Here is a 72,089-nt window from a genome sequence, read left to right on the forward strand (position 1 = left end):
TTTGCAATTCAAAATGTTGATCATCTCCCCACATCCCAAAGAAAGGAAGAAATATATGTGCATTTATATATATAATATTATATAAATATAGACACATACATACAGTTATTAAGTAGCATCTCCTTTCCTTATTAACACTTATGTGTTTTGGCAACCACTACAAAACAAACAGGTGGTCTGTGCTGAACTGATAGCTTTGTCAAAGTCTAAAAAGCTGAGGGAAAAATGTCATGGCTTGCATTTAGCCAAACTCAGCATAATTGTTATTGGCACTTATTGCAATGAAACCTGTCAGGGAGGGAGAAAAAGATGTATCACCGTGTCTGGCCAAACAAGGAGGGGAGAGAATAGAACTTTGTGTAATTCACTTATATTTAAAAGTTTTGTTTTTCTTCCCCCCCGCCCAGAAGAAAAGCCCATTTAGTTGTTTTCCTCTACTGGTTTTGCAGGAATTCCCACTTTATGGATTTTAATATAAAGTAGCTAGATATGGCTCAGTAATATGCCAACTTCTGGACTAAAAAGTTATTTGCTAATCATAAAATATAACTAGCTGGAATAGACCAGTGGTCCAGCTAGTTCTGTATCCTGTTTCTTCTAGTGCTCCAGGCCAGATGCTTCAAGAAGGATATAAATCTCCCATAGCTTCATCTAACTGTACTGTGCCATAACCACATGGAAGAAATTCCTTTCTGACCCTAGCTGCAGCTCTGATTATACCCTGAAGCATGCGGTTAATAGTCTTTATGCTTTATAGTACTGCAACTGCAGATTCTATTCTTATAACTGTCAGCATGATACATTTAAATGTTTTTGGTGAAGAATTTAAGTCATTCTGGGGAAGTAAGTATGCTATTTGACTCCATAATATCTTGCCACAGTGAGCTTCATATGTTAATTGAATGTTGAGTAAAATATTGCTTCCCTTTACCCATTTAAAGGGTGTTACTTTTTCATTTCAGCAATCACGCATAAATTAGTCAGTTATAAGAGTCTGATTCTCTGTAAGATGTTATATTTTATTCCTCTTTGGGCCAAACTGTGGCCCAGATAGCGGAGCAAATCCCTTACACTTCTTTGCCAGCTACTCTCACCAAAGGCAGAAGGACCCAGGCTCCTCAGATCCACTCTGTCCCCTGCTCATGCAGATGGGTGAGAGGGGACAGAATTGAGTGGGTATTGGATGGTACCTTGTGCCAACCCCTCAACATGGCAAGCAGTGTAGTTACATTAACACACTGGGGAACACCAGGTATAGACTGAGTGACATTCACTCCCTTTCCGGCACAACAATGTGCTTCCCTTTACACGAGGCAGATTGGATAGTCAGGGTGTAGCCCTTTATTTGCTGTCCCTAGAAAGAACCATCAATGCAACATGCTCTTTTCAGTGATATACATAGAATGCATGGCCCATTAAAGAGGCTTCTATCTATATCCCTTTCAGATGCAACCTAGCACTGGATGTTCTGAGATTGGTACATTCTTTGTTCCTCTCTGAAGACCAAGATTTGTTCTCTCTGATATTTGTTCACACTTTGGGGAAGAGAGAGTTTCAAGATCACTCTGGAAGCTGGACTTTCCTCATCGTACTGAACAAAGATATACCAGGAAATTAAGGGCTGGACTCCAAAGTGCAATTTTCAAACATATGCCTATGTTCAACATTGTTGGTCATACTCAACATCAGCATCCAAACCTACATGAGTGCAAACTATCTGCAGACTTCTTCTATGAGCATTTGCAACTCGTATACATATTTAAGTGGAAAAACTCTCCCCTTCCCTTAAATGCTTCTGTGTCTCTCTCATTAGAGTAGCTGAGAGTTAGGAGAGGTGCTGATTAGATGGCAGAAGGGGAAAAGAAGTGGAAATCTCAGCCACCAGTCCTGTCCAATCTGGCATGCACTATCGAGCCACTGCCAGCACCTCAGTAATATAAAAACCCCTTACATTTACAAATAACATTTCCTACACAATATCTAACTCAAACAAAATATTAAACTATTGAGCACATCTAACACTGTACAATTGATTAAGCTTCCATTGGGTCAGACTTTGCAAGTGATTTTCAAACAGATGTCTTCTCATACCTAGAATAATAAATTCAATTTAAATAAATACAGTTAATTCAATTATTTTACCCTGAAATTAATACAAACCATTTTAATATAGTAGTGGCCCATTACAATACTCTAAGTTTGAAAAATCACAAATTTATTTTTCCTCAGAAGATTATAAACATATGGCAATTGCATCACTAAACATTTCCCTGTTAACCCTGGGTTTTTTGTGGTTGGTGGTGGTTGTTTGTTTTTTACACCAAACAAGGAAACAATTACACTGACATATGCAAAAACTGCATTATAAACACCAGAGAGTGCCACTACTGTAGGAAAAACCTATCAGAATAAAAAAAGTTAGAATGCGGGAGCTCGCATGTAGATCGGAAAGTTCAGACTGAGACTGCCTACATTGGTACTGCAAAATGCCTTAAATTGCATAAAATTTGCGCATGTAAAATTTACATTTACATATAAAAGACATAACATTGGTGACACTATTTTTTGGTACAGAAAAGCCCCCATCTACACCAGATCTGCCTAACCAATAGTTTTTGACCAGATGCACCAATATTCTGCTTCCACCTCCTGATCCTTGCCGGTTTCTGTGGCTGGTAGCTGAGACTCACACCACTTTTCCCCTTCTGCCATCTAATCAGCATCCCTCTCAGCTCCTCTAATGAGAGAGGCACAGAAGAAGGGAAGAAGGGGGAAGGGCAAAAGCCTTGCATCCAGCTGGGTGTGATAAAGAGGCCAAGTTGTGGGGATCTTGGCTAGGGATCTCATTCACCTGCACTATGGACCAGATTGTAATTTGCACAGTAGTTTTGACCTTTAGGAGTAAAAGCACTAATACCACTATCATTAAAGTCACTGTGAGTTTTGCCACTGGCTGTCGTGGCAGCACAACTGGGCTCTGAGTTAGAAAAGGACTAAACAATCTAGTACAGGCTTTCTTTCAGCCGTTCTGCTCTACTTCCACATATATCCTGAAAGACAAAACCCCCACTGTCCTCCTGAGCTACGCTGGAGACAGAAATGTCAGTGTTCACACATACAGTAGCCGGTTTATGAAATGTTCCTTGTAGAACAGTAAATGTAAAAACTTGTTTTAACATAAGAAATATAAACAATGCACCAGTCTTGAACACAGGATTAGGAGATGAAATGTGAAGAATGATTATACATATAATATGTCCAGGCAAAAATCATATACATGTAATTCAAAAAGCCATATTAATGAGTTCACTGGAGGAACAGTAAATTCTGTTTTTTATTAATGGAGGGTTTAAATGTACTCCTATACTCATGGAGCCATAGACATGCTCTTTGTTAAACAGATACCAATTGTTCAGGGGCACTCAGTGGAAAAGGAATTTGTGTCAGATTGAGAAGAAACTGGTAAATCTGCTGCAGAATTAAAGATGGGCAAAATTTACAACAAAACCACTGGACTATTATTACAAATTTAACTAATCATATATAAAACAAATTGTTTTTCTATAGCCATTTACAGAAAGGGGTCCAGAAAGGAAAGAACAATGCAAACCTCATGGACAATCATTTTTCTTCTTAAGTAGTTATTTACTAAACTCATGTCTTATCCATTAGACGCTAGTGCCCCTCACAAATTGGTTTCTCTTTCTAGACCATGCTCAGCTCTGGTATATAATTCAATTGACTTCAATGGCACTACATCAAAGAAAAGAATTAAGATTATTATTAATCATGTAGGGCCCAATTCTGCCATCCTTACGTCTATTAAATTGTACCTTTCTTTGCAACTATTCCCACTGAAATCCCAGTTGAAATCAATGGGAGCTTTTATAGAATAAGGTGCTATTTATGAATAAAGGTAGCAGAATTTGGCCTTTAATTTTTAAGTGAAACTCTAAGTCAAAACAATGGGATTTTCCTGCACCTACTTACGAGCAAAATTTTATCTTAAATGTACTAGTAGTACTCAAGTCCAGGAGAACTCTGAGATTCCTCACTGATGCTGAGCTATTACATCGCAATGGCTAAGAGTAATGCGTTGCCTAAGAGATTCCATCCCATCCTGATTGATAAAGACCTGGACCCAGTTATTCATGCCTTTGTCACCCCTCAGCTGGACTACTGCAAAGTGATACACCTGGGCACAGAGCCTTCAGCCCTTAGGAAACTCAGACTACTACAAATGCTGCAGTACATCTCATCAGCAACACAGGTTATTGTGAGCACATCACACCTGCTTTCCACTCAGTATGCTGGCTTCCCGTAGAATTTCTAATCAAGTTCAAGGTCTTGGGTCTTATCTTCACAGCACTCAATGGTCTCGGCCCAAGATGCCTAGAAGACTGTCTAGCGCTCTGGGATGAAGGCCATGGTTGACAACTTTGCTCTTCTGGCACAGTAGAATAAGCAACAAAAAAATACAGCTCATCTGTGTGGGACTCAGAACTTTATGTGGGGGCCTGTATGAGACTGTGAAATGAGCTCCCCAAGGACCATCACAAACCCGCAAACTTTCTGCTCCACGTGCAAGGTGTATTTCTTTGACCTTGCTTTCTCTAGTATAAACACATAGGAAACCCTATCGAAACAAGACACTCCATTGCACGTGCTTCTGCATCTGGGAAGAGAATGAGAGAACAAACACATGGCTAATGTATAGTCACTTTGCTTAACGCACTACTGGAAGACATGGTGGTAAGCGTGGCATAATAGCTAATATAAAATAAAATAGACACCTGTTGAAGCAGCTGCTGCATATATCTTTATCCATTAAATAATTATTACATGGGTTCTATTTTCATCTAATCTGCTTGCTTGCTAGGTGACCTTAGACAATTGCACTTCATGCCTAATGGCCTCAGTATCCCCTATTGTTTGATTTATCTTCTTTAGATGAGCTCCCACTCGGGGTTTTTACACCGTCTTCAACAATAGGGCCTTGGTCTCTGGTGGAGTATCTAGGCACTACTGTAATAATAATAATGAGGTCTGAAATTAATGTTTGGCCCTGCCATGGATTTCTTCTGTGACCTTGGACAAATCACTTAATCTCTCTCTACTTCAATCCCATAATTATAAAATGGGGATAATAGTACTTACCTCCCTCACTGGAGTGTTATGAGGATAAATCCATAAATATATGGGAGGCCCTCATACAATATGGTAATAGTGGCCATATAAGTATTTATAACTTGTTTTTATTATTTGATGTTCTCTCCCCTCCTGTAGAATGCGGAAGGGCAGCAGGTATTTGAGTAAGGTGAGTTTGTGGGCATTCCATGAAAAGTGAAAAGATGGTGGAATGGGAGTGTCCTGGAAGTGGGATTTCGGCAGCATGCAGAAAGACAAGAAACTGAGTGAGTGAAGATCTTCTTCACCTTTCTCTCTATTTTCCCCTCTATGAAATGGGGATAAAGGTACATAACCTCTTACATTTCCGAGGTATTCTGAAGAGTAGTTAATATGCACAGGCTTTGAGTATATACAAATGTTATAAAATATTAAGAAGAAAGGAATAAAGGGGCTGCAAAGATAATGCACCTAGCAGGTTTTAAAAAAATAAGGGCTTGTCTACATTTGAGAGTTATTCTGGATTAAGGCCAGATGTGAATTTAAAGAGGAGTAGCTATTCTGGAATAACTGCCTGGGTAGACAAATCCTTAATCTTGTTTTGACAAGGAAGTAAGTAGATATGATTCTGAATTCACATAAGGAGCCAATATGATGGCTACCAAGGTGCCCATTGCATACTCCTGGTTTTCTAAGACTATGTCTACACTACACATCTTTTAGTGACACAGCTGTGCCGCTATAGCCGTGCTACTAAAAGGTGCGCAGTGTAGCTGCTCTTTGTCAGCAGGAAAGTGCTCTCCCTCCAACAAAATAAATCCACCCCCAATAAGAGGCGATAGCTTTGTCAGCAAGAGAGCTCTCCCACTCACAAAGCGCTGTCCACACCGGCGTTTTTCGTTGGTAAAACTTTTGTTGTTCAGGGGGGAGGGGTTTCACATCTCTGAACGACAAAAGTTTTACAACAAAAGTGCAGTGTAGACAAAGCCTAACTAAAACACACTTAAGACAATTCAGGTTAAATAACCTGTACTGAATGACCTGACAAATGCTGCAAAGAGTCATGTGGCACCTTATAGACTAACAGACGTATCGGAGCATGAGCTTTCGTGGGTGAATACCCACTTCGTCGGATGCATCCGACAAAGTGGTTATTCACCCACGAAAGCTCATTGGATGCATCCGACGAAGTGGGTATTCACCCACGAAAGCTCATGTTCCAATACGTCTGTTAATCTATAAAGTGCCACAGGACTCTTTGCTGCTTTCACAGATCCAGACTAACACGGCTACGCCTCTGAAGCCTGACAAATGCTGCTTATTCTAGGAGAGTCAGGAAGAGGAAATTCACATAGCCTGCTATCCTGTACACTGAGGTCCTTGATTTAAGATGTAAAATATGGTAAAACACAACCACTTACTTTCCAATGACAAATTTAGAAAGGCTTTTTTAGTTGTCACTGCTCTAAGGTCAATCTTTAAGACTTGCTAGTAAAGGAAAAACATGACAATTGTAGAAAGTATTAATTCCAGAAGGAACAGTCAGAAACTAAAAAAAATGAAACTGTGTATGGAAAGACTTTGAGCTATTCTAAATTATGCTTAAACCTGAGCCTAGCCACGTTTTGGAAGTGTTGTAAAACTAATATTTTTATCCAGGCTTTTCACCAATCTGCAGCTTCTCATTCAATCTATTCCACCCTACATTTTCTAAATCTCTTCTCCATATTTTAAACTCATGGCACAGTGTAGGGGAATCCTGGTTACATTTACTCTTTATACTTGGAAAATGTTACTGTTCTTTGGCAGCATGACCTTGCACTTTTGAAAATCAAGGGGTACTTTGCCATTGACTTGAGCAACAGCAGCATTAAGCCCTATCTAAATACTCTAGCCTGATCTCAGAGGCTACAGAGAGGGACACTGAAAATGTATGCAAAGAAACATTAAAGGGTTAATGGAAGACTGTTTACTGAGATATATCTAGAGTAAAATGACTGACAGGCCCTGTTTGTACAACTCTTTTTTTTCCCTCTGTCCCAACAGTCCAAAGGTTCAAAACCCATAAGTCAGGCCCCCAAAATAATGAGATTTAAAATTTATATTAGCTATTTGTATTTGGGTCATGTTTCTAAGCTTTTCTTCACAATCATGATGGCTAGAAACTTTTTTAAAAAATAAAAGTTGAGATTCTCATGTAATTACATGATTCCAGGAACTGAAACTTTAAGAAAAACACCAAATTTTGTGAGACCTATGATAAAATCATAGGAGTTCGCAACCCTGCATTCTGTACATGTGAAAGACTAATTAAATCACAGGCAAAGATTAAAAGAGTGCCTAAAGTTAGACTGCTAAATCAGGGCTGGTAAAGTATACACATTACACGTGTCTAGGATCCCAAATCCTGGAGTCTCTTGTTGAGATTAGAATCTCAGCATTTATTTTTTTTAATCTATTGTTTCTAGCACTCATCGAGGCAAAGAAAAATTTGGAAATATGAACTGAGATGAATATGAATCTTTTTTGAATATGCAGAGAGCCTGAAACAATAGCTCCAAGAAATATGAACTGTCCTGTTCATTTTCATTCTGAAATTTGCAGCTACCCCCAAAAGGGGAGGGCCATGTGGGTTGTACCTAACACCCTGGATTGCCTTAATGCAGTTTTGTTCTAAATCTGTATTTAGGGAAATCAAATAAGCAGACTGATTTTTAAAAAAGCTGAGCACCCAGGAGGTCCCCCTTTGACTTTAAATGGGGTTGGTCCTTCTGAAAATTGGGCTACTTTTTAGGTGCATATATGTGTATATATGGCTTTGGAAGCTTTAGTTTAGGCATTCAAGTTTGAAAATCTTGTCCATAATGCATTGCTGACCTAAGCTATTTGTTGTTTTGTCACAGTGCAGTATGCTTTGTAGAAGATGAAACGTGATCCAGTTCAAAGAGTCAAAAAGTCAAAAGACCAACATAAGTTTATGCTTTTTGCTGCTTATCTACTATGTAATAGCTTAAGAGTTCCACTGAAATGTATAAAACAGTCAACTTTTGTTTGAATTCAAGCCCATTGCCACACAGACTCCCCTCAAAAGATTTGACTGCATTTAGCAGTGGAAAGTAGGAATTGTTACCCGGGCAAAAGTGACCATGGAAATCCAGATTAATCCACAAACTAGCACTGATTCCCTATGTGACTCTCTGGAAGAGCTCTAGCAGACTGTGTTCCACTGGGCAGGGACTAGGATAGCTTTCCATTAATGCATTTCTCAGCATTCATGTGTCACTTTCTCTACCAACAGGCTTCTGAGCATTAACCACTTTGATACAGATTCTCCTCCTGCGGTGTGGGGTAGCCCTAAAGCCAGCATAGCCCATTCACAGAATGATCACCCCAGTGCGCGGCAGTCAATCCTCTACTGGCCCAGAGATGACACGGCAGTTTCTAACCTGTACCCCCTTCCATACAGCCAGTGCAGGGGGAAATTGGAGGCCAGATTTCAATCTCAATCTGGAAAACCAGAGTTCACTGGCCCAATGTACATTTACAGTGGCCATGCTTATTTGCCTTACTACACTGTGGACACAATTGTCTGAAATCAATAATACAGAGGCTTAAAGGCAAGTCCCAAATCAAATTATTACTGCATCTTCTACCCTAGGCTGACTGCTACTCTGGGCTGTAAAAAATGCTGTATACTTGAGGCTGTATAAATCCTGATGTTCCATTTTTTTTAAGGGGGACACATAACAGCAATGTCAGTCCTACAGAAACCCAAACAAAAAACAAGCAGCAAAGTCTGGAGTGCCCTCCACCAAGCTATAAATTTACATTGTTGCAAAGAGCCAAACCACAGTCGCTGCTGATTTTAAAGGAACTCTTGTACTTAGTGATCATCTGCAAGAAGCAGAATGCATGGAAAACAAACATTAAGGTTTATAAACAGAAAGTAAATAAGTGGTGCCTAAGATTGGTCTTCACCACTTCATTTATAGACTACACCATTCAAACTGTCTGCCCTTTTTTTAAAAAACATGCACTGAAGTCCTTTGAAACTAACTTTTATATTACAGAGTATGAAAATATCCCAACTGAACTGTAATTCAGTTCCACTGTTTTCATTTTTTGTGTTTTATTGCTGACATGCATTATTACAGAGCTTAGCTGTACTGATTTCTGCAAACTTTGGTTTGCCCCTTAACACTGGGTATATGGAAGCCTGCAATAGATGGAGCAGTTTGTTGCATGCACGCTGTTATTGAAGAGTGAAATTGAGGGCCAGCGCAAGAACTGTGAAATGCTAGAATCCCATTTAAGACCTCAAAATAGAGCTTAAATTGAGTAATGCATAAGCCTTGTGCCAGACCTCTGCATAGGAACAAATTTTATTCTAACCACTCTGGATATTTTATATTTTTTAAATGATTCCCTGAAGAATTGGATATAAAATACTAAATATGATAACGATATCCAACTTCATTGCTCAGCGTGATGATGGCTCTGGTAAAAGCAGGAGTATTGGGGGTACCATTTGGTAACATATCTTTAGCAGTTCATCTACCAGTAATTTTGTGGTTTGTTCTTATGTATGTGTAAGTGTATAATTCTACAGTGAAAGGTTTACAACTTTCACTCAGCCTGAATATCTATCATACTGTATGGGTTCAATATTTTTACTGTTGTTTCATCTAACAATAAGAAAGGATTACTGTACAAAGATTATATCAGCAAATAAATACACTGGATCTTTGACTCTGCTCCAATATACTGTAACATGCCTGCACTGACAAATGAGATCAAAAGACTCCATCAATTTCTGTGGAATTTGGGTTAGGCTCAAATTCCTAACAAAGCTGTTTGAATTATAAATTCATTACACATTAATTATCTGACACATTTTGCCATGGTTCATAACATTTATTTTGGGGTTTCCCCCCATGTTCAAATAATATTCAGCAAATGATTCATGCAACCAATTTCCTCCTCACCAATTGAAATGTACTTGTAATTATTTCACCAGTTCAAATGTTAATATAAGATCTTAGACCCTTTCCTCTTTCCTTGTTTTATGTTTAAATGCAAAGCAAGGGGTGAATGGACAGGTATAAAGCAAAAATATAGTTGCATGCTAAAAATAAAATGGACATGTAGGTACATCCCACCCATTTCAAAGAAGCCCACCTGTTCTCTCTCATTCATTGAAGTCCATGGCACTTCAGTGGGAGCAGAATTTGTTTGTTATTTATGACATGCAGATTCATTCTTATTTTGGTTAATAACTCAAGAATACAAGAGGGCAATTCAAAAGTTCTGTGGGCAACCCTGAGATGGGTCTGCTCCTCCTAGATGAAAATTCATGGGATAGGGAACTATAAGAGATTCTCTTTGTGGACTTTCTGCCACATTGTCCCATCAGGTGGGGAATGGGGGAGAAATGAGATTTTTTCCCCACCCCCAATGGTGTATCCCCTAAACTCCATAGATTCCCTACTGTCAACAGGGCTTGTGGGGGAGCTGGAGCTGTACATAAAGAGGCTCTGTGCATCCATGGCTCTCCCTCCACATCTTCTCTTCAATGCAGGGTTACATCCTGGGATTAAAGGAGGGAGGGGCACCACAAAGAGTTCCTTAGGGAAGGGAATGCAACCTATGGAGGTTCATAGAATCACAGAATATCAGGATTGGAAGGAACCTCAGGAGGTCATCTAGTCCAACCCCCCTGCTCAAAGCAGGATCAATCCACAATTTTTTTTGCCCCAGAACCCTAAATGGCCCCCTCAAGGATTGAACTGACAACCCTGGATATAGCAGGCCAATGCTCAAACCACTGAGTTATCCCTCCCCCATTAGCCACCATTCACATCTATGAGAGCAGGAACAAGCATACCAACAGCAATGAGATCAATATTATCATCCTCAATTAATGTCCATCAACTGGGAAAACAACAGACTGATAACTGCTGCAGAAAGTTTTGCTTGACTGCAGATTAAGATCTGCATTGACTCTTTTCTATGATCCCATCTCAGTCTGATGTTCTTTAAGGTATCTGTATAAGGAACAGAATCCCTCATTCAGCTGCACATTCATCCAATCTGGGACTAGAAACATACTACATAATTTGACGAATATCTCTCAAAATTCAAATAGTAAATATTCCCAACGAACTGCTCAGTCCCAATCTACAGACTAAGAATTATTCTCTATTTTCTAAATATTTATTTATCAAATAATTTAGTATGATGAATGAATCAGTCTCACAGACCACTTGTGGACAATTGCAAAGGGGAAAAGAGGATATATTTGTTTTAATAAATTATTTGTTGCAAATTATTTGCCAAGTTTTAGTTACCATATTATGACTTTAGAAAAGGAAGGCCTTTTAATTGCTTCAGTCTTCACCTTAAATAGCTTTGGTTTACATCATGACTAAATTAGGGTGCAGAAAAAGTTTTTAAAAATCCATTGTAGATCTTAAACTAAAGATTACATATTTCTAATAATTAAAAATACAAAACAACGCATCCAATGAAGTGAGCTGTAGCTCACGAAAGCTTATGCTCAAATAAATTTGTTAGTCTCTACTTATCTAGACCATCTAGAAAAGTACTCCTTTTCTTTTTGCAAATACAGACTAATACGGCTGCTACTCTGAAACATTTCTGAGAATGATTGTCTTATTAAATGTACCCACAGAAAATGTGCCGTATGTCTGGTAAACAGCATTGCAAAACTTCAACAGGTTAAAAATGTCATGGAAGGAGCTAAGTGCACAGAAATGCTGTTCTATAATATTCCCCACTGAGCAGCTCTCGGTAACTAAATAACAACATACAGAGAAAACATCTATTTCTGTTTTCGGCTGAACATTCCAAAGACAGTGTGGACTCAGCTCTGACGTACTGAATGTTTTCTCACATAGAAAGATGTGGCATTGCAGAAAGAATACCAGAAATGCCAGGGGGAAAATCAGACAGACTGTTACGAAAACACAATTTTACATTTTGAAAATAGAATTCCAATGCAGGAGGTCACCAGCTTGTAAAAAAAAATCTCAAGAATTCACTTCAAGAGGAAAAACATGTTTTATTTAATTAATTTAAAAATCAGCTCATTCTCTTCACTTCTACAAACAGTGGGGGCTCACAAAACACATTGAAATCTGCGGCAAGACTCCCATTGACTTCACTGGGCTTTGGATCAGGTGCTTAGTTCTGATGGATCAGGATGGATGTGACTCATTGACCCCTGAACACCAACTGGCAGAGTCATAGGGGTGCATAGGGTTTTACAGTGATCCTCTGGGTTATCTGAATAATAGTTCACCGAATGGTGGCATGTGAGGTTTATACTGAGAGAGAGAGTAGCCCATGGGTTATCATAATTATTGCAAAATGTATGTACATATAACCCTTCTGCCAGGTGGCACCAGCAGCAACAAGAGCTAGGTTCAGTATCTAGGGGCAGGACTGCCCAGACGATTCAGGGAGCCTGGGGTCTTCGGCAGCATGGGTCCCTCTGCTCGGGGTCTTTGGGGCACTTTGCCAAAGACATGGAGCAGAAGGATCCCCGCCACTGAATTGCCACCAAAGACCCGGAGCAGAAGAAGCGGCGGTGGGTCTTCAGTGGTGGGTCCTTCTCTCTGGGTGTGTTCAGTGGCACTGAAGAACCTGTCACCGAAGTGCCGCCGAAAATTCTCCTGAGAACCCCTGAAAACTCTCCTGGGGGCCCCTCCGGGGCCCAGGGCCTGGGGCAAATTGCCCCACTTGCCTACCCCTCTGGTGGTCCTGTCTAGCGGTTCCTTTTCAACAATACAACACAAAACTGGCTTGAGCCCCCACCCAGTGACCTGGGACAATTACACACCACCCACTGGGCACCTCCAAGAGGCAATACATCCCTCTCGCAATCACAGAGTCTGAGTATAGCAAAAACTTAAATAAAACAGAGCTCAGCATTAATTTGGGAAAACACCACAACTAGGGTCCATAAATATAAGCCATGAGCAAAAGACACACCCCCCAAGTAAGTTGGGCAGTGTTCTTTTCCTCTCAGGTTCTTAAGTCCAGCCACTCAAAAGTTCCTTTAACGTGCCTGTCCCTACTCTGTACCCCACTCACAGTTGCTGTCCTTGGCCAGTGCATCTGCAGAGTTCATCTCCCACCCTGTGTGGAGGGGGGGGATAAGGAGGCACCTTACACACTCCACTGCTTGGGCACTCACTCATCACCCCAATGGCCAATTGCCACGCCTCTCTGCAGGGCTCTTCTCTGGCCCTCTTTGCCAGCTGTCCTGCTGGTCGTGCCTCTCCACCAGCCTCCCTGATGGCCACACTCCTCTACACCAGCCACCCCACTAGCTGCTTGCCGTGCCTCTCTACCAGCCACCTAGCTGGCCAATCATCATGTCTTCAAGGCCCCCTCCTTAACACAGCTCTCAGTGATTCCAGCTCTACAGCATGTAACAAGACTCTCAATTGAATTTAAATAAGCTCTCTTATTATACCATGGAGAGAGAAAGGGTCAAATGGTGTCTAGGACCCTTAAACAAAACCCACACCTATCCACACCCTCTCTCAACTCAATGAGCTTTGGAACCCATGTCCCCTGCCTAGCGAGTGCTGTTCAGTTGAAGGTGAGTCCCTCCATCAGGGTATGCCAGGTACAGTTCTGCTGCCCTCGGTTCAAATAACAAGGATAACAATGCTTTATTACTCCTGCCCCAATAACAAGGAGACTGGGGATCCAACACCAGCCACAAATCATAATTTGGGCAAGGAATCCCATCATGCTGAGCACCTAGACTGGGTGGGTGTGTCCATGCAAATGAGATCAGCTCCTGAAGTATTTTTCCACAACTCTCCACTAGATATCAGGGGAGAGCTCATTCAGACTCTGCTTCCATACGGATAACATGTAAGAAGTTATGTATCTATAATGAAAGTTATTTTCTTAAGGTCTTGGAGTTAAGGCAGGTCACCAGGAGGTAACAAACCTCAGAAATGTTGTTTTCAGGCAGGAGGTAACTAACACCTATCTCCCTGTCTAACCATTTGTGTATTGTATGTTTCACGATGTATGTCCATTTGCATACCTGAGCCAGGTGCAAACTGAGAGATTGTGAAATCTACACAAGAGGAAATCTAAAGGATGAAACTAATAACAGTGGCATGATGTTTATGAATACAGACAGAGGATTGGTCTGGTATATCTGGGTCCAAAGAGACATACTGGATCCTTCACCTACAAGGCAAGTTGAAGAGTGCATGTCTCATGAAAGAAGGGTCACAGCCAGTCTGGCTGTAAAGGGTTGTAGGGATTTTAGGTGAGACTTAGACTTTAGATATGAGAGTATCTTGTGAATTAAGGCTAGGCTCTAGAATGCATGTTATGATTTTATTTCATATGTAGACATTTTTTCACATACTTCTACTTGCTACTGTTGAATCTCTATGCTTTGTTAAATAAACTTTTACTTAATTTCCCTATAAACAAATCTAAGTGCTGTGAGTTAAATGAAGCAGGGATCTGGTAAGATGGGGTGTACTGCTTCTTTGGAAGCAGCGGATCAGTGAATACTGTGAATGCCCAGTTGACTAGGGGATGGATATTCCAGGGAGATGCTCGGAGGGCTCAAGGGTTGGAGTGTGCCTATTGCTACTCGTTAAAGTGACAGCAGGGCCTGCAAGGCCTAGAGAGGAGTGCGTGTGTCACTCATAGCTGGTGGAGTTGGGGATATGACCCCCAGCAGGCACAGACAAGGCCTCCTTATTCTAAGGGCAGGTGGTATTAAGTGGGGCACAGTGGGGAAGGGTCACAAGAAAGAGTGCTGACTTCACAGATACTCCCATGAGCTCCATAGGTTGACAGCGGATATGGGGTAGGGATGACAGCTTCTGTCTGCTGAGTTGTTGCTTCTCAATCCCATGGCAAATCAGCAAGTAAGATAATGATGACTCCAACTCTGTAAACACAGGCCCACTCTCTCACCTTCTCTGTGGTGGGAAAAAGCCCACATCCATGAGGAAGGTTCACAGTCAGCAGGGGAGCTGATGGGTGCATGGTTACTTAAAGAGCCAGGTTGACACAAAACCTAGGAAAGCTGTGAGCAAGGTAGCCAGCAGGAAGAACTGAGCCTCTGTGTGAATGTTCTATTTAATATCTTCATCAATAAATTAGATAATGGCACAGAGAGTACACTTATAAAGGTTGCAGACGATACCAAGCTAGGAGGGGTTGCAAGTGTTTTGGAGGAGAGGATTAAAATTCAAAATGATCTGGACAAAATGGAGAAATGGTCTGAAGTAAACTGGATGAAATCCAATAAGGACAAATGCAAAGTACTCCACTTATGAAGGAACAATCAGTTGCACACATACAAAAAGGGAAAGAACTGCCTAGGAAGGAGTACTGCGGAAAGGAATCCGGGGGTCATAGTGGATCACAAACTAAATATGAGTCAACAGTGTAACGCTGTTGCAAAAAAAGCAAACCTCATTCTCGGATGTACTAGCAGGAGTTATTGTAAGCAAGACATTAGAAGTAATTCTTCCGCTCTATTCCATGCTGATTAGGCCTCAACAAGAGTATTGTGTCCAGTTCTGGGTGCCACATTTCAGAAAAAGGTATGGACAAATTGGAGAAAGCCTAGAGAAGAGTAACAAAAAATGATTAAAGATCTAGAAAACATGACGTATGAGGGAAGATTGAAAAAACTGGGTTTGTTTAGTCTGGAGAAGAGAAGACTGAGGGGGGACATGATAACAGTTTTCAAGTACATAAAAGGTTGTTACAAGGAACAGGGAGAAAAGTTGTTCTTCTTAACCTCTGAGGATAGGACAAGAAGCAATGGGCTTAAACTGCAGCAAGGGAAGTTTAGGTTGGACATTAGGAAAAACTTCCTATCACAGTGGTTAAGCACTTGAATAAATTGCCTATTGAGGTTGTGGAATCTCCATCATTAGGGATTTTTCAGAGCAGGTTAGACAAACACCTGTCAGGGATGGTCTAGATAATACTTAGGCCTGCCTTGACTGGACTAGATGACCTCTCGAGGTTCCTTCCAGTTCAATGATTCTAATGGCCTTACCCTAGGGTTGCCAACTTTCTAATAGCAGAAAACCAAACACCCTTTTCCCACCCCCTGCCCTGCCCTTCCCCGAGGCCCCACCCCTACCCCACCTCTTCTCTGAGGCCCCATCCCCCACTCACTGCATCCCCCATCCCTCTGTTGCTCGCTCTCCCCCACCCTCACTCATTCATTCACTTTCACCGGGCTGGGGCACAGGATTGGAGTGCTGGAGAGAGTGAGGGTTCCAGCTGGAGGTGCGGGCTTTGGGCTGGGGCCAAGGATGAGTGGTTTGGGGTGCAGAAGGGGGTTGGGGAATGGGGTCGAGGAGTTTGAAGTGTGGGAGGGAGCTCCAGGCTGAGACAGAGGGTTGGTGTGTGGGAAGGGGTACAGGCTCTGGGCTGGGGGTGCAGGCTCTGGAGTGGGGCCAGAAATGTGGGGATCAGGGTGCAGGAGGGGCTTCAGTGGGTTTGGGTGTGGGAAGGGCTGAGGGGTGCAGGCTTTGAGTGGCACTTACTGTAAGTGGCTCCCAGGAAGCGGTGACATGTCTTTCTGGCTCTTAGGTGCATGGGTGACCAGGGAGCTCTGCGCACTGCCCCAGCCTGCACACACCACCCCACAGCTCCCATTGGCCGGGGTTCCTGGCGCGTGGAGCAAGGCAGGGAGCCTCCCTCCCCCACTTCACCACCAACCTGACTTTTAACAGGTTTAGAGTACTGATGTCCCTGTTAATTTGATGAGACAAGGCAAATGTTGCCCCCCTGGTTACTTAGCGCAATGAAAACTTGCACTCTCTTCTCTCAGCAACTTTTTCCTACTTATGGGAGCCAATCTGGCCCCTGACTTCAACTCATTGAATTGCAAACTAGAGAAACTTGGCCACAGACACTCCCATAAATAGATTGAGAATGTATACAAAATAGTCATCCATCATTGTAAAAGGCAGATCAAGAAACACTATTGCTGCTACAGTAGCTCTGTAAGTTTTTGTATTTTTCTAGCATGAATCTAACCCTAGTCAGACCTATTTTTAGACTGTAAACTCTTCAGGACAGGGACCATTTTTACTCTGTGTTTGTACAGTGCTTAAGGGACTTAATGGGGTCCTAATTGGGACCACCACTCATGACTATAATATAGACCCCCAACACATAATAATGATGAAACCAGACATCTTCAAACCACAATTCTACTCACACACTCTTAGGTTTGAGGTTCTGTGTTTGAAAACCTCAGTCTATGTTTCTGAAAAGTTAAAAAGTGAGTTGAGGTTGTTTGTATAGATAGACCTAATTAACCTTTCCTGCATCAGCCACCTCTCCCCATCCCACAAACCCAACTGCCCCCATCCTGCGGAATGTGAACACGGGACGTTTGAGTTCATTGAACTTGAACTGCAAAGCAAAGTTGCAGGGATTGGTTCTGTTCCAAAGGCAGATTGAAGCTGCTGGATTCCGCCTGTAAAGTTAACCACATCTGGTTTGCCATCTACATACTGCTGTTCTGTCTAGTGCCACCGGGGCAATGCCCATCTAAAGGGCACTGTGCCGAGAAGAAGATATTGCTGTGTTAGAGCTAGGTCAAATCTGAACTGAACAGTAGCTTTGCCCAAAACTCAAACTGAAGCAGGCCCAAGCCTATTTGTTTTAAAGCTTGGTGAAAATGCACAGTGAACTTTTGTTACATAGCCCAATTTGCAGCAGGAGGATTGTTGGAACACTGCCAGAAGCTGCCAGTTACTCACTGTGGGCAGATGCAGTACATTAGACTTCACCCTGACTATAAAAGAGGTGAGAATAATAGTATTAAAGAGGAAGCCTGGGACAGACTCTATGAGTGGAATCAGTCAAGCCTATGGAGTAGAGGCTATGTAACCAGAAGGGTGTGACTTATTGCATCATAGTAATGTATATAGTTTGAAGGGTGGAGACTACCACTACTGCACACTACTCTTGTGGAAGTGGAGACTATTTTTGCAGTATTTCCAGAGCAGAGGGAGCCAGGAAATGCTGGACATTTCACAAGAAAGCCAGTTTGGATGCAATCTCCAGCATGATTTCCATAACTTTGGCTGAGTTTATTTGGATACTTCTCCAAATCAAGTCTGCAAGCCTTTTGGGAAATGCCAATCAAATGATAAATCTGATCTGAATGCAACATCCAACCCTTTAATATTCATTGCTAGTGTGCAGCAATTGTGTGTGAATCAAAGGAAATCATTAGACATAGGACAAAGGAGTGGGTAGCTGGATCCAGATCCAGATATTACCAGAGTCATAATTTGAGGTTTCAATTTTTGTCTAAAATCTGACAGCAATTCAAAGTCTGTTCTGACAAGAGAATTCTCTAAACATTTCTACCTCTGCCTGATGTCCTTTCTCCCAGTCCACCCAGACCCTGCCTCACCCCACCGAGATCTCTCACCACTAAAAGTTTCAAAGGAAAGTGGGTTTTCAGATCTCTGTAATAAATCTCCCGCTCCACTCGGGATGCTGAAGGTAATGGCCCTGAGGCTGGGGAAAGAAGATGGCACTGGAACAACAATATTAGGGATTACAAATCAGTCACTGTTACTGCTCTCATAGCCTGGAGTAGGTATTGAGTCACTGATGGAGTAATTAATTTTGTCAGTGAGTGAGATGAGTTATAGAGGAGTTGTGTGCACAGAATGTGGCCCAAAATTATTGTTTCTCAATAGCTACCAGGGCAGTGAACCGAATCAGAAGCAGTTCCACTACACTGTCCTGAAGATTGTGATATGATCATCCCAAATCACCCTTACCTTAGACTTGGCATGAGACTCCTGCTTGCCAAGAAGCTGGCTGAAAGCTTGGGCGGCAGAAGGGAGGAAAGCTCAGTTCCCCAGTACATCTACTGGATCACTAAGGAATGATTGGAAGCCCATAGGAATCAATAGGAAATTTTCAGTATATTTCAATGGATTTTGGATAATTTTCAGAATATAACTCAGAAGTCACTACATTATTTCTGTACAAACAATTGACATTAGTCAGAAGTGCTCTAGCATTGAAACCATTGGGGTTATTTTACTAGAATGCATATAGCAACAGACACAAATATTTACAAATTAGATCCGACTCCCATATCCGTGTCAGCGCATTGCCAGTTTCCTGGAGGAAAGCAAAATGACGTTGAATTTTCTTCACTGCAAGGACCATCAGTTTGTTTGCAAACAAAACATTTACATATGATCCTCTGCTTGTGATTTGCCTACAATATGTTGTCACAACCATGTTTGTTAACATGAGACTGAACAAATAGCAGGGAGCAAAAATGTCAAAAGTTCAATGGCAGATTGAAAGAATGGGTGTGTCTACGGCACTCACTATTGTTTACCCACAAAGTAAGCTATAATAGCATGACATCTTTTGTGACTATGTGGCAAATGAAGATGGAGAGTAAACGATAATTACACTGCTTCTGCATGGTGAGATCGTTAAGAGTCTGGGGCATGTCTCACTCTCTTCTCCTCACCAATCAGAGATGCCTTGGAAATTATTTTTCAGTTTTATTTGAATGCTTGTGTTCTCTGTACTTTAGTTTTTTATTGTTAGTTCTTGCTCAGGATTACAGATTTTCCTCCCTTTCATCCTATGAACAACTGGGAGCATCACACTGCTTGAAGGGTCTTATGGATGAAAGCATTAGTCTGCTAAACCACTTTACCTGCTTCCTTCTTTCATTTAATTCTCAATCCCTCACTTGCCATGCTCTCTGCCATTCCACACTGGCGTGAACTCTCTTACTGCATGTTTGAGAGGATCTTATGCTAAAAATAAAAAAACAATGAAAGGGCACATTGTCAGGTTAAAAAGCATGGCTCAGATTTTGCCAGCTGTAGCCAGCCACAGGAAACTAAACTCTGAGTGAATGACAGGTTTCAGAGTAGCAGCCGTGTTAGTCTGGATTCACAAAAAGAAAAGGAGTACTTGTGGCACCTTAGAGACTAACAAATTTATTTGATCATAAGCTTTTGTGCATCCGATGAAGTGAGCTGTAGCTCACGAAAGCTTATGCTCAAATAAATGTGTTAGTCTTTAAGGTGCCACAAGTACTCCTTTTCTTTCTGAGTGAATGGAGCCAATTCTGTGGCATAGAGCCAGCATTACATCTCCTCCTACAGACCAGTTCCTGCCGCTGGCATGGAGGAATTATTGGGGGCAAAGTGAGCATGGCTGAGTCAAGCCAGGCTGCTATAGAACAGCCACTGGGGTGATTGGCAAGCACTGTAAATTAGGCTTCTTTGATTTACAGTGGGTTCACTGGCTCAGAAAATGGCTGGGGCTGGATTAGGAGAGTTTGTAATACCTGGTCATTCCTCCCAGGGACCACAAGGGATTCAGTCTCTTGCACTAAGGGCCTGATCTAAAGCCTGTTGAAATTAATGGCAGTCTTGACTTCAACAGGCTTTGGACCAGGCCATATAGTAGTCCTCAGCAGGGTCCCCACACTGGGATAGGAATTTTACTAACAGGGATGTGAGGCAAGTTAAAATTCTGCAAAAAAGAAAAATTGTGCATACAAAAATAAGTTTTAAATATTGATTAATGCAGCAGCAGCTGTTGCTGCAGCTTTATTAAACGAACATAGTAGTGCACAGATGCATTGTGATTTCAGAAGCACCCTGCAGCTGATTGTTCCTGAATTTAGGCCAAAAGCAGCGGTGATAAACAAAAGCAGCGGCTATGCTCAGGGCCATCTATATTCTGCAGCCTCAGAATTTGCTGTTGGAATCCACCCCCTTGCCTGTCCTTTGTGGTAGAATTGTGCTGCAGAATCTAAACTTCAATTAAAAAAAAAAAGCCATTACAACAATGAATAACAATCACCAAGTGTAAACTAAGACAGGGCTCTTAGTAAAGCCTGATTCTGCAATGCTGAATGCATTGACATAGGAATCTGCGAAACAGAGCTCATGGCAGGAATGGGGCCTGAGTCTGCTAACAGTCTGAAACAATAACTGGGAGAGCTATGAAATGCTCTGTTCATCTCAGTCACTTCTTGTTACTATTATTAATATGTAATATTAATATTAATAATACACTAATAGCTGGAGGGGACTAACTGAAACTGGGCTTCATTGTGTTTGTGCTGTATCTACACAGAGCGAGAGACCGTTCCTGCCCCTAAGCACTTACTAACTTGGACATCTGTAGCAACCATGCCATTTTAAATGTCAACTATTTCGCTACTGGTGATTTTAGCAGAAAACATACAGCTAAATGTACTTGTTCCACGCTGCAAGGGACCAGGTCATAGGCAGGCTTGCCTAGCAGTCATAGCTGGGTTGACGTCTGCCCCATCAAAGACAGAAGTAACTGGGCTTGAGTTGGAGAAATCACAAGGCCAAGTCCCATAAACAAGAGTCAGGGTCAGAGACAGTACCATCGAGAGACAGGAATCAGGAGACAGGAATCAGGCTCAAAGTCAGGCTGGAGTCAGAGCTCAGGAGATAAAGCAAAATCTGGCATTGCAGGATGCCAAGGTCTACATCAGTGGTTCCCAAACTTGTTCTGCCACTTGTGCAGGGAAAGCCCCTGGTGGGCCGGGCCAGTTTATTTAACTCAGCCTGCGCCGCTTCCAGCAGCTCCCATTGGCCTGAAGCAGCGAACTGCGGCCAGTGGGAGCTGCGATCAGCCAAACCTGCGGACGCGGCAGATTAAACAAACTGTCCCGTCCCGCCAGGGGCTTTCCCTGCACAAGCAGCAGAACAAGTTTGGGAACCACTGGTCTACGTAATTGCCCAAACAACTTCCTGGGGCTAAATAGGGGCACTTGGCCAATCAGAGGGCCACAGAGTACTGTCACTCTGGGTCTCATGGGCGGTACATCCTGTCACATCTACTCTCCACAGTGCTCCTTGCCTACACTTCTACATGACCTACCAGTGGCACTGTGGGAATAACAGCTACCCTATGCTCTGTAGACCTGGGTTCTAGTCCTCTGGTCTATGCCTATAAGCATAAAGTACCTTCTATTCCTAGAAAAAAAGCCTCTAGTTCTTCCCCTGCCCACTGTAATAGCTTTTGTAGTGTTGTGATATATTGTCTACAAAAATCTGTAGCATTTTGGAAAAAAAAACCCTAAAAGATGTGGGGACAGAATAAAACAAATTGCATTTAATATCCAAACAAACAGGGTTATTAGGTTCACTATGTTATTTATTTGAATATTTAATTCAATCAAATTCTAAACCTTTTTATAATTTAAATGCTGCTGCTATAGATTCTCCATTCTACCACAAAAGTGCCTGAGAATTCGGAGATCTGACCAAAGATTTGGGTCCATCTTGCTCACAAGGCCTTGAACTATGTGCCTAGGGACAACTGAATCAATGGGTGAGTGAGTGGGGGAATCTCCTGATGTGTGGGAAATAAGAGGGCTATTGCAGAATGGGACAAGGGGTCTTGAGGAAAATAAAGGTCTGTTGGGTGGGAGAATGCCAATCCTCTATGGGACCTGAATTTAACAAAAATATCTCAACAATATCTTAGTTTTATGCCTCACTGTCCATTCTGAAGGTCAAAGATTTCTTCATAAACTATGGAGACATCTCTTGGGTGGAGGCAGCAATCAGGTAGACAACAGGCACATGGTATAATGTACAATGATGGGAGAGGGGACATTTTGGCTAAAGACTTTAGTGCAAAATTGTGGTGTTTAGATTCTGCTTGCAATTATTAGAACTGGGAGCACTGGCTTTTGGGAGTCGGAAAGGATAGGAAACAGGAAGGAGGGGGGTAAAGAGGCTTCCACTTTAAAAAATAAAGTCCTGTAGAAGCTTGTTAGTACCTTGCCTGGTTGCTAAAACATTTTGGCGACGAGGATGGATCTTCTGCCTCTGAACCCACCTGCACTCTTTCTGCAAAGCCCAGGTGAGCCTCCAATTGCTTTTACTGCCCGGATCCATATGTTTAAGACTTATCTGCTTGCAATCACTGCTACAGATATTTCTGAAATAAGAAAGTGTGCTCTGCTGATCCACTGCCTTGGAGCAGAAGGGTAGCATATATTTTATACTTTCCCTCTTGCAGATGATAAATATGAGACTGCACTCTCTGCATTAAAGAACTTTTTTGTGTAGTAGCTAATTGCTACAGATTTCACCAGTGTGAGCAGAAAACAGGGGAGACTATAATGTAGTATATTGCTTCCCTGTGGAGTCTGATTGTAACTTGTGACTTTGGGAATATGGCAGATGAGATGATTAGAGACCAGCTCATTGAGAAAATAACCATGCTTCACGTAAGAGAATGCTTACTTCTAGAACCACAACTTACACTGGAAAAAGCAATAACCATTGCTACTCAGATTGAGTCAGCTATAGCTGAAGCCAAAATAATAAGCATGTATACATGAGGCACAGTCCAGGCTGTGACTTCTTTGCAGATAAGTTCACTATCACTTCAGACAAACCATTACAAGAGGAAAACTAATGGAAAACCACCGAATCAACAAATTCAAAATACAGTAAAAGCATGCTTGTGCTGTGGATCCCCTTGCAAGCTACACAGGATGTCCAGCAAAAGTAGCTCAATGCAATCATTGCAAAAAGATTGGACATTTTGCTAAAGTATGTCACAGCAGTCAGTTCAATCAACAGGTGCATGCAGTTACAATACCAGATGTTACTGTGCTGAGCGTGGACAAAATCACTACTGCACATATTCCAGAACAAATAAAGTGCACTGTAAACGTTTCCGCCATACCCTCAGGCAAATCACACTCTATTCAGCTAATGCTGGACACTTGCTCAGCAGTATCTATACTACCTGATTCCATCTATTTGCATGACTTTAAAGATGTGCCTCTTACTGAACCCAAATTTCACTTGGTGTGCTATTTGAAAAACCATATTTCACTATATGGCTGCCCGCCAGCAATAGTTACTTTTGGTGATTGCTGTGTAACTGCAGAGTTCTACATTGTCCACAAAGACACTCCTATCCTTGGCAGAGATTTATTGGCTGCTTTAAATCTCAGGGTAGTTAATGGACGAATTGATCTTCCTCAGCAAAGCACTCTTGCGGTACACACACCAGTTTCAGCTGGGACCCAACACCAGGTTGAGGAGAAACTCGGCTGTGCTTATGGGTTTCTGCATAAAGTTAAAATGTGGAATAATGTGATGCCTGTATGACAGAAGTTACAGTGCTTACCATTTTCAGTCAGGTTTCAGAGTAGCAGCCGTGTTAGTCTGAATTCACAAAAAGAAAAGGAGTACTTGTGGCACCTTAGAGACTAACAAATTTATTTGAGCATAAGCTTTCATGGGCTGTAGCTCATGAAAGCTTATGCTCAAATAAATTTGTTAGTCTCTAAGGTGCCACAAGTACTCATTTTCAGTCAGGGAAGCTGTTTCAGAGGAACTTAGAAAACTTGTTCAAAAGGACAGGAAACAGGAAGGATGGGGTGGAAGTTGAGGAGGCGGAGTGAGAGCTACCGAGGGTGCAGCAGCAGCTTGAGAAAGAGGTTTCCACTTTAAAAAAGAAAGTCCTGTTGAAGTTTGTTAGTACCTTGCCTGGTTGCTACAACAAAAACCCTATTTTTACAAAAAATAAAACAAAAAAAAAATCACAGATTCTTTAATGTCCATGAAAAATAGGCAGAACTTAAGGGTGAGTATTATAAGGCCTCATCCAAAGAAGTTCTTCTCCATTCTCCCCCCCCCCCCTCCCACCACACACACACTGTAACCCACATGGAACTCAATTTACCTAACACAGAAGGATGTGAAAATGAGTCAGGTGGGCTGAGATTTAACCTTTAGCTCCATAAATCTCCCTGTTGGAGGCCTGATGCTTAGATCACTAAGCTATTCCACAGTCTCAGTCATATGTTTGCCACAAGACCAGAGTATGGTTTCACCTAGTTCCACTACTTTAGGAAGGCAGAATGTTACTTAGACTCACAATCTGTCTCCTGGTTCCTGCCCCCACCCTTAAATGCCCCCCTCTGCATCCAGGGAAGCATGCATCCATGGTTGGGATGGCTTTGCCTGTCTTGGCTTTGCAGACTGGAGCATTGGGGTAGGGTGGATACCAGACTCTCCTCATTTCTCTCTCATTTCTGCCCTGAGGAATGATGGAGATCTACTGGCCATCTAGTGTACTCTCTTCCCCTCCATTGAACTACCCATGTAAGGGTAGCTGGCTCAGCGGAGTAACGGATCCTACCACATGCATGCAGGATAGGCCAAAATGTGATCTCTAATGTTCAGGTGATCAGCCAAGTGCACACAGTCAGAGCAGGAGATGGTGGTAGCAATTAAATAAATCTTAATTGAGAATTCTTTCTAGTATCTAAATCCTTCAGAGCCTCTGGATTTCATTCAGACATGCTCCAGTTTGAGTTTGGACCAATTTAATTTTTTTTCTCAAAATCAGTACAAATATCCCTAAATAGTAGAGCTACTGGAAGTAATTCCCACCTAAGTAGTAATTCCCTACTTATTTTTCACATAGCCAGTTCCTTGAACTTAGGCCTTTTGGCTTCTGCTACACTGGTTGCAACTAATCTGCATTGTATTACATTATTCCTCTTTCTTGCTATCTGTCTTTCCCCCCACCCCCTCCTCATCATTAAATTCTTCACTGACTAACTGATCCTTAGGCCTGGCAAACCTAAGAGTTCTATAGAGAAGAGAAGTGTCATTGCTTGCCAGACATAGTACATGTCTAATTTTATTAGCCAGTGAAAATGTAGACACACACATGTGGATAAGCTCTGGATACATTTTTATCCTATTAGCCAAGGTGTCAATTTATAAGGATCAGTCCTATTAACAACTTGGTAAGTTGTTATTACTGGGCTACTGTGGTTGTCATCTACTGCCATTAAATTTCAATCAAATATTATGAGAGGCTCTTCCTTTTACCTAGGATGGATATTCTAAAATATCTGCAGTTGTTTTAAAATGAATGCACCTTTCTTTCTTATAACGCTATTAATCTCAACAGTTCCAGAATGCAAAATATATCTATTTTAAGATCTGTCTTTGAACTTGTTCTCCCACTTAGTGGATGCTTTTCATTCAGTCAAAAGTAGGAATAAGAATGGGATTAAAAACCTCCTCCAAATATATTTTTGTTTGAATGAAATATGCCATATAACTGAACTTTGTTGCCTTCACTGCTACAACAATGGGGGAAGAGGGGGAGGAACAACCAGAATTGGTGGTCAACAGAAATCGGTGCATAGTTTTGACTTCATGTCTTATATTTCCACAAACATGAGTCATTCATCATTAAAATTATAGCATCTGATCTCCAGATGTAGTACATAAAAGCAAGAGGCACCTGGTAGCATGTGGAAAGCTTTCGTTTGAAACAAAAAATCACATACAAAAACAGGTGTGCCACTTAAGCATATCTGAAGTAGCTTGTGAATATGGGGTACCAAATAGGCTCAGAAACTAGCAGATGGCCTGCAGAGAATTGGCCAGAGATGGTTCTCTTCCTTGTTTCCAGATGAGAGAGGAAAGTAAAATAAAGAGCAAAAGTAGATAGTGACATATTTTTAAAGGCATTTAGGCTTAGCTCAGCATTGCAACACTTAACTAATTTAGGAGCCTAAATCTCATTTTCAAAAGTGATGTAGGCATGTAAGCCCCTAAAGGTATGTCTATGCTACAGTGGCACAGCTACAGAACTGCAGTTGTGCTCCTGTAGCGCTGTAATGTAGCTGTTTCCTACATCAATGTAGTTAATCTACCTCTCAGAGGAGGTAGCTAGGCTGATGGACGTAGTCTTACATCAATCTAGCTGCATCTACAGTCAGCGTTAGGTCAACCTAACTATATCACAGAGGGCATGAAATGTTTCACAACCCTGAGCAATATAGCCTAAATCCCATCAACTGTCAATGGGGTTTTGGCTCTGAAGAGCCTAAATCCCTTTTGAAAATAAGATGTAGGCTCCTAAATTAGTTAGGTGTTGCAACGCTGAGTGCAGCAATGCCTAAACACCTTTAAAAATCTAGTCCAGAGTGACTCAGGGTATGTCTACACTGGCAGAGTTACAGTGCCGGCAGTTACAGCGCCGCTCAGAGAGCGCTGAAGGGAAACTGCTTTTGTGTGTTCATACTGCCAGCTGCCTTGCATTGGTATTCGGAGTGGTGCACTCTGGGCAGCTATCCCACAGAGCATCTCTTCCTCTTCCTCTTCTGCTGCGAAGAGTTGTGGGAAAGCAGAGGGGGTCGTGGGGCATCCTGGGTCCTCTCCCAATACCCCATGATCCATTGCTTTGCATCCCAGCAATCCCTGTGCATTTGGCACCATCTTTCAATGTTTTGTGTACTGTATGCTCTGCCTCTTCAGTCTGCAGGAATGGATCCCACACTGTTGATCAGTATGCTGCTGGCTCTCACTAACACGTCACGAGTGGCAGTGGAGTTATTCCTTAAATTGCAAAGGCAAGAGGAGTTTGACAGTGGAACACCGCTTTGGGAAACAAGCACTGAGTGGTGGGAATCACATTGTGATGCACATCTGGGATGACAAGCAGTGGCTGCAGAACTTTCAGATGAGGAAAGCCATATTCATTTGACCCTGCACTGCAGTGTGTCCCAGTCATGGCCCCTTTCTGTCATGCATCGTGAAACTGTCCATAGATATCCATAATTCCTACGGCTGGAGAGCAGCTAGGACTGAACAGCCTCCTCTCCCCAAATGCTGATGAGGTCCAGCATCTCAGCATTGCTCCAAGGCTGGTGTGTGGAGCAGGCATGGTCACCTGGAAAGATGTGCTGAGGTCACTGCACACGTCACTGAGTAAACAGGAAGGGGACTTTTAAAATTCCCAAGGAATTTAAGGGTTGGGGCTCAGTTGGTCACCTGGGGGCAGGGCAGTCGAATTCAAACTGATGACCAGAGGGGTGAGAACAGGCATTGTGGGACACCTCCTAGAGGTCAATTGCAGTGCTGTAATTGACCAGGGTGCCTAAACTGGAACTGCAGCACTGTAGCCCTGGCACAGAAAGCTCAATGCCTCTCATCAGGGTGGGTTTTTTACAGCACTGCAACTGCGCGGTTTCTGTGCACTAAGTGGCTTGGCAGTGTGTACACATCAGGAGTTACACCGCAGAATGCTGCTTTACTGCGCAGAAACTTGCCAGTGTAGACAAGGCCTCAGACTCTGATTCAGGGAAAGCAATCCTATTCAGGACAGTATTTATACACATGCTTAAAGTTAGCAATTAGCTTGATTAGGATTTAATTAAATATGTGTTTAACTGCTGCCCTAAGCAGGATGAAAAGGGAAAACGCTTACCATACTAAAGACATAACTAAAAATACATAAATACTTATGGAATATTTCCATGTAAGCAAATGTAATAATTGCTACAGGGAAACTGAGTGACTGGGTGTGGTAGGAGCAGCTGCCCCACACCTACGAGAGAGAGAGAGGGCTAGAGTAGGCCAGAGCGGCTGTGCAGAAAGGCAGCCAATCAGGAAAAAGCCTACTGGGAGCCAATCAGGGCCAGTATTACAGCCAGCCAATCAGGGCTAGGCTAGGCCCTATATAAAGGCTGCCCAGGAAGGGCACAGGCAGGCTGTCCTAGACTTTCATGGGAGCAAAAGTCTGTCTACTGAGCAGGAGACAGGCACCTCGGATAGAGAAGTGCTGGGCAGGCTCGCAGGAGCATAGAAGGGCTCTGGTCCAATACCTGCTAGACTGACTGATAGAAAGGGCCTAGAGGGTACGAAGGACCCGAGGGGAAGTGGCCTAGGGACAGTTAGACAAGGGGAGAGAAGGAGGGCAGGGAGTCTGCCACTAGAGGGTCCCTGGGTCAGGACCCAGAGTAGTGGGCAGGCCCGGGTCCCCCTGCCCCCCTTCCTCCCTGTACAGAACCTGGCCAAGGAAGGGTGGCCGTGGAAGACTGCAACCAGCCCTTGAACAGAGAGGCTAGACTCCAGGGGTTGTGATTGGCCACTGTGGCAGGAGCCACCTGGAAAGACTGCTGGTAACACCCCACAGCTCCCCCCAGTAAGGGGGTGACTGTGGACTTGGGGGCACTGCTGGAGGGCAGTGTCCTGAAGAGGATGCCACGAGCTGGGAGCAACGCGGGTTGAGACGCCAACCAAGGGTGACAGATGGATGGGACACCACTGGCAGAGGGCGCTCCACATGAACTGAGCTAATTCCCGGACTGAACAGCAGGAGGTGCTGCGGTGGTGAGTCCCAATCCTGTCACAAGTGGAGGAGAATGTGGGCACTGTGGTCCACCCCGATACAAGGGGTAGGGCAAGGACTGTAGAATATTACCCAGAACAGAGGGACACTATGAGGGTGGAGAAGTTGGACTTTTATTGGAGGGCCTGGGCAGCCCAGCTTGCTGAGCAACAGAGGGGGTTGCTCTGGCTGCTGCGGGCGTGGGCACCCAGACCAAATAGGAGGCCAGGTGCCAAGAATGAGAGGCCAGGGCCTGGACTCAAGAATTTTTTGCCTGTGGGTGACTGGGACACTTCAGGAGGGAGTGTCCCCACTGGGAGGGAGAGAGGAGGCCCCACCCAGCAAAAGCACCCCCTCTGAGATCAATAGGGGGGCCTCAAACTTGTTGGGCCTGTGGAGGGTCTGGGCACATAAAAAGGGAGTGCCCTTACAGGACTCAGGGGGTCCAAGCTAGCTCTGAAGGAAGCTCTGAGACCAAAACAAATTGTGAGAGGGCATGGCCAAGGGAAGACACGAGGTGCTTCCAGTGCCACCTGGAGGGCCATTTACAAAGGCACTGCCCCCTTAGAAAAAGGAGTGCCGAACAAAGGCACTGCCCCCTTGAAAGAAGAGGGAGTGCCGACCAAGGGGCTTGGCCTACACCTGACTAGGCTGAAGGGACAGGGAAGGTGGGAACCCCAAACATGGGTCAGTTGGGGATAGAGGGGCCCCAGACAATCCTAGGGACCCACAGAAGAGTCAGGAGGGCTACAGTGGGAACCCAAACAGAAGGGGGAACGCAGCTGGGAGTGGAGCATGCTACTGTGGGAACCCAGACCCTACAAGAGGACAGCAGGTTGCTCCAAATGGTGGAGAGCCTGTGACATGAGAGATTCCCTGCGGGCCCAGCTGCGGGAAGCACTGGGAAGATAAGGATTCCCTCCCCCTGAGAGCATTCTTAAGAGGGAGGGTGTGTGGTGGGGCACTTGCCCCACCCCTATGAAAGACAGGGCTAGAGTAGGCCAGAGCAGCTGCACAGAAGAGCAGCCAATCAGGAAAAGGCCAACTGGGAGCCAATCGGGGCCAGTATTACAGCCAGCCAATCAGGGCTAGGCTAGGCCTTATATAAAGTCTGCCCAGGGAGGGAGCAGGCAGGCTGTCCCAGACCTTCATGGGGGGAAGGTCTGTCTACTGAGCAGGAGACAGGCACCTCGGACAGAGCAGTGCTGGGCAGGTTGCAGGAGCATAGAAGGGCCAATACCTGCCAGACTGCCTGATAGAAAGGGCCTAAAGGGTGCAAAGGGCCAGAGGGGAAGTGGCCCAGGGACAGTTGGACAAGGGAAGAGAAGGAGGGCAGGGAGGCTGCCACTAGAGGCAGAATAGTGGGCAGGCCTGGGTCCCCCCTTCCTCCTTATACAGCATCTGGCCGTGGAAGGATGGCCATGACAGACTGAAACCGGCCCTTGAACAGAGAGGCTAGACTCAAGGGGTTGTGGTTGGCCACTGCAGCAGGAGCCAACTGGAAAGACTGCTGGTAACACACCCCTCCCCGGTAAGGGGGCGAGTGTGGATTTGAGCACTCTGCCAGAGGGCAGTGTCCTGAAGAGGACACCGTGAGCTGGGAGCAACGTGGGTCAAGATGCCAACCAAGGGCAAGAGATGGACGGGACACCACCGGCAAAAGGTACCCTGCATGAACTGAGCTAATTCCTGGACTGAACAACAGGAGGTGCTGCGGTGGTGAGTCTCAACCCCGTCACGCTGGGGATAGAAAGAAAGAGCTGGCCCACAGACAAACTTTACATTAATGCATAGTTCATGATTTTGAAAAGTTCTGGAACAAATGGGTGTCACAAGCCTGGAAGTATGGCAGAGCAAAGAGCCTCAAAAAGGGTTTGACTCTCAAAAAGTAAATGCCTGACCTATTAGCAAATAGCAAGATTACCTTTTTATTCTTTAAAATGACCCTAAGTCAGTAACTAACTACATCTATTCCTTTATTTCCTGGCTAATACTATACATCATCTTGCTACTCACCACACTTGGTTTTGTTAGAGCCTCTGCAAAATATCCTACTGGGCCCAAGCAAAACATTGGGCATACCAAAGGCTCATTGGCTATGATAGGCGATGAAAATGTCCATTAGAAATGCATATCTGTAGTGTTTTTTGTTTTTCACATATACAAGTATTAGTAGAGCAACTGCAGTGTAATTACTACTATTGACTGGCTATGGATTGTGTACTCTATTCTATTGTTGCCCTTTTTTCAACTCACACAGCTTCAAAGTTCAGAGCCCTGCGGTTGTACCAGGTTGGGGTAGAAACTGATGATGGTATTGTTTATTTACAAGGAACATATAAGGTCCTTCTCCACCAAATGCACGAAGAACCAGAAACAAAATAATAATTTCTTAGCTTAAAGCCCCAAGCCTCTTTAGCCAATACCAGACACAAAAGCTCTCTTACATTTCCCAGTTTTTACACCATGCTCACAGGCTACTGTTTGGCATTTTGCCTCTGTCTCTCTCAGGGCAGGCCTAGATTTCAAACTTGCATCAGCATAGCTGCTCCATTGCAAATATGCCCTGTAACACTTCCGGTGAAGATGCTTTAAGCCAACCTGAGAGCTCTCCCATTGTCTTAATATCTCCACTTCCGCGAGAGGTGGTTGCTATGTTGGCGAGAGAAGCTTTCCTGCCAACATAGTGCTGTCTACACGGGGAGTTAAAGTCGGTTTAATTATGTTGCTCAGGAATGTGGATTTTGCACACCTCTGAGCGATCTAGTTATACCAAAGTAAATGTGTAATGTAGACCTGGCCTCAGTTTCTTTTCTCCCTTCCCTCACACAAACACTTTACCCAAAACACTATACAGCAAAAGCTCCTCCACCTGCTTAGTCTAAAACCTCTGGACAGGTGCACATAACCTTTTTGTCTTAGGTGTGGGTAGGTGTTTCATGATTAACTTATCTTTACAGTCCTGCTACTGAAAGGCTGTTTTCACTCCTATCAAGCTCACTGGGGTTTTTAGCACAGCCCATAAGAGGGTTTCTCCCAGCTCATACCACTATGTAGGTTCTTATACTGCCTTCATCATCATAGTATTTGAGCACCTTCCAGTAGCGCATTTGACTAACATCTGTCACATGCGGTTTGTTTCTCTCATCCTCTCCCCTAAGGGAGAATTGTGTGTGCAGTGGAGTGTTGCAGATTGGCAAGAGGGTTTGTTATAAATATGGATATATGCTTTTCATGGTCACAGGGCAAGCTGTGCTTTAGCCCTCCTTTAGTCCCCTGAGTGCACTCTTCAGATGGCAGGCTTGGCTTCCTTCGCGCTCTCAAGGGTGGAATCCTGTGGTCCAACCACTCTTGGACTGGAGCTCTGGGCTGCAGCCCCCTTGTTTCCTCATCATGTAAACATGGCAGGCCTAACTGTACTTGGCACCTGCAAGAAAGAGGCTCTTCGGGAGTCTGTGACCAGCAGCTTAAAGGACTCAGAACAATTTGTTTATTAGCCCAAAGCAAGCAGAAAATAGGGATAACACAATAAAATGTCTATATACCTGGGTTCTTACCTACACTTTTTTTCTTTCCTTGCCAGACTTGGGTAAGTTCCTCTCAGCCCAAACATATCTCCTAATGGGATGGGAGTGACTAACAGCCCCTGTAGCATCCCCTGCATCTCTGTCAGACTCGTCTCCAGTAGCTGTCTCAACCCCTCTTTCTCCCTGGGCTGGGGACTTTAATGATTTAGTATTCCCCTTAATCTCAGTTTTGGGCCAGACAAGATAAAACTTGCTAGTTTTGTTGGAGCCAGGCAAGGCTATTTCCCAATAAATAGCTTCCCTGTTTCCTCAAGGGCCCTTGATATCTTCTGCTACTGTACCTTGACTTTTTCATTGTTTCTTTTCCTCTTTGTTTCCCTTGTCCCCTCTACCCTGCTCTGGTCCCATCCTCCCCATCTTAGAAAACCCCCCATCCAGCTTTGGTTTAACTCCTTCTATTCAAGCAGGATAACAGCAAACAGACAAACTGAAGTGTGCCTGATCTTCATAAAAAATAGTACAGATAACTACCTCATTCTCCACAAAGCTGCTATGTGCTTATATTAGAGGAAGCAAGGCTGAAGAAGTGTGCTTTCCACTGGGAGTGGAAGATGGTGAGGTTTGTATTGGTTCTTCACTCCTGGAGGAGTTCATTCCACAGTCTTGGACTGTCAGCTGCACATGTGAGCTTTATCCTGGAAATTTCCATAGTGTTATGGAGCAGATTTGTCTACCGCAATCCTCATCCAAGAGCTTTAGGTGACCTTTTTGTTACCCTGGGCACAGCCACTCAACATCTTGAAGATAAGGATGAAGACTTGCCTTGATATGTATGAGAAGCCACTGTAGGGAGTGAAGGACAGGCATGATGTGCTTGTGATAGCCCAGGGTGCTGAGGAGACAACTACAGTAGTCATCATTCTTAGTCAGCTAGACTATGCAAAAACATCCTATTATTTATGTTACTATGTCCTCCCTCTACCTTTTCTATTTACTTATTTGTTTAATCCATTTATTCTTTGGAGCAGGAAGTGTCATGTGTTCAGTGCCTAGCACAGTGGGCCCCTCACCTTGTTGATGGCCAATAAGGGCTACTGTAATAAATAAAAATAAATAAATAAATACTAGGAAAAGATAATTGCATAAAGTCTAAAACTGCAGAGAAGCAGTACAGACTATTTTTGCTATTTAACATTTTCCTGAAAGTTCTCAAACAGCTGGCTAATACAGACTGAAAACCAGTGTTAGAATGGAGACACTCTCAGAAGCTACATTTCTTGTGCTGAATGTAGGCTGAGATTTCAAAAGGCCCTAGGGGAGTTAGATTCAATGGGAATTGGGAACCTTATTTCCTTAAGATCCTTTGAAAATCCCAGTGATAATGTATGTATGGGTCAGTTGCCTTCCCAAACCTACACATCCATTATGGACACCACACGATCAGCCAACTTCTGCAGTCAGTCTTCCATTTGGATTTCTTACACATAATCCCACTGTTCATGTTTTTGCATTATACTCTATCAATTGGAATCAATTCTGTCCCACTGCAGCTCTTCAGTAGCACCACAGCTATTTTTCTGTACTTTCTGTGCCTTCTCATAGGTTTTACAAATTAGCATTAGAATCCCTCCTTGCCCCTGTGTATTCTGATAAAGCACAGTGCTATTCTCAGCACCCATAATGCCAAGCACCTGAAGCTTACACACAATATTTAGTGGACTCCCAAAGTAACTCTATCTTTCAGTTCTCAAGAACTGAGATTCCCCAAATGATAGTGTATCACACCAGTATTAAAACAAGGGGCTTCACATTGCTGGTATTAGCACAAGTGTCCTTCTGCCTGGAAAGTTTTCGTTACCTCTCTAATTAAAATCCATGATACCCAAACAACTTTCTTTCAACGCAATCCACATGGGATCTTTTAATTTTGTTCCCCTTTATTTCTGTTTCATTGGAACTAATCGTTTGAATAATACCATATTACATGTGAATGAGCATGGAAGGATTAGGCACTACATGAATGAGATATTCCAAAGGCCATATGCTGCTGCCATTTGTCAGATTGATTGCTGTGTTACTCTGCAAGGCACCCCAGTGGAATCAATGGAACTACCCCTGAGGAAATCTTCTACTCAACATGAGTAAGGGTGGTAGAACTGGGCCCTTCCACAATTTCAGTGGAAGATAGGAGCCTAAATACCTTTGAGAATCTGGGCCCAACTGTTCGTAGGTCATGTACATTACATTTACATTTTATTTGTTGGGGGGAGAATTCAAGGGGCAAGATTGTGTTATTGTGTTTCACAGGAGTAAACAAATGATATAGTCCAGTTAAATTACCTAAGTGTAGATATTTTTATATGCCAAGTATCTTCTTTTTTTAAAAAAACTATGTATTTAGGAAGTTTTAACAGGTTTACAAATCCTGTCTTCTCTTTTAACTCCCAAATTGGCAATGTTAACTCAGAAGGCTGGCAGACAGCTACGGTATAAGGCAAACATTACATTTTATGTAAGTCATTAAGAAGCTTGATATCTCATGTTTATTCTTTGAGTATCACAGTTGAACTCTGATGGCACTCCACTTATGGTGGCATTCTGCTACAAAAGCCCCTTTCTGAGCCAATCTCTCAGCTCGGGAAGCTGGAGGAAGAGGGAAAAACAGCTTGCCGCATTTAAGAAGTTTTGCGGAGAGAGCAGCTTTATCAAATCTGGCAGCAAGCCAAGCTAATGAAAAGTGAAATATGAATTACTGCTGACGTACAAACCCTCGTATTATCAAAACATGTTCAACAAGTTTAAACAGAAAAGTATTCCTTTTTTTTTTTAACTTCAGGTGACTACGTACATGCACTGCTCAGAGCAGCAACTGTGTAATTGTACATGCACTTAGAACTTCCAGGGCACACCCCCAATCTTTTTTTCCATTCTTATTTAACAGGGCACACATCAGCATAGAAGACACCTCTCATTTACTATCATCAGCTTTGCTATATGTCACATTTGGGAACTGAAACTGCCACGCTCCCCTTAGAGCATTCTAACACCTGGCATATTAGAGAGGGTAATGATAAAAGCAATTTCAGTGGCAGAGAGGGTTATTGCAAATGGGAGCAAGGTAAAGTAGAGAGGCTGTTCTAAGAGATCCTTGTCATGACGTGGAGTCTAATACATTTGGAGAATAGCAGCCCACATACTTTCCACGCTTTGCCCCAGTTTAATTATGCTGAAAATGAGAACAGAGGAAAGAATAGTATTTTGATACTCATTTGTGAGTGGTATTCATGAAAACCTATATTCTCCCTTCCAATTGAAGTTTCATTTCCTGCCAGATGATCCATGAAGTGGTAACAGCTTGGGGCAACATTTATAAGAGCTCTTCTGGAAACAAGGCAGAGAGAGAGAGAGAGAGGTATACAATGCGAATGGATATAATAAAGGACATATTTTGTTAGAAGATTAAAGATATATATTTAAAGGGAGTTAATATATTACACAAATAAAACTGATTGACTGCATTCGTACTGCAGTTAAGCCATTTCAAGAGTGCCAGATCAGTATTCTCATGCTATAATGGCCATGATAACTCATCATATTTGCTTTCCTACTTGTAATCATATTTTATTTTCTTTACCAGAATTCCACAAGTAATTGCTAGTGGCATATAGACTAAGTCACAGATGTTAGAACAAAAGATAAAACAAGTACACTGAATGTACATTTCGCATTTACACCCAACAAAGGTTGTCAGCTGTTCTTTCATTGCAGCTGCTTAAAGGTCCTGCTGTCCTCTCCCACTGGAACAACTATCTGTTGAGACACTGAAGTGCAACAATGCTCTTGTTAATTATTTCATTCTGTTTAATTGCAGTTGCCATCAAGCATTCCAATCAAAAAATATGGGATATTAACCATATGGGGTATTTTTTGCTAGTGCAGTTTTAACTAAGCTGACAAAATACTTACAGATTCGGAGTCCTATGTCTGAAAGGCTAGCATAATGAGTGGCTGCAAGGAGGCAGCTTTAATTTATGCCAGAGGCAAACAGGGCATAGTAGAGGTCTCCATTCCAGCCCCCCTGAAAACTGGACAGAAGTTTGGCTTCCAAGGCCCATAGACACTGCAGGACCATTAGGGTATGTACTACTCTGCAGCTGGGAGCTGAGATTATCAACACAGGTAGACAGACTCGCTGTAGCTGTGATTGAGACAGTGTGCTAAAAATAGCCATGTGGATCTTGTGGCACGGGTAGTGGCTCGGGATAGCCACCCAAGCTAGAAGATCAGGATGACTTGAACTTGCGTGGCTAGCCTGAGCCACTACCCATGCCACAAGGTCCACTCTGCTGTGTTTTAGCTCAAGCAGAGCTAATGAGAGTCTGTCTACCCAACCTAGGAATCACATCTGCCAGTTGCAGTACAGACATACCTTTAGCTTAGGGTATGTCTACACAGCAAAAATGCATGGTTGGCCCATGCCAGCTGACTTGGGCTTGTGGGGCTCAGGCTATGGGCCTCTGGCTGTCTACAAAGCAATGAAACAGTCCTGCAGCCCCAAGCCCTGCAAGACCAAGTCGTCTGGCATGGCCCAGCTGCAGGTTTTTCTTTGCTGTGTAGACAGTCCTTTAATGGCCCATGGCTACTACTGCATTCTGCTGTCCCTTGGGACCTGTTTTAAAAAGGTTCCACAGCATGGAGAGGTAAACATGCATTAATGAACCTCATGCTGCATTAATACATGGATAAATTAACAACTACTTTGGTTGTGGTGGAAGGAGGGACTACTGGCCACGTGCTGCCAGCACAAATTCTGAGGACACAATCTACTTTGCCCCCACTAAAAAAGAAAAGGAGTACTTGTGGCACCTTAGAGACTAACAAATTTATTTGAGCATAAGCTGTAGCTCATGAAAGCTAATGCTCAAATAAATTTGTTAGTCTCTAAGGTGCCACAAGTACTCCTTTTCTTTTTTGCGAATACAGACTAACACGGCTGCTACTCTTTGCCCCCACTGCAACCCTATCAAAATGCTAGTGCAGCAAGAGGCTCATTAAAAAATTATACTTATGCTGCAGTTCTCCTGGTTAAGATAAAAAGGTTTCTAGTTAATACACATACTATATCAGAGCTGGGAATATAAAGCAGTGGAGCTATATACAACTCCATTTGCCCTTCATTAATCACCTGAAAGACTCCCACTGATATCAATAGACATTGGATCAGATCCTAAATCTGTGAAAAAATAAGAGAAGAATGTGTGTACAGCACTTAGCACAGTGGGGCTCTGGTTCATAAATGGGGCTCCTAGGTGCTACAGTGATACAAATAATAATTCTTAATGCAATTGTATGCATTCAATTTCAAGTGACTAATCCTGACGTGTAACTGAATCTAGTTCACCACTGCTCAACAAACTATTTCAGAGTGGATTTCCTCCAGGATTCATTTCATCTGCCACCAGTCACCAAAGCTTGCTCTTAAATCTTTAAATTAATATAGCTTCCTGAATGCATCTGAAACAATGGGATGTACCTTCCTGCTACTTCCTACAGAAATTAGCCTTCCCGACAAGACTCCCACTGGCTTTAATAGGGCCAGAATTTTATTTCTTGTATCTACTGAGGGCTTGGCTACACTTGTGAGTTAGAGCGCATTAAAGCAGCCCCGGGTGCCCTAGCTCACTACCTGTCCACACTGGCAAGGCATGTAGAGCGCTCTGACTTCACGGATAGAAGATTAACGCTTGCTGTGCCTTGGCTGAAACACCTGGGCATTAGTGTGAATGAGATGTTGCATTATTGCACTCTGATCAGCCTCCAGAAACGTCCCATAATTCCCTTAAGTCAAGAGGCCACTCTTCTCATTGTTTTGAACTCGCTGTAGGAATCTGGATATGCCCTTTGGAAGCTCCATTTCTGGCAGCCGGCTGCATATCTGCTCCGAGACAAAGCAACCATTACTGTGTGAGAGGTGGGGGGGAGGGGTCTGCTGCTGTCTGAACTTACAAGACAGCATGCTGACATGATCTCAACCCCCGCAAAAACCCACTCTCTCTCTTCCCCCGCACAACACACTCCCTGTCACACTCCATCACCCCCAATTGAAAAGCACTTTGCAGCCACTTGCATGCTGGGATAGCTACCACAATGCACTGCTCTCTGTGGCCATTGCAAGAGCTACTAATGTGGCCATGCCAGTGCGCTTGTAGGTGTCAGTGTGGACGGATTGCCGCACTTTCCCTACTGCACTCTCCGAAGGCTGGTTTAACTCAAAGTGCTCTACATCTGCAATTGTAGCCATGCCCTGAGAATTCCCTTCTCTGACTTAACTAGGAAGGTGCATTTCTATAAACATCAGATCCTGCAGTGAAAGTTTGGTTACTTTGGATTCACTAGCTTGGGGATACCTGGGGCCAGTCCTTGCATAGGCAAATTCCCATTTAAATCAAGTCAATATGAATTTTAACTACAGGGAGTCCTCAGACTTACGATACAACTTGTTCCTCAGAATTGCGTTGTAAGTCAAAACGTAAATTGAAACCGCTTTTCCCATAAGAATCAATGGTATGAAGTGGGGATTGGTTCCTGAACCAAGGCTTGATACACTATTTTCACCACAATAACCCAGATTTTTGTACTAAATGAATTATAGATGACTAATGTTGCAACATCAATGTATTTACTGTACACTGTATTTTGTAAGCAGCATTCAAATAACCATATAAATTCACATATGCTGCTCAGAATGCAGGCAACACAAACTCAGAAAGCCAGGGAGAACAGCTCACGTGCTAAGCCTCAGCCAATCACTGTTCAAGCTTTCTGATTGGCTGAGCCTGGAGCCATGAGCCAATCAAAAACAAGCGGCAACCTTACCTGGCAACAAGCTATCCTGCTGCCTCTAAGCTAATCAGAAGCTACCCCTTGCAGCTCCATCCCAGTATAACGCAACCAGGAGGTGATTTCAAGCAAATGTTATGCAAATCGATCGTTGTAAGAGCTAAACGGGCAGTCAATTGAAAAGCGTCGTAAGTGGCGTCCGACGTAAGTTGGGAGTCATAAGTCCAAAAACTCCCTGTACTACAAGGCTGGACCTTTAGTATACATCACCAATTATTTACAAGCCACTCTTAGTTGAGTACTTCAGACTCTCACATCAAAATGCCTCAGTTGAAGGATAGATTTTTAAATGTAGACGTAGAGCAAACTCTCATAATAAAGCATTAGATGTCTAGGCAGCAATGAACACTGATCTACAGTTTAATGGCAGCAGCATGATCCGAATACCGAACTATCATAGAGCAGCCCCACCTGGAGCACTCTCCTGAGGCATGACCAGTGTGCCTGCCTCAGTATTCCCTTGGTCCAGCTATAGAAAAGAACAGTTTCTCTTCGTGTCCATTCAAAATCTCATCTTTCCAGATGATTTATTCAGATACACTTACCATGATCCATAGAAACCTCAGGGTGAAAATGGTTCTCCCAATTCCCACTGTGCAGCATAGAAATGTACAGCAATTTTCTAAGCTACTCACCTGTGAGTCCACCAGCAGCACTCAGTTCCCCGTTCCTTTCTGCTCTTGTTTCAGGGCCTCACTCTCCAGCCCTTTTCTACCTTCTGGAACTGGCTCTCTAGCACACGACAGTCAGCAAACTAGCCCCTCCTCTGGTCTTCTAGCCAATTCCTTCCCAGTCTTTTTCCCTCCCTACAAACTCTCTCCCAGGCACTGTCACCTGCCCTATTTCTTGCTCCTCCAGTCTGTGCTCTCACCAGGTCTCCCTCTCACCGAGTCCAAGTGCCCTCTTTTAAGCCCAACTGGAGTGAACTGATGAGTCAACAGTTGCACAGGCTCTTCTTCTTCCTCTGAAAGTGCTACTGTCACCCTCTGAAAGAACTTCACACAATAATCAATAACATAACCAAAGTACACAACTGAGACAGAAGAGAGACCTCTCTGGACCATTTGTGATTCAGACCATCTACCATATTCATATTTTGATGGAGAGCCTGGAAATAAGTCTGGATGGTTCAAAATTGCAAAAATCAACATCTCCATCAGCTTCTTAATACCAACATATTCACAAGCTTTTTTTCCACTCGCTGTTGACTACCACTATCATTAGTCTCTAAGGTGCCACAAGTACTCCTTTTCTTTTTGCGAATACAGACTAACACGGCTGCTACTCTGAAACCTATCATTTTAAATGAATCATCATCAATTAGACGTGCCTCAAAATCATGCATCCTAAAAAAAATAAAGAAGAAGAACTAGAATAGGATGTAAAACTGGATAACTGATTTGCAAATATCTACAGAAAATACAAATTAAATATCCTCATTTGCAGTCGTATGTAAGCACTAAAGAGATTTTCAAAGGCACAACAGTTTGTTAGGCCCCCAACTGCCACTGAAAATCAAAGTCAATGGGGGTTGGAAGTCTAACTCTCCTTCGTACCTTTGCAGATTTCCCTTTAGATCTTGCTTTGCCATGGTATTACTCCAGTTTTACTACCAGTGGAATTTCATAACTGGAGTATAGTAGTGGTGAATTGGGACTCTCAAAATTTTACTTTTTGGGGGTACATATGAGTATTGATTTGTATGTTGCTGTAAGCTTTTCTACATACCTAATAAATATTTGTCTATATGTGTGGAAAATCAAATTGGTCATTTTTAAAAGCCTATAGAGCATTTTATCTGCATACATTTCACCCATTTTTCCATTGGTAAATTTTTCATGCCCAGACTCAAATACTTACATGTTTCTTTTTCAAAGCCATTCAAACATGTTTCATATGAACCAACTGCAAAATGTAAATGTTTGTAAACTAGCTTCACCGCCTGAATTTGTAACTGCTGTGAGTGTAACATATTAAATACATCTATCAATAATTCATTCTTGATATACAGTAAAAATACTGGCACAAGGCAACTTCACAAAAAAAATACAAATATTGTTGCTTTAAAGTCAAACTGAACTTGACTCATTCTAACCTCTAACCAGAAGCAACTGGCATGCAAACTTAAGTCCAGTCACCTTGACCCTTTAGGTTGACTAAAAATCCACGTGGCAATTGAAATTTTAGGTTCTGAAAGAGGAGACTGACCTGCACAGGTGGGGGGTAAGGGGTAGGGGAGGGGGATGGAGGGAGGAAGGGATGCTAGACAATGTAGAAGAGAACCACCATTGTACAAGAAAAGAGATTATTACATTCCCCTGGACGATACACAGTATAACGCATTCGATTGTAGAAATGCTGACGTAACCTACACCTGAATGCCTGATACAATAATAAATTCTGTTATACTTTTAACCTCAAAAAAGGATCAGGTTCACAACCTATAATGGGCTGGGATACAAGTTGGGGACGGAGGAGGGACTGAGTCACATGAAATCAGAGACTGAATCTCTGAGATACTGCTTGGCTAAAAGGGTCAGATGGGAGAAAGGAGGACTTTTCTACAATTTTAAGTTTGCTTTCTCTATTCATTCCAACTAAGCCTACAGTGAACCCATCTGCATAAGAGTGTTGAGCTGGATATGTTACACAGATCTTTTCTTTTGTTTTAATCTGAATTTAAGATCTGTTCTTCCTAAATCTTGTTTTAAATTAGCCCCCTGCAGTCTTGCACTGGTTGGTTCTTTTATACATGACATCTTGGAGAAGTAGTGAAAGAAGGTGTTTAGGACCAACTCCACTTGAGGTTCTTGATTAAAAGAGCACAGACAAGGAATTGTATCCCATAAACTGTGTTACTTACCTGTGTGATGAATGCATGGAATAGCTTAATACCCATGAGTGAGAATTGAGTTAGACCTTGTCTGAGACAGCACTGCTAGAGAAAAAAGAAGAAGCTACTGTAACAGTATTAGCCAGGGTCAAATTTATTTATTTTTCTTATCTGCATTAGTGCCAAATCTCTACTCAAATCTTAAATGCTTTGCTGAACTGAGGCAGAATGCTGCTGAATGTGAGTAGAATGCTGCTAAAGGCCAAGTAATTCAACAAATTTAGGGACAGATTCAGTAGATCTCACCCAGGTAAAATGTCCATAGATTCCAGTAGGAGTTTTGCCTGTGTACATATTGCTGGACTGCCCCTTTAATCTGAATGTTCACTTTCCCATCTACCAACTATGCCATAAATTTATTTATTTATTTATTTATTTGCTAATTGAGAAGCAGGATGGGAGGGGGGTTGTTACTCTAAAAATTGTCAGTATTATCAGGAGAAAAATGCTCACCTTCTTGAAAACTGACAGAAACTTAAGATATTTAGTCTGTGTTTTGTCACCTATCTGCAAATCCACATCTGAATAGGTAGCTCTGGCAACCACATTGCCTGCCACTTGCATAAAGAGAACGTAAGGAGATACAGTATTAATGACTATGAGTCAAGGAAACTAGGTCAGTGAAATTCCCATCAAAGACTAGCAACCATTTGTTTATTACTACAACTGTTTGATCCCTCACACTCCACTTTCCATTAGAGCAGGAAAGTTAATGATTTTTCACATATAGGCTAATTGGGCCTATCTAAAACTTAGTGATCATATTTGTTAGCAGGAGCAGTTTGAAGCAGATAGGATCAGTCTTTATTAGTCAGAGAAGATGCCCCTGTTCTGTCATATTAAATCATCTTAAAATCTGAAGAGGTGCTATGTCATATTTGGAGTTGCTTTGAGCAATTCCCCAGCACTGCCACTGCTGTGGCAAACAAACACTCATAGGATAATGTGAAACAAGTGGGCTTTATCACAAGAAGATAATATCATTGTAAAACATGATTGTCTCAATGCTGTGGTAGAACTATATATACGAATTAAGATCTGTGATGGTTCTGATGTGCTATAGCTGGATAAAAATCAGTCAATCAAAATAACACGATGGAATCACTAATGGTGATCTGCTGTATTATTGTAATTATAATTTGGAATGTATGATCAGTCGGATTGGAACTCCTAGACTATTAGAGTAAAAGTTTGTGCCCTATGTCATCCGAAAAGAAAGTTCCCCTGAATTTGCTCGAAGGTCTCAGATTGACCTTATAAGTCAAAATATATGTTGGGGAGGGATGGAGAAATTTGGGGAGGGATGGAGAGCTGGAATGGGGGAACAAAATGAAAACATGTTTGGAGTCATCCCCTTAAAATACATCCCCAGAGGCTTTTAAAAGACACCCCATAAAGCAAACTCAAAACTGGAGTGAACATAATTTAGTGTAAATGTGACTACAATTAGTTTTCTTCAGTGAATTTACCGTTCATGAAAGGTGCTGGACTAGAGTCACTGCCCTGGGACAGATGCCTCTTCCCTGGGACATGACTGAGGGTGGAGAAAACCTTCACCCTGGCCAGTGATTCTACACACTGTGAGTAAGGATAGCCCCTCCTCCCTCAAGCAATAACAGAGAGGTTTGGGGCCAAATCATTTTGAGTTTCATGTTCACTTGAAAGTAAAGCTTGGTAGGTGAAAATTTTGCTGGTTATAAACTGAATTTTGACTCATCACATTCCTAATTCTTTTATTTTTATTTGCTTTTCATGGATATTTGCATGGGCAAATGTGTCTTGCTTAAATGAATGCTTGTGGAAAGTTGATTTATAGCCCGTAGCCAAAATTATTTTGTGACTAAATGGAATGTGTTTGAAATGAAATAAGCTTTGTGCTTTCTTCAGTATAGTAAATTTGTCCAGAAGATACTTTGTATTTGCAGCAGGTTACCATGATCTGCCACTAGTGGAAGTGCTAGCTTCTGATGATTAAGCTATGCTGGTGGTGCCCATTTCTGGATTGCCCCCAGGACCCTATATGGGGCCCAATCATGTTTTTTTTTTTTGACAGACCCATTCTCCTGTGCTGTACTCCTCTTGTCACAGTGTGTCTGATGACTAACAAAGACAGTCACAAATAGACCACAATAGAAGAATAAACATATTGAAATGTTTCTCAAACCCTCCTCCTATGGCTCTGTTCTGGGATCTAATGGCTCTCTTCCAAACTGAGATGAAACATGTATACAGTACTTGCATCACAATTATGAATTCATTTGTGACAATGGCTGTGGTGAACAGTGAGAGGTGACAGAAAATTGGAGACTAAGGAGTTCCCTAATTTCATTTGGAAGCTATCTGAAACATTTCATTGGAAGCTATCTGAAACATTTCTGAACAGTGCTTAATAACAAGTCAGCACATCCCTAAGTCCAACCCTGTTCAAAGCAGCACTTAGGTATGTGCTTAACTTTAGGCACATCCTTGAGTCTTATTGAATTCAATGGAACTGAAGCAAGTGCCTTAAGTTTAACACGTGGTTAAATACTTTGCTGAATAGGGATGGACAGCTGAGACAGGGCCCTGCTCAGCTGCACTCATTGTCCGAAGGGGAATAAAAATGGAAGAACTTTAGCTTTCAGTAATGATTTTGTTTGGGGAAAACAGTTTAATTAATTTTAGGTAGGTTGAGATGAACAACCATATGAGGTGAAAGACATTTTAATCCCAGCATCTTTTGCCCTCTGCTTGTCATTGTGCTGCCCTCAGCTTTTTTGCCACTGACTAATTTACTTGAATTCTTTGTAAATGACAAGAGGACAGATCGCGACTCTTGGAAAGTTCTGCAGAGTGTGGAAAATTATGGCATTTTCACAAAAATAAAGCCAATTTTTGTGGGTGGGAAGAAGGGTGTTGGAGTTTATGTGACATTAACTCTAGTTGTTGTTTCAGAGTAGCAGTCGTGTTAGTCTGTATCCGCAAAAAGAAAAGGAGTACTTGTGGCACCTTAGCGACTAACAAATTTATTTGAGCATAAGCGTTCATGAGCTACAGCTCACTTCATCAGATGCATGCAGTGGAAAATACAGTGGGGAGATTTTATATACACAGAGAACATGAAACAATGGGTGTTACCATACACTCTGTCACAAGAGTGATCAGGTAAGGTGAGCTATTACCAGCAGGAGAGTGGGGCTCGGTGGGGGGAACCTTTTGTAGTGATAATCAAGGTGGGCCATTTTCAGCAGTTGACAAGAACTTGTGAGGAACATGGGGGGGGATAAACATGGGGAAATAGTTTTACTTTGTGTAATGACACATCCATTCCCAGGCTTTAGTCAAGACTAAGTTAATTATACCCAGCTTGCAAATTAATTCCAATTCAGCAGTCTCTTATTGGAGTCTGTTTTTGAAGTTTTTTTGTTGTCATGTTGCTACTTTTAGGTCTGTAATCGAGTGACCAGAGAGATTGAAGTGTTCTCAGACTGGTTTTTGAACGTTATAATTCTTGATGTCTGATTTGTGTCCCTTTATTCTTTTACGTAGAGACTGTTTGGTTTGGCCAATGTACATGGCAGAGGGGCATTGCTGGCACATAATGGCATATATCACATTGGTAGATGTGCAGGTGAACGAGCCTCTGATAGTGTGGCTGATGTGATTAGACTCTATGATGGTGTCCCCTGAATAGATATGTGGACAGAGTTGGCAACGGGCTTTGTTGCAAGGATAGGTTCCTGGGTTAGTGTTTTTGTTGTGTGGTGTGTGGTTGCTGGTGAGTATTTGCTTCAGGTTGGGGGGCTGTCTGTAAGCAAGGACAGGCCTGTCTCCCAAAATCTGTGAGAGTGATGGGTCATCTTCAGGATAGGTTGTAGATCCTTGATGATGCGTTGGAGAGGTTTTAGTTGGGGGCTGAAGGTGATGGCTTCTGTTATTTTCTTTGTTGGGCCTGTCCTGTAGTAGGTGACTTCTGGGTACTCTTCTGGCTCTGTCAATTTGTTTCTTCACTTCAGCAGGTGGGTATTGTAGTTGTAAGAATGCTTGATAGAGATCTTGTAGGTGTTTGTCTGTGTCTGAGGGTTTGGAGCAAATGCGGTTGTATCATAAAGCTTGGCTGTAGACAATGGATTGTGTGGTGTAGTCTGGATGAAAGTTGGAGACATGTAGGTAAGCATAGCAGTCAATAGGTTCTGGTATAGGGTGGTGTTTATGTGACCATTGCTTACTAGCACCGTAGTGTCCAGGAAGTGGATCTGTTGTATGGACTGGTCCAGACTGAGGTTGATGGGGGGCTGGAAATTGTTGAAATCATGGTGGAATTCCTCCTGGGCTTCTTTTCCATGGGTCCAGATCATGAAGATGTCATCAATGTAGTACAAGTAGAGTAGGGGCATTAGGGGACAAGAGCTGAGGAAGTGTTGTTCTAAGTCAGCCATAAAAATGTTGGCATACTGTGGGGCCATGTGGGTACCCATAGCAGTGCCGCTGATTTGAAGGTAGACATCCCACCCCCACCCCACTCTCCTACTGGTAATAGCTCACCTTACCTGATCACACTTGTTACAGTGTGTATGGTAACACCCATTGTTTCATGTTCTCTGCGTATATAAAATCTCCCCACTGTATTTTCCACTGCATGCATCCGATGAAGTGAGCTGTAGCTCATGAACTCTTATGCTCAAATAAATTTGTTAGTCTCTAAGGTGCCACAAGTACTCCTTTTCTAGTTGTTGTGACATCCTGGAAGATTAGGAAGGTGGCCCAGCTGCTAATGTCCCATGGCAGTGCATGTCCCACCACAGCCAGCTGTCCCAAGAAAGGAAGCTTAGGGAGTAGTGAAGAGGCAGTGCTTTTTGTGTTCGGGTCTATGGAATTTCCCCCAAAACTTCAAATCCCTGCTTACTCTGCACAGGGGTTAATTTTGCTACCCCCAATGGGATGGGTCCCAATGGGAGGGAAGATTTGTCCCAAAATCAGCCTGTGCACACTCAAATGTGTTTTAAGCAACCAGCCAAAGGAACAGAACTTGGTTGCTTAATACAAGTGGCCTTTAATAAAAAGTTTTACAAAGTTAGTTGGAAACCTTGGGGGTTACTTTGAAGAGCTCTCTTACAACAGAAGGTTGTCTATTAAAAGAGATTCTTAGAACCAGTGGAGATTTATTTCAGGTGTGTTGTTGACATTATAATGGTTATTCCAAGCTGTGGTGTGGTTTGAAACCTGTATCAGTTGTTAATATTTTGATTTGTAATCCTTTCCCTTTGCTCCTCTCTTGGCAAGGAAACACAACATTTAACACTGAATAACATTACTTACTACCTGCACTCACTACATATCTTTCACCAAGCACCATTTTTCTTTCATGTCTTGTAATATTTTGTTCCATTAATACTACCAAAGAGCCATATCCCATATCAAATTAATCCTGCAAGTAGATTTGCTTGTTAGCATTCACTGAATTTCCTTAATATCATTCTGTCAGATGTGCAGGGAGCCCTCCCTCATTAGACTGACAGGTGATTTGACCTGAGGATTTCCAAAGATCCATCAGTGGAAAGGCCTACAACTTCCTAACCTCATGGATGTGTACCACCTCCAAACCTCAGCCCACAGCTTGCCTACCCTCCAATCCTAAACTCTGCAAATTACTGGCAGAAACACTTCCTCTTGAGTGGTGGCACGGAGAATGATTCTTCAGACGCAACATGCCCCATTTCCATTCACCCCAACTCAGATCTGTGTGGTTTCCATTCTCATTGGTTGCAAATGTCTCTGTTTTCCCTTCCACATATGGGAAGATCTAGTGCTGAATAAAGCTAGTTTGGTTTCCAATATTTTCTTAGATATAACACATCGTTAATCCAGATATAAATTTGATAGTTTCCTGGTGACCTATGGGAAATTTGGATCATGATTTCATTGCCTGTTAAAGTTGTAATACTTTCTTTATTCAACTAAGCTAATGAAAACACAAAATATTCATATCCTATTTCTAAATGTGTAATATACTGTAACTTGTGCTGTTATAGATTAACTCCAGTTTAATTAGCAATTGTCTAATAAATACTTAAGAAGTAAAACATATGCATGTTTAGAATTACTGAACCAAATCTGTGTTACAAGATCAAAATTTATTAACAGTGGCACTAATCATAAAATAAAATAAATAAATAATAACAATAAAGAACATATCTGGAAATATGTACCATTATTTTAAATATCAAATGAGGGCTAACTTTAGTGACTTAATGTTTCTGGAAACTTAATACATAGCATAGCTTGTACCTTGATCAGACAATCTGTTGCTATGTTGTCAATCACCGACTTCCTAAGTACTATTGTTAAACTCATTATCAGCAACCATTGCTAGCTTCTGCATCATGGGAACATTGATTTCAGTTTCAGATTTACTCTATGTTATAGCACAAATCATTTGTAATTCACACCAGTTAATGTGCTTGAACAAAGATGATCACAAACAGCACGCAAGTCCTCTCCTCCTCCAAAAACCTCAGCCCAAACACCAATGGCTGGTTCCTAGGAAGCAACTCTGCTCTAGGGATTGTTGTTAGTAAGAGATTAACCCAAAAAGCAAATTCTCTTGTAATTTACAACAGCTTCCCCAAAAGAATCCACATCACAAAACTAACAACAATGTAGCATTTCTTCAAAGATTGTACACTGCTCCCATGCTAAGAAAAAAAAAACTTGTAAGGTGATGTGTAACAATGCCACCTAGTGACTCTTCCTTTACTATTTATAGAGCAGGGGTGGCCAACCTGAGCCTGACAAGGAGCCAGAATTTACCAATGTACATTGCCAAAGAGCCACAGTAATACGTCAGCAGCCCTGCATCCGCTCCCCATCCTCCACTCCCAGCATCTCCCACACACTGACAGCCCCGCCAATCAGTGCTTCCCCCTCCCTCCCCGCACCTCCCGATCACCTGTTTCGCGGTGTGCAGGAGGCTCTGGCGGGGGAGGGGGAGGAGTGAGGGCATAGCAGGCTTAGGGGAGGGGGCAGAAAGAGGTGGAGTGGGGACAGGGCTGTGGCAGAGCCCGGGGTTGAGCAGTGAGCACCCCCTGGCACATTGGAAAGTTGGCACCTGTAGCTCCAGCCCCGGAGTTGGTGCCTATACAAGGAGCCGCATATTAACTTCTGAAGAGCCGCATGTGGTTGGCCACTGCTGTTATAGAGAGCAAGAGCCTGGTATGATTAAGAAAAGGATAATGAGGAAATTTATCTGAATAATAACATCTGCAGTTACATTAGTAAAGATAAAAGATATAAAAGAAATAAACGCTCATGCTTCAGGTCATAAACCAACCATTAAGGGATCAAGGATTAGGTAGAAACTTCCCCTGTGGGCAGCTTATTCCATAATTTTCTGTTACAGGGATTCTTTCCCCTTTTTCTAAAGGAGCTGCTATTGACCACAGGATACTGAAGCAGACGGATCATGAGTCTGATCCAATAACAAAAGGAATCTCAATTTTTGCAGTATATAATTTAAATGTAGATCTATTTTTTTAGAGAAGACAAACTACCTGTGTTATTTAATAATACAGCAAAAAAAACCCCCAAACTTTAATAAATGCACTCTTGGGCTCCTTGCTGGTTCATGATATGGCTGAAATGACCTAGCCCTTTCTGTAATGCATTTTTGGAACTTTTTTCTTAGACTCCATTGATTTGGTTTGTCCTCAGATTTCCCCTTTAACTGCAATGAGTTGGCTATAAGCAAACTTCCTTAGTTATTGCATTTCCCTTCTCTTTTTGCTCCCACAACAAACTGGGAGAGAACATACCATAAGAACATAAGAAGGGCTATCAGGGTCAGACCAATGGTCCATCTCGCCTGGTATCCTGTCTTCCAGCTGTGGCCGGTGCCAGATGCTTCAGAGGGAATGAACAGAACAGACACTCACTGAGTGATCCATCCCCTGTTGTCCAGTCTCAGCTTCTGGCAGTCACAAGTTTAGGGACACCCAGAGCATGGGATTGCATCCCTGACCATCTTGGCTAATAACTATTAATGGACGGGTTTCAGAGTAGCAGCCATGTTAGTCTGTATCTGCAAAAACAAAAGGAGTATGTGTGGCACCTTAGAGCTTATGCTCTAAAAAAAGTTTATGCTCACATAAATGTGTTAGTCTCTAAGGTACCACAAATACTCCTTTTCTTTTAACCATTAATGGACTTACCCTCCATGAATTTATCTAATTCTTTTTTGAACCCAGTTACACTTTTGGCCTTCACAACATCCCTTGGCAATGAGTTCCACAGGTTGACTGTGTGACATGTGAAGAAGTACTTCCTTATGTTTGTTTTACTGTCTACTGATTTCATTGGGCAACTCCGGATACATGTGTTATGTGAAGGGGTAAATAACACTTCCTTATTCCCTTTCACCACAGCATTCATGATTTTGTAGACCTCTATCACATCCCTCTGTTAGTTGTCTCTTTTCTAAGCTGAACAGTCTTTTTCGTCTCTCCCCTTTTAGAAGCAGTTTTTTGTTGTTGATTTTGAGCTTAATTATCCAATCAGAATGAGCTGATTGAAATTTAGTAGTGTAAATTTATTGACGTTCTTTTCCAGTTTGTTTCCCTTTTTCATGCTCTGTGGACAGCATATCTCAGTGTTGAATTATTTATTTGTAATCAAGAGTTGTTTGACATGGAAACAGTGTGCCACTCTATCTAAATGAACAAAGGATAGATTGATGGGGAAGTACATTTACGTAATGAACATTTAATCTATACCTTTGAGAAATACTTTATCTGAAAATCAAAAGTGAACACCACACTCTCACATTTTTTCCCATTGCTTTAAGATGTAGGCTGAATTCTGCGTCACATTAAATTGAAAACAAAATATTGACTTTTCCCTTTCTGAAACTTCCATAAATGCTTTTCCCCTCTCTCCTTCTTGCTCAAGTTACATGTGTGTTAGATTGTAAGTTTGACACACTGTACATAAACATTGAATGCCTCTACAGGATTACAAAGTGAACTTGATGGACTTGATGGACTTCTCAGAGAATTCTCTCTGTAGGACAACTGTTTTATGTTAGATTGCTAGAGAGGTCATATTTTATTGACATGCCTTTTTCACTTATACTTGCAAAAATGGAAAATCATCCAAGGGGAAAGGTTTTTTTGTTTGTTTTGTTTTGAATATTTAGAAAACTTGAACCACAAATTTGCCCCTTTGAAGATTACAAAAGAAACTATGCACACAATACCAGAGTTGAAGCTGCTAGAAAAGTTCTATTAAGAGCTAAATCTAATGATTCCTTGTAGGAATAAATTTGTATGCACTTCAGTGGAAGTTTTGCCTTCAAAACCAAAATAGGGTTATTCCTGGATCAGATAATCTATTGTTGTTTAATTAGTTCTGATTTTTGACTTTAGCTCTGACCCTAAGCTCTGGCATCTGTCCCTTAAGTCCAGTTTTGACCCTTGGCTCTAATGTCTGAATCCTGCTCTAGCCACTCTGCCTGACCCCCTGCTCTAACCATTAGGCACAATTGCCCACATCCTGGTCACTGACAACAATTCACTGTTAGATTTGTGTCACCATGCCTTGAGTCTACAGTGAAGTTGTTTCCAAACTGTTTGACAAAATAAAGTCATCATAGATTTCAGTGTTTAAGGGATAGAAGCAGCCATCTTAAGTCTGTATTCTGTAAAGACAAAGAACAATGTGAAAACTGGGCTAGATCCACAGCCTCCATAGTACAAAGGGGATATAAAGCTGCTCTAAAAGGGCAGCTGGGGATTCACCTTGTGTTCCTGCCATCCCCAGTTGCATAACAACCTCTGGGGTTACCAGCCAGTATAAATTAGAACAGCCCGGTGCTTGTTTTAACTTATGCCGGGGCACTCTGGTCCAGCATGGAATCAGTGAAGTTCCAAGGTGTCTGAAAGCAACCTTTGACATTCCCTCCTACTCTGCCTTGCAGGACCTGAGCACCCAGGCCAAGTTTCTTGCTCACCAGTAGCTGGTGTATTCATTTATTTATGTGGGGGTCTAAGTTCCTAACTCACTGTTTCTGTTCTGAAATACAAAGCCCTGCTTTTGTTTAATGCAACAACATTTAAATGTTGGAGACTTTTTGCTGAATTGCCCAAGCAATTAACCATTTTTATGATTTTCTCCTAGCAGCTATCCTCACTGACCTTAGCTGTAGCTATAGGGACAATAAAAGAGGATTGCTAAACCTGGAGTCTCCCTGGCTATGTCTACACTGCGATTAAAAGCCCATGGCTGGCTCATGCCTGCTGACTCAGTCTAGTGAGGCTCAGACTTAGGGGCTGTTTAATTGTGGTATAGCTGTTTGGGCTCAGATTAAGCACAGATTCTAGGACCCTGCAACGTGGGCGGGTCTCAGAGCTTGGACTGCAACCCAAACCCAAATGTCTACACCGCAATAAAACAGCCCTTTAGTCCAAGCCCCACAAGCTTAAATCAGCTGGCACAGGACAGCCGTTAAGTGTTTAATTGCAGTGTAGACATACCCTCCGTGGCCAAACATGGGAGGAGTCCCACCACTGCAGTCCTCCCTGCAGACACAAGAAGAGCAGCTCTACCAAGACAAGGAGCTGCCTTAGTCCTCCTAGACTTGCATGGCACTGAAGAAGAATCCAGTGAGTTCCCCCACATGCTGCGCAGCTTATAAGGATAGCACATGTACATTTTATCATGCCATAGGCTATGCTAGTGGCTCTTGCAACTACACTCCTCTTCACCCTCCACAGCTGTTGGGAGGACTTAGGCACAGGCATGGAGAACAGCCTTTATAGGGGAGTGAAGAGATATTGTCCTTGGTGCTCCTCATCTTTTCTTGATATAATGAAATGTTGCAGATTGTGAAGCCTTTGGACCAAATTCAATGAAGTTTCACCAGGGATGAGCCTAGTCTTTTGTGTTCAAAACTATGACAACTATGATTGTGTTACACTCTGCCTTTGTGCACATGCAAACATATATACACAGACAGACACTAGAATCTGCTTAACATAAACCAGTTTTTTTGCACACAAACTTTTCTGTAAAGAAATTTTCATCAAGGGCTATCTCCCCTGACTAAGAGAACACACACATCTATCTGGTCTAACTATTTATCTTTGCTTTGTTTAAGGGTATGCAATTGGAGTACAACTCACTATGTTACAGGTAAATTATATTTGTGTCGCCATGCCTTGATTGTATAGAGCTAAGGATGTGTACTTTTGATGCCTATAGAAGGACACATGTAAAAAGATGTTTAAATTCAAAACATCCACTCCCAATTAATTTACACAAATTACTTACTGGTATTGTGCAGTGAACTAAGTCAGTGGCTCGGAACAAGGGGTCTGGGGCCCCCTGGAGAGCCAGGATCAGATTTCAGGGGGTCTGCCAAGCAGGGCTGGTATTAGACTTAATGGGGCCCAGGGCAGAAAGCCGAAGCCCCACCACCTGAGGCTGAAGTCCAGGACCTGGAGCCCTGCCACCCAGGGCTCAAGAAGAAGCCTGAGCAACTCATCTTCATGGGGCCTCCTGTGGTGTGGGGCCATGGGCAATTGTCCAGCTTATTACCCCCTAATGCCAGTCTTGATTTTATATGCGGAAAACCAGTTGTGGCACAGGTGGGCCATGGAGTTTTAATAGAATGTTGGGGGGCCTCAGATAGAAAAAAGGTTGAGAACCCCTTCACTAAGAGACACTGTGAAACCATAATAATCCCCAAAGTGATGTTGTTTTCTATGGACGTAGTAGTAATAAACAAAATAATAATAAAATTAAACATAAATATATAATTGGCATGTACATGGCAACTTTCAGTTGGCATTTGTCCCCTCATAATTTGGGTCTCATTTTATATTAAAGGTACATTAATAAATAGTTTATAAAAGTTTAATATATGATTAATAGATGTTTTATTAATATCTTTTACTGTTGTGTTTATAACCATCTATAACACATACTACTTAGGTCTGTAACATGCTTCTAACATCTATTAATAATTTACAAATCCTTTATAAACTATTTATACATTTATCCTTAATATAAAGTATGACTCCCAAGATCTGCCATAACCTGTCTTAACTCTGTAAGAAATTTTCCACAGTTCATTCAAATTTCCTATTAAGAAAATGACTATTTTAATTGTAATTTTGATAGAACAATTGTAAAATATTATGATATCAACTAGGGCTCCTTCAGGACTGTTAGGTAATGATGATACTCTCATTTGCAGCCAGCTGCTTCGCACAGATTACTGTGGTAGAAAATCCACTTCTTCATGCAGGTGAGCTGTTAGATGCAAACCACACTGTGGGAACCATACTGAGCTTAAATAGTTTTGAGCATCAGTGTCTGCAAATCAGAGCTGCATATTTTTATCACCCATCCTGTAACAAAATAGTGAAGCAGGTTACCATGATTAAAGATAAACTGTAAACATGCCTTAGGTTCCATGTCAAACCCCAATGTCAGATGGGTGGAGGCTATGGTTCACACCCAGAAAGAAGCCATTTGAGTGCCCTATAAATATAATTTACATTTCCTTATTCATTGATTGGTTTTGACTAATGCCTATCTTGAGTCCTCCTCCCTCCATACAGACACAGCCAATGTTGCTTCATCTCCCACTGGGTCCCACACACCTCACCAGTTTTACCCATCCAGGAAACAAAGACTCTGTAGTAGCAGATTACTACATGTTCAGCCTGGATTCAGTGTCTTGCCAACTTTCCAACCAAGAGCAGATATGCAACCTGCTTTATGGAGTATCCCTATGCACCCAAATTACAAAGGGTTTCTAACAACCCTGTACCCATGAAAAATAATGGTATTCATTCAGAGTTACACAGGGGGCTTTTACCATGATGATGGAAAACAACTGTTCAATTCCTAAAATGTCTGGACTAATAAATAATGCTTATTTATTTAGAGCGTATCCTCCTGATCACAGAAGAGTCAGAAATGCTGTTACAGATCATCAAATAAAGCAAAAATGATTGTTGAATAATTTATTTGACAAGTATGGGTAAAATCTGCCAATATGTTGTTCATCAAATACTGCTTGACTAGTTGTACAACTGAACTGAATAGAATAATCATCAACAATCATATGACAAATCTAGAAGACTTTGTTTACTGTGTCAGAACAGAAAGGAGATGTAAAAATTCCCTTGAAGGAATTACATTCCCAAACAATGACTATCAAGAATAGCAGATGCTAAATTCACAAGAATCATTAAGCATTATACCTTAGCTTCAGTTTTCTCAGGTGTGAAAAGGATGAGAGAATGCACCACCATACTTAGGGCTGCTTCCAAAGCAAAACTGGTAAAACACATTGTGGTTGTCTATTCATCTTGTACCTGAAGAGATACAGTTGCAAAACTGTTAGCCCTGTTTTGGGTGACTAGAGTGTGTGAGCTGGCCCTCCTGAAAACCAAAGCTTGGTATATGGTATTACAATTGTAACCTCTCACTTTAAATGATCAATGGCTTCCCGGTCCTGCTTGCAGGATTGGGGGCTCTGTAGAGAAGCATATGATCACCATCTGAACTAGTCTGCAGAAAGCCAGCCTACAGTATGGGGGGGGGGGTTTGAGTTGTATCTCTCTGTTTTAAGGAGCAGGCTGATTTTTCTCTCTGTATTTTGGGGTTCTTGTGTGTTATTGTTCTGAATTCTAAGAAATACAGTAGTGTTACTTTGCAACTTTCCAGCAAAAGTATTTGTTTTTATATAATTTCTCTGTGTATATTCAAAGAATGTAACACAAAGAAGCTTTGAAGGAAGAATATACTAAAAAACTATGAGTCCCTTGGGTCTAAAACACAGAGTAACTATAATTCTGTTTTTGCAGTTCATGATCTTGGATGAGGAAGAAGTGATCGTTCACTCTGTCTTAAACACAGAGAGCATAATGAACATTTCAAGAACAGGAGGATTGGTTTGGACACTTCTTGTGGCACTTGCAGCTTCTCTGTAAAAGTCAGACAGAACACAATCAGGTCTTGGATTAAGTTTTACTTACAGCACGTATGAAAACTAGCATAGATGTGGCCAAAATTGGAGCTCACACTGTCAGAAATGCAACAGTAGGCAGTAAAGTCAGGTATTACTGATTCCTGCTGTGTGACAGGGATTAATTCTTTTTTAATTATGATGCCTATCATATGACAAAGGCCAGGAAATGTAGATTAGTGTTTTATCAGCACTGCTATGTGTCACTCTGATTTCAAGACAGACATTGGCTTCTGTTGCACATAGCAGGAGGGGGGAGGGATAGCTCAGTGGTTTGAGCATTGGCTTGCTAAACCCTGGGTTGTGAGTTCAATCCTTGAGGGGGCCATTTAGGGATCTGGGGCAAAAATTGGGGATTGGTCCTGCTTTGAGCAGGGGGTTGGACTAGATGACCTCCTGAGGTCCCTTCCAACCCTGATATTCTATGAAAGACATAGTTACAATGCTTCTTGCACGCCATTGGTCCAGAGAGACAGGACCTTCCTCAAAAGGTCTATCAAATGAGTATTATAAATTGTCAGTGGTGAGTTTTAGGATCCAGAAAGTGTGACTCCCTATATGTCAAAAAATAACGTGGCTATTTCCTGATTTGCTGCTGGTATTAAGAACAAGTAATTCTGTGAATTTAAAGGGAACAATGATACAATGAGCCAAATTCAGTGAACCTCTCCCACTCCACATGGAGCGAAGGAATTTCCAGAGGGAGAATTTTAATTCTCTACCTCCATTCAGACATGCATAAAATCTTCAGGAGGGATAACAAGCAGTGTTCTTCAGACACAGCTGGTAGCAGATTTTCTTTTTAAAAGAGTATATCAGGGAGTGACAAATCACTTGCGGAATGTAACATGCTGCATGGGGTTTGGCTTCTCACTGTTTGTGTTTAGTTGAGGATTCCAGGTGAAGAATAGTTACATCTGCAGTCGCTAGAGGCTGTAAGATTCAGTGACTAATGACTTATTACCCAGATAGATGACTCATATCAAATACACTAATGCATACTTGCATGCAACCCAAGTTTACACTCTGCATAATAAATTTGATAAAGGCATAATCAGTGTTGACTCTTAGGGAGGAGCTCAACAGGTAGTTAGTATATCTACCACTTCAGTCCCAGATCCCAGGGACAGCAAATGTCAGCAGGTACTTACAAAACTAGGCTCTAGAAGTTCAAGCATCTGTTGGGTTCCCAATAACCACTCACTTGCATGCATAATAGAAAATGAAAGCTTAATCAAAAGTAGAGGAAAGGAAAGGGTCTGAATTCTGAGGTAGATCTGTCTGTAGTGTTTTCGTAGCCATGTCAGTCCCAGGATATTAGAGAGACAAGGTGGGTGAGGTTATATCTTTTATTGGACCAACTTCTGTTGGTGAGAGAGACACACTGTGATGCGCTGTATCTCAGAAGAACACCCAGCACCCCCAGGTTCATCCTTGTAAAATTATTGTGTGGTATCCCATGCAAAGTTTGTCATGTTGGGTGTCTTCGGAAGGCTCATGATTCACTGAGCATTGTTGTTATAGTGATATTATAGTAAATATTGTTAGTAGATAGTAGATACCAGTAATAAGGAGGGGTGAGACTGGATTCTATGCTTCACCAGAGACTGCTGATAGTTGTGAGAGGGCATCTCAGTCCAATGTCTATAGTCCACCTACCTCAAGCCTGGCAGCCACAGTCCAATAGGATTTCTAGAAGCTGGTATCTGAACTCTTCTCTAGAGGGTCACGGGAACTAGTGGTCTGAGCAAAGAATCAGATGAAAAGCAATGACCTGCACAGCCAAAGAAACCCCAAATCATAAAAGTAGAAACACTGAATGTATCCAGCTTGACTGGTAAAGGCATGGAAATAACTCATCTGATGGTAAGGAGAGATATTCATGTTCTGTACATACAGAAAAAGCAATGGATGGGGAAAGCAGTCAAGGAGTTGGGCTTAGATTGTAAATTCTCTTCTATACAGGTGAGAATATGGGACATAATGAAGTCAAGGTGGTAATAAGAGGAGAGTTGAGGAAGATGGGGATTGAAGTTTTTAGAGTAAATGAGAGAGGTCAAGTTAAAGATCATGAACTGTTAGTCATATCAGCATATGCACCTCAATAAGGATGCAATAAAGAAGAGGAGAGTTTCTGCTTAGACTTGCAGAAACTAGCAGTGCTAGAGAAGCTGCTGATGTGCATTCACATTATCCAGCACACAGGCAAAAAATGAAGGGGGTATGAAATGTGCTTAGGAAATTTCAACCTAGGTACTATGAATGAGGAAGCCATGTGTATTGCCAATCAATGGATGATGCCCAATACATGGTTCCAAAAAGACAGTGAGTCATTTGGTCACATGCATCGATGGTAGAAACAAAAGTCAGATTGATCAGATTAATTAAATTAAATTAATTAATTTAGCAATTAATTATTAGCTAAAATTGCAGTGGAGTTGAGTTATGGACTTCAGAGTCATACCTAGTGAGACAGTAGCAGTACAAGCCTCTTGTGGTAAAGACTGCAGTTGAGCGTTGGGCAAGGAGGGAACTGAGGTCAAAAGAAATTATTGAAATATGGGAAGTTAAGGGCAAGGGCAGAAGAGAAGTTTGTGCATGAAGTATCTGGAAAAAGATTTGGTATCAACTCAAGAGGAGTGGAACCAACTAAAAAGAAGGTAGATTGTGCAGATGAAGAGGTTTAAAATGGATGAGCAGAGTGATTAAAGCCATATGGTGAGAAAAGAAAATTCCCAAAGATGGGTGCAAGTCTATTTTGGTCTTAATACATTAGAGGGGAAGCATCCATAAATGCAAAAACCATCAAGGGATAAAGTTACTCTCACATGGGATGAAGATACTGGAACTCAGTTTGGATCCCAGGGTTAGGAAAATGGTGGACCCCTCCTCCAACAAGAAAACTTCAGCTGTAGAGATGCCCTGTTTGTAATTCAGCAAGTGGCAGAGAAGCAGCTAGATTGCCAACAGGATTGCTTCTGGGCTTTTATAGACCTAGAAAAGGCATAAGATAAAGTAGACAGAAGCATGCTCACAGCAATGCTAAGGAAATATGAGAGTCTGAGGATTTAATAACTGGCAAAAAATTACATAGATCACCAAAACAGTGATCTGAACATCTTTTGGAACTACAAGCCTCTTTGAAGCGTAAGTCATAGTGCATCAAGCGTCAGCCTGTCTGCAGCTGTTTATCATATTGATGGACTATGTCAGGAGGAAGACCTCAATGGGAGAAGATAAGAGGCTGTTATATGAAGATAACATAGCAATAAGGGCATTTTTTAAAAAAGACCTAGGGTAATAATAATAATACCAATAAGGATGACCAAGTAAGCTGGCATGGGATGAAAATGAAGATGACTAAGACTGAGTCCTTGGGGTCCATAGAGATGCCACAGGGGAACTGGATATTAATGGAGTACTACTAAACCGGACTGACCAGTTCAAGGACCTGGGCGGGGGGGTTACAGAAGATGGTGAGCTTGAACATGAAATATGGTCCAGACTGGAAGAGCATGGAATTACATCTTAGGGAATGTGTATTGTGGTGTTTTATATTCAAATATTCCACTAGTCTTTATAATAATTCTTTGCTAGTAATTTGACAGTTTTTATTAGCTATATAGTTAACATATATACAGAGCACCTTAACTCAGGTACATCTACCAGTCTAATATACCAACTGCCTCCACCAACTGTCAGCACCCACACCCTGAAGAGTCTATTCATTCTGTCAAAGGCACAGTAACACCATCTCTCCATCCTTTTAATTTTTTAGAACAAATTTATATCTATAATTATGTCAGAATTATCTTAAGATCTTTCTATAAGTCTTTTAACAGGTCTCCTTTGACCCAATGACCACCTATTTTCTATGTTTGCTGTATTATTGAAGTGGTTATTACTTAGAGGAATGGTATCATTTTCATTTTCTTGATGCTGTACTATCTCACTTCTTCTTTCAGCTGAGTCTGGCCTTGCAGGGAACAATTGCAAATGTCTCCAGTTTTGTCTATCTACTTCACAATATTAGTCATGAGATTGAGGTGCTACCTCTTTTGTTACAGTGGTTTACTGAGCCCAATTTCTACCACTATAGATACATACGCTCACTGTTCCCTCTAATTTTTCTAACTCGTGTGCAGAAGGATTGTGTTATATTCACCACTTTGGAGGTGGTGTCACACATCATCTTCACATTGGTGCACATAACAAAATTCATGTGGCAGAGGCGGAGCAGAGGGGTACGGAGTGTGGGAGGGGGTCAGGGCTGAGGCAGAGGGTTGGAGTGTGGTGGGGGCGTGGGCCAGGCTTCAACTGGAGGTGCGAGCTCTGGGATGGGGCCAAGAATGAGGAGTTTGGGGTGCAGGCTGCCCTGGGACTATGGCGGGGAGAGAGGACTCCCCGTAACTCTCTCTCCCTGCAGCAGAAACATCTCTCCCCACTGCGGCAGCTCCAGAGCTGAGGCCACGGGATAGGTGCCTCTCCCCAAGCTGCGGCAGATCCAGGGCTGGGCTGAGTTGGGGCCGGGGAGCAGCATCTCTCCCCACCCCAGCCCTAAGCGCCTGTACAGCACTTAATAGGCTGCTGCACAGCTGTGTAGCTTAGAGGAAACTTAGCATACACTTATCATTTGGTTTCAGATAAAGCCCGCTATCATAATAATTCCTCTGATACAAACTCCTGTGATATTTATACTTATTCCTTTCCTTATATCCTTCTTGAAAAAACCTAGGTAACTTTTTTCTAAACTTTCTGTTAAATAACTACAAGTGATAAATCTTGCTGTAATTGTAATGTTCTATAATTTAATAATGCCAAATATAAATCAGTATTTGTTTCTTTAGTTTTTGTTAGTAATCTTCTGTACTATTTTAACACCATTTTCAGCTAGCCCATTAGATTATGGGTAACCTGGACTTGATGTAATATATTTGGAATCATATGCTATGGCAAAACTTTTAAATTCTTGAGTATGAAATTGAGGTTCAGTCATTACCATATTGGGCACGCCATGCCTTGCAAATATTGATTTAATTTTATTTAATTGTGTGGCACATGTGTTTTCTAGTATAGATATTTCTGGAAAATGATCAAGAACTATAACATATGCATATTATTTATATTCAAACAGATCTAAGCCTACTTTAGATCAAGGTCCTAAGTTTTCTTGAATGTCATAGGTTGTTTAGACTGAACAATTCTATATTTTTGATGTGTATCAAATTCTTTTCTATAACCCTCCATGTTTGGTTCATTTGTGACCAATACACAACATCTCTTGCACTATATTTACATTTTTCTATGCCTCATGTCCCTCATGTATGTGTTTTCACATCTCTGCCATTAACCCTAAAGGAATTACTACTCTATTACCTTAAGCAAAATTCCTTCAATTACTGATAAGTGTTGAATAAACTGATTATATGGCTTCATTATAATTTTATATCCCTTTTTAATAGCGATAAAAATGCTTTGTAAATTCTCATCCTGTCTATTTGCTTGTACAATTGCTTCCCATACTCTTTTTGATATAGGAAACATTTTTAAGTACATGTACATGTACCACACCACCCTCTTCAATTACACTGGTTACATCATAAGTTCTAAAAAGAGTATCAGCAACAATTAATGGTTTGCCTGCTGATATTCTAATTTTAAATCATTTTAATACAATTGAAAAAATAATCTTTGTAACCGAGGCAGTATGTTTATCATGTTGCTCTTTGAAATATTAACTAAATGTTTATGATCTGTTTCTGCCAGTACAGACTTATCATATATAAGCATGTGAATTTGTTTGCATGCCAAAAAACAATCCCAAAGCTTTCTTCTCTATTTGAGCAATTTGACATTCCATTTTTGACATAGTTCTAGATGCACAAACAACTGGTTTCCATAGATCACCATATCTTTGTAATAGAACTGTTTCTAGGCCTTGTTTAGATACATCTGAAGACAATTAAGTCTGTTGCTATCAAATAGTTTTAATACTGGGGCTATTTTTAATAGTTGCTTAAACTGCTTAAATTCTTGTTGATTTTGACAATCCCATTTCCATTGTTTATTTTTACAAAACAAACCCCTTAAACTAGTTTTTTTTTCTGCTAGGTTAGGTATATATTTTCCTACAAAATTAACTATACCCCAACATTTCTGTAATGACTTCTTATTTTTCGGGTAAGCATTGTACCCTATTTATTAAAGCTAAGAGTGTTTTTCTAGTTGCTTATATAACTGGTTTCTTTGTTTCACTTAACTATATTTTTGGTAAATTGCATCCAATATACTAATGCTAATGAATAGCTCTGCAAATTGATGTTCTATTTCCAGTTTTTCAGAATCATGAATAGACTGAATTTCACCAATTAGATTTAGTGCTAAACATGTTTCTAATCCTAAAATAGAAACTCCTCATCCCTTAACTACTACAAATCTTATGTCTTCAAAATTATCTTTAACTATGACCTGTAATTCACAAATACCTGTATCAGGAATGTTTGCATTACTATAAGATCATAAATGAATATTTATATTTTGTATTTGTTCTCTTACTACAGTTTTTACTTTTAGACATTTTATAATTTCCTCTGAAATTACATTAGCTTGTGCACCTGTACCTATTACATACAAAATAAATGATCATAGAATCATAGAATATCAGGGTTGGAAGGGACCTCAGGAGGTCATCTAGTCCAACCCCCTGCTCAAAGCAGGACCAATCCCCAACTAAATCATCCCAGCCAGGGCTTTGTCAAGCCTGTCCTTAAAAACTTCTAAGGAAGGAGATTCCACCACCTCCCTAAGTAACGCATTCCAGTGTTTCATCACCCTCCTAGTGAAAAAGTTTTTCCTATTTTCTAACCTAAACCTCCCCCACTGCAACTTGATGCATTAGTAGATAGTGTAACTGTCCATTCATCCTTGTAGTTCAAAGAGTGGCTCTGTTTCAAAATACCCAGAAACAAATTTTCGTCATCTGTAATGTCAGCTCTGTTTTCCTTATTCATTATCTTCTCTAAGACTTTTGAATTTTGAACTAAATGTATGTTTCTGAGTTTTTCCAGACTTCTCTGTTTACAAACATTCGGTAAGTGATTCTGTTTCTTGCAGATAGGACAGGTTTGACCATATGCTGGACACTGTCTAGATTGGTGCCTCCATCCACATCTAGAACATTCTTTCATATACTCGTATGTTATAACTTTAATATTTTCAGTCTCTTTTCCTCCATAGACTTGTATTTTTTTCACTTTTCCTTATTAAGTTTATATTCACATCAGTTTGTTTTCTTTCTAACTTGTGCAATAGTTGGTGATTAAGTTCAGCAGTTTGGCAAATACTCATTGCTTTTTTCCAGACTTAGAGATGGCTCTTCTAACATTCTTATTTTTACACTGATATCTTTTATACCAGGGAACAGCAACCTTTGGCACACAACCCATCAGGAAAATCTGCTGGTGGGCCAGGATGGTTTGTTTACCTGTAGCGTCCCCAGGTTCGGCTGATCGCAGCTCCGACCGGCCGCAGTTCGCCATTCCAGGCGAATGGGGGCTGTGAGAAGCGGCAGCCAGCACATCCCTTGGCCCACACCACTTCCTGTCTTTTTAAGTGTTAGGCAGGAGAGGGTGTTAGGAAAGAGACCCCGAGAGAAGCTGAGGAAGTGATGGATAGATTGCATAAAAGAAGCTGGTAAGCAGGTGAATCTTAGTGCTGCCTTAGACAGACAAAGATGGTGGATGCTTGCATGATGACCTGATCCGCAGACGATGGGATAAGGGGAAAAAGTTGTTCTTTGGTTTAAATAAATGTCATTTCTTTTAGAATATACAAAATAACACATGAAACCGCAATAACCTATGAAAATGTGCAAGACAAAACAGTCAAACCCACTAATTTTTCGTAACACTTATGAGTGAAGTGTAATAGATGGTCTGCCAAACCATCCAGGTACTGCAAATGAAGTTTCTTATGTTCTGTAAAAAAGGCAGAGAGAGCCTTTATTTTTCAGATCCTGCCAGAACCGAATGTGCAAAGTCATATCCAAGAGAGATTTCACATTGATGAGCCCAACATAACTACAAAGATTCATACAAAATTTGGGATGTACAGCAGAAGTTACTACTTATTGAGTTCCAGGTTTAGTTACAGTCATATAGGTAATCCTGGTCCTCAGCATTTAATTTTTCCCCCCACAAATGGAAATATGGGATCAAGCTTGATCCTGCACATACTTACTACTGTGGATACTGCTTTCTCCCCTCCCACCTCTCCATAGTCCCATTGGCTTCAAGTGCAGACACAACCTCTTTGGGGGCAGGGACCATGTTTGTACAGTGCCTAGCACAATGCAATCCTGGGCCATAGGCCACTAGGTGGTACTGTAATAAAAATAACAACAGATTCTATTTTATCACTGCTGCCTTAGCTACTACCGAAATCCAGTGATTTCTTGATAATTTAGTATTTTGATTCTGATTAAGTTCTAGAGACATTCTTAAATCATATCAAATAGAGATGTCTCATAACACCCCTGAGTACAGTTTGGTATCACTATTTGGGCCAGATTTTCAAAAGAGCTCAACTCCCACTATTAGGACAGGGTTTTCAAAACAGCTCAGCTCCCACTTAAGGATCTAAATAAAGTGGCCAGATATTCAAGAGTGCTCATCACCCGGTGTCCCCCACATTTAAAACCTGCATATTTCAATTAGGAGCCTAAATGGCAGCTGAGCACTTTGGAAATTTCTGCCACTATTCAGGTGCCTAAGTGGCACTTGTTGGGTCCTGAGCTTTTTTGAAAATCTGTGCCTTAACGTATAAACAGTGAAAGGTTATGCATCAACTCCATTCATGTAATTTTTGGAATGCTGTAATTTCTGTCCAGAATGCATAGACATTTTTGCTGCTCACTTACCAGCTCTGTTACATACGAGAAGCTTGGGAACACAGTCATGGAAACACTATAATGTGACAGTTGAAACCTGATCCTTACAAACTTGTTATTTTGGTTTATACAAGTCAGGAATAAAAATGGAAATTATTGTGGGTTGTTTGATATATTTGTAAACCCTACAATCAGCACAATAGGATTTATTTCCTGGCCTACTTTTCCTAGAGTATAGCTGAGTAAAACATTCGGTTTCACCCTTCACTTCTTTGTACTCAGGAAGAAGCGTTTCCTTTCCAGAAGATAAAACACTAAAAGGAAATGCTTATTAAGATCGGGGTCCTCAACTTGACTATCACGCTTCCCACCGGGGAATCACAAATGCGTGTCGGGGTCATTATCATATTGCTAAATGCAGTCTGGGCTAGATGCTGGCTAAATGTGGGGGTGGGTCTGAAGAAGTCAGATCCCAATATAGAAAAGATTGGGAACAATTGAGTTATATCATACAGGAGGATCTGGATGACCTTTAAACTGGAGTAATAGTAATAGGATGAAATGTAACAGTGAGAAGTGTAAGGTCATGCATTTAGGGATTAATAACAAGAATTTTAGTTATAAGCTGGGGATGCATCAATTAGAAGTAATGGAGGAGGAGAAGGATCTTGGAGTATTGGTTGTGACCACAGGATAACTATGAGCCACCAATGTGATATGGCCATGAAAAAAGCTAATGCGGTCTTGGGATGCATCAGGCAAGGTATTTCCAGTAGAGATAAGTATGTGTTTGTACCGTTATACAAGGCACTGGTGAGACCTCATCTGAAATACTGTGTGCAGTTCTGGTCTCCCATCTTTAAGAAGGATGAATTCAAAGTGGAACAGGTACAGGGAAAGGCTATTAGCATGATCCGAGGAATGGAAAACCTGTCTTATGAAAGGAGACTCAAGGAGCTTGGCTTGTTTAGCCTAACCAAAAGAAGGTTGAGGGGAGATATGATTGCTCTCTATAGATATCTCAGAGGGATAAATACCGGAGATAGAGAGGAATGATTTAAGCTCAGTACCAATGTGGACACAAGAACAAATGGATATAAACTGGCCATCAGGAAGTTTAGACTTGAAATTAGACGAAGGTTTCTCTCCATCAGAGAGTGGAGTTCTGGAATAGCCTTCCAAGGGAAACAGTGGGGGCAAAAGACCTATCTGGCTTCAAGATTAAACTCGATAAGTTTATGGAGGAGATGGTATGATGGGATAACATGATTTTGGCAATTAATTGATCTTTAACTATTCATGGTAAATAGGCCCAATGGCCTGTGATGGGATGTTAGATGGGGTGGGATCTGAGTTACTACAGAGAATTCTTTTCTGGATATCTGCCTGGTGAATCTTGCCCACATGCTCAGGGTTCAGCTGATTGCCATATTTGGGGTCGGGAAGGAATTTTCCTCCAGGGCAGACTGGAAGAGGCCCTGGGGGTTTTTCGCCTTCCTCTGTAGCATGGGGCACAGGTCATTTGCTGGAGGATTCTCTGCACCTTGAAGTCTTTAAACCATGATTTGAGGACTTCAATAGCTCAGACATAGGGGAGAGGTTTATTGCAGGAGTGGGTGGGTGAGATTCTGTGCCCTGCATTGTGCAGGAGGTCAGACTAGATGATCATAATGGTCCCTTCTGACCTTAATATCTATGAGTCTATGAATTAAATTATGTCACTGCAAGTTTAAATGTCACTAAAAATTCCATTCTGCAGAAAGAATATTGACTTATCTTAAATATGTGGCTGGGATGATTTTACCTAATATGAAGGTTAATACATAAAAAGAATATTTCACATAAAGGAAAAAATTCTAAAGACAAAAAATACCATTATTTCTCTTTTTCTAGAAGCCAAGTATAAAGGATTTCTTTAAATATTGGCCTTGGGTTATTTAGACATTTGTTTGCATTGTTAGGTGTACCTCATCCATTATTATTAACAGGTATTTTACACCCAGTTCCCTGAACACCTAATTATAAATGTCTCTCCTCCTCACAATACCACACATATCCTAGATCATTTGGACAGCATTTTGGATGTCAGCAATGTAATTCCTCTCTATTTCCTGCTTTTGCAAGAAAAAGAACTATAATTTGATTCCCTCATTACAGTATTTGATCAAAGAGATGAAAATATATCTTTAGTTATGTGATCTCAGTCTGTGATAATCTCAGAGATTTTTCGGACTACTCCTCAAAAATATGCTGTTTAAGTAATTAGCCATGCTAGAGGCGGGAAATGATGGAGCTTTCACTGGAAATTGCTAATATGTGAGAGGAGCATAGTTCTAAATGGAGATAATTGTAAGGTGGAGGAGAACATGGAGTTCTGTCATTTATGTTCAAACAAGTTTCACACTTTCCTCTTCCAATAGACAATGTGCTTTTTAAATGTATTTGTATAAAAATGGGCTGTATTGGTTTTTCCCTTGTCCCCTGAGGTATCTAAAGACCTAATCCTCTCCCATGTAAAACTCCAATTAACTTAAATGAGAGCAAGACCAGATCAGAAGAGAACCTGCCCTCCTTCAGAATATCACTGGCCATGGAGACAGCTAATGGCTTTTTGCCTTAGCATCAATACCTCTCACTGGCATTTTCTGAGATGCAGGAGCTGAAGAACCCAAGTCTGAAATGCTTTTGTATTGGAGCAATGGGAGAGTGGGAAGTTGGAAGTTGTTTGGTCCCAGTGGCATGTAATCGCAAAACACTGACTAGGAGCTATGCGCTGACACTATTGATCAGAAAGGCAAGGGGAAGGAGAAGAGAGACATTCTAAGAGAGGAAGCTGGATGTCCCATCAGAGTTCTCCAGTCAGAACAAGTTTCTGATGTTCTCTCTCCTCTGAAGGAGGCAATGGTATATAGCTATAATAATTTTGTATCCTCACCAGATTCCTCAAAAGCCCATAATCACCGGAGCATTAGTCTAAACCAATTCATTTCGCACTATTTCTTTGACTGCATACTGTGGTTTCTTTTAGCAGTTTTACTAAGGATCTTCCTACCTCTTTCCATCTACTTTGGACCATGAACAAAATTCAATGGCCAGCACAACTGGAAGCTACTGCCTCAAGTAACCCCAGGTAACTCAAACGGAGCAATCCATTCAGACTAACCTTTTTATATTGTGATCCTGATTCTCCTGTATGTTCAGGTTGCTTTGTGCCATTCAGTAACTAAACCTGGTGCAGCCAACTGCTGGCAAATTCCCCCAGAAAAGGTGAACTATGTGTGGGGCAAAGCCACCAAAGTGGATCCTATGCTACCGCCAGTGCAGAAAGCTGAGAAAGGAGGACATGTTGGGGCATCCATACACCCGGTCAGTTCCTGGCTGCCATAAGGCTCACTGAGATTAATTGGCAGACAATTTAAGTTAAAGTAACCTTTGGGCTCCTTTAATTTACACCAACTAACGGCCTTGTATTTATGATGGCTGCCAGTGGATTCCAGGGGCCATTATGGTAGCCATTGATTGGCCCATGTCAGGAAGAAAGGCCTGCCACTGAGTCTTCAGTTCCAGGCAGACTAATGAACACATGAGCTACAGCAAAACTCATTGATTTGCCAATGTGCCTGATTGGCTGAAGGGAACCAGAAGGTGTGCTCTTAAAATCATCATCAGCAGCAGCAGGTTGCTGGATACTCAAAGCTTACACCTGCAGTTCCAATCACTCCTGTTCCCTGCCTTGTTCCCAGCCCTCTCCAGTTTTGCTCAGTTCCTGACTCTGGCTCTCACTGCTACTGCTTAAACCATTAGGCCTTACTGCCCATGCCCTGGTCACTGACAGCCCTGTTTAAGGCTCTCCTGGCCACATTCCCTTTTCCTCAGAACCAGCCTCCAAGCTTCCAGCCGCAAAGTGGTTAAAATAGGAGATTCTTTGCCATGGGAAAAGTGCTCTGGGTTCAAGACTGCCTTACCCCAATGGAGTAGCATAAAGCAGTCCAAATGAGCTAGCGAATCAGGGCCATGATACAGAAAGAGTTGACTCCGAATAAATTCACCAGCTTGGAAGCTGTTACTTAAAGCCACCTTTGCACATCCTCCCACCACTGGACTTGTACTGAGCTCTCCAAAGTCAACTCAAAAAAATCAGAAGCAGTTTCTTTGAGGATGTTTATCAAATAAAATGTTTTGATTTATCATTAATCCTACAGAGCATTTACTTGTTTCTTAGTTGTTTGAAAAATCATTGCTCTGTGTAAGAGTGGGTAGGCCACTTGTGTAAAATTACCCCTTACATTTATCTCTTTAATAGCCAGACTCAACAATACACTGCAGCTTCTTTGCACTGTTTCATCAATACAAAGCAGGTAAAAGTCTGGCTTCACTTGTTCATTTAGATGGACTAACAGCTATTTTTCATTGCTTCTGTGGTACAAGGCAGTGGAGCATACTGGTGAACCTGGGGAAAAATCTTTATTCATAAGTCAATCTTACTAGTACCCTGATCATTTTTTCTCTTCTCTGAACTGTCTCCGATCTGTCAATGTCTTACATATGTTGAGGCACTGAGAACTGGACGGGACATTTCAAGTCTGCCCAGGGCTATCCAGAAGACTATCTCTTGCATTCTTTGTGACTTGTTTGGCTTGGTTCTGTCTCTTATGTATAGCCCTAAATTACACTGGCCTCACAGACTCTTATCTACTTTCTGGCTCACTATTCATCTAGCTCTTCTTCCACTATCTTTAGCTTTCTCCCTCCCACTGAATATTTCTGCTTGAGAGTATTTTCCCTCAAGCTCCCCTAATTTGCAATCTGAAAAAACTGCAGGGAATTTTGAAACCATTTGGGGTTCTTTAAAAATGAGAATGAGTTTACAGTGGTTTTATCGGTATCTATAGCAACAAGCAATGATTTAACGGGACTCTGAAGCATGTATTATTTCATACATGATTTGTTGTAAAAAATGTGAAAGAGAAGAACAAGAGGCTGCAGTGCATTTTAGGAATACACTATCTTCCTCCATTCATTAGCACAGAATGATGGCAAAAACCCAGCAAGTGAAGGCAATATTATCCTTCCACGTTCACAGCTCAGAAACTACAATATGTAAATAACAATGGAAAAATAACTTGATCTGAATGAGCACAGCACTGGCTGCAAATATTATTTCATGTACTTTGCTCGGTATGCAAATTCAAACTTCCATTATGACAGGAATTTGCTATGGAATCTTAAAAATGTCTTTCAGCGCTTACTAGTAGACAAGAATGGTTCAGAAAAGTTTGCCCCACCTTTCAAAGGTAGGCAGTTTCTGAGGGATATCATCAGGCGGAGTTTTGTCCAGTCAGTTTTACTTCCAAGCCAGTAACTGCCACTACTGGAATTATACCTTTTCTGTAAAGATAACTGCCCCAATAGAGGGCATCCAAGAATTACATAACCATACAATTGATCATTTAAGCAGCAAGAGCCAGAATGCTCCCTATCAACTGTAAAACCCTTGAAAGGGAAGGGAAAGCAATGGAGCTAGCCTTAACTTACGATAGCCTAACTTTTTTCTTCGCTGTTTTCCTTTCCTACGGTATTACACAACATATACCCTGCCCTATGACTATTCATAACAACTGCAGGAAGGTGAATATATGGGTAAATATAGCCATAAGCATCTGAGCAGTGAGCAAGTCAGATGCCTAGTAATGCGACCAGATATGGTTAGTACTGAGCAAAGTTAAAAAAGATCAGTTCAGACAAGTAGCTGCAAGTTCAGATAGATGACTATCTAAACGTTAGCAGAGCAGAAATACTATGGAACTTTTACTACTTTTACTACTACTTCAATGGGAGCAGGATGAGACCAATGGTGCATTCAGTCTTTTACATTGATGGTTGTTATTTTACTTATGCTTTATTGCCATTTCTTTTCAGATAAGTATAACATAATATTGTATTGAAGGCATCTCAAATTTCTGTGCTGAGCAGCCCCATCTGAAAGAGCAGTTGCCTCAGTCACCCTGGTTATCAGTAAGTTAGATGGTATATTTCAACGTGATATATCGCCTCAGAAAAGTCCTGGTATACAAAAAGCAGAGATGATTGTTTTCCCCGTGGAAACATTGATTATTGCTTCTTAGTGGTAACTGTTTGGTCAGGGGTGTCTCTCCGCCCAGGTTAAAGTAAATCTCGTAATCAGGAGTTAACAGAACAACCCCAGCACAGCATCTCGCATCGCCGCAGAGCTCTGTTACTTGAACAACACATTACTCTTCCCCTATATTTGGTAACTGCTGGCCAGATTGCACCCTGTCTCAGAAAATACCACAGGAGAGGGCAAAGAAGTGGAGGCAAGGGATAATGGGGAAACTTCTGCAAGCTTCCCCTTTTGGAGATTTCCTGGCAATGGCCCTTCTGATGGAAGGGGCTTGAGGAGTTGGAGGATGCATCCTCTCCCAAAACCGTGAATTTCAGACACCCACAGGGAAGGGGCCATTTCTGTGT

This window comes from Dermochelys coriacea, chromosome 1, assembly GCF_009764565.3.
Source record: "Dermochelys coriacea isolate rDerCor1 chromosome 1, rDerCor1.pri.v4, whole genome shotgun sequence".
Classification (NCBI taxonomy): Eukaryota; Metazoa; Chordata; order Testudines; family Dermochelyidae; genus Dermochelys; species Dermochelys coriacea.